This window comes from Lactuca serriola, chromosome 1 (genome assembly GCF_051521515.1).
Source record: "Lactuca serriola cultivar US96UC23 chromosome 1, Lser_US96UC23_V15, whole genome shotgun sequence".
Classification (NCBI taxonomy): domain Eukaryota; kingdom Viridiplantae; phylum Streptophyta; class Magnoliopsida; order Asterales; family Asteraceae; genus Lactuca; species Lactuca serriola.
The window spans coordinates 34,344,611-34,416,699 of NC_136408.1; the positions used below are offsets into that span (position 1 = coordinate 34,344,611).

The following is a 72,089-nucleotide window of genomic DNA, read 5'->3' on the forward strand; positions in this document are numbered from 1 at the left end:
AGTTGTTACTAGTATTTCTTTATCAAATACCACCATCAAATTTATATCTTTTGGCTGCAGATTAAGGTTCAAATACTTTCGATTGAAGAGAAAAGATTGGACGAAAGCATCACATCATTTGATTCAACATTATTTTTGATGTTTTTTACTGTTAATATATATGGTTAAACTTCTAATGTTTGTGTTTTTCCTGACTTTTCCATAATGGAATGTTCACTTCTATTCCATTCTTTGTAGGAATTAATACACTTGGCTAAAACCATTTGGTGTTAAAAGCACATGAGTATCCATATCTAGCAAAGTCTGATACATTCCCAAGTAATTAAAGGTTGTATTTAAGGAGAAAATTTTAATTACGTGTTAAATGACTTAGTGTCCATATTTGTAGCTTGTATAAGCTGCTGATTCGTAAAAATCTGGAGTTTTGTGGCTTGCATAGTAATGTAACCCAAAGAAACAAAAGTGAGTTTTTAATTACTGTATGACTCTTTTAGTTTCGTATACCAAGTGTTTTTTCACCATATAGATTTATTTTTTGCATTTATTACACATTGCACACTATATAGTTTCATCAAGGATGAGTTCATACAATCTGTTCCTACATTGGTTTAAGGTTATAACAATTTTTCTTCCTAATGATGTGGGTTTATGTCCTAGATTCATGCCAAGGGTTTGATAATGGTTTAGTTTGAAAAATGTTTTAAGTTTGATACGTAATCATGTATAATACTATTAGTTTAGAAATATTGTTGGATTTAATTAATATTCAACTTTTTTTTGGCATAATGTTCACCTTAATATTTTATTAAGTATAATCATAGTAAATAGATATGTAGTATAATCATATCCAAAAATATATGTAAAAAATTGTTTTATTTAGACAATATAAAGAATTGTATGTTACATTACATAGTATTATTTGGAAAATAAGAGGAATTATATATAAAAAGAAATGGATTTAACTTTTAATAGACTGAATAAATAAATAACTGAATGGATTTAATAAGATAACCAATATTAAAAACAAAATTAGCTTTTTTTAATGGTAACGAGCATTTATGGTCAATATTTATGCTCCTCAAGATTAGTGGGAAAGCAACATTTATGAGGATACCTCTCGGCCTTTACTGAGGAGGAATGGGGGTAACTATGTCTTCTTTGGGGATTTTAATGTCGTTAGAGAGGCGGCGGAAAGATTTGGCTCTGTATTTTGTCCTAGCTCATCTATGTCGTTTAATGATTTTATTGAGGAGAATGGTCTTATCGATGTGCCTGTGGTGGGGAAGCGGTTTACTAGAGTTGATAAAATCAAAACTAAGTTAAGCAAGCTAGACCGATTCTTAGTGTCAGATCGGTTCTTTTATAAGGTTAACCAACTTCAGGTTTCAGTGTTAGATAGGAAGTGGTCTGATCATTGTCTGATTCTGCTGCATACAGATACTATTGATTATCGGCCTTCTTCATTTAAATTCTTTAATTCTTGGCTTTCTATGGAGGGCTTTGAAGATTTCGTGAAAGGGGTTGTATCTGAGTTTCTTGGTAACTCAGCTTGGAGCAAGTTTGTTGCGTTCAAAAACAAACTTAAGTTTATTAGAAATAGGATTCGTTCTTGGAATGCGGAAACTAAGGTTGCTTCACAAACTTCTACTTCTCAATTATTACGTCGACTGGTAGATACTGATAAATCTATTTATGATGGTCATTCTTGTGATGATCTTATTCTCGAGAGAAGAAGTATTCTTGGTGTTTTGGCAAATCTAGAAAAAGTTAGATCTCTAGACGTTGCGCAAAACGTTAGATCAACATGGGTTGTGGAGGGTGATGAGAACTTTGCATTTTTTCATGCCTTATTGAAAAAAAGAAGACGTCAATTGATGATTAGAGGTGTGTCTATTGACGGGGAGTGGGTTTCGGAGCCTTCTAAGGTGAAAAAGGCCTTTTATGACTTCTATGCAGCAAAATTCCAGCCTTTCCGAGGTATTAGTTTGAATCGGAGAAGCCATAGATTCAAGTCCCTTGATTCGAGAGTTGCTTCTTCTCTTGAAGTGGTGTTCATGGATGATGAGATTAAAAATGTTGTTTGGGATTGTGGAGTGGATCGTGCCCCTGGTCCTGATGGTTTTACTTTTCGGTTTCTTAGACACTTTTTGGGAGATCCTTGTTGGTGATGTTATTGTTTTTGATCAAGAGTTTTTTGATAAACCAAATTTCCCGGTGGGGTGTAACTCGTCGTTTGTTACACTGATTCCTAAAGTTGATAACGCAGTTCATTTTAATGATTATCAACCTATTAGTCTTATCGGTCTGCAATTTAAGATTATTGCTAAAGTGTTGACCAATAGGTTAGTTCCGGTGATACATGATGTTATAGGGATGGAACAGTCTGCTTTTCATAAATCTAGGCAAATTTTGGATGGTCCTTTGGTGGTGAATGAGTTGGTCAAGTGGTTTAAGAAGAAGAAGGAAAAACTTATGTTGTTTAAGGTAGATTTTGAAAATGCGTATGATTCGATGAGCTGGGAATATCTGGATACGATTCTTTTATTTATTGGGTTTGGTGAGAAATTGAGAGGTTTGATTCGGGGTATGTTTTCAAATGCGAAATCTTCTGTGTTGATTAATGGAAGTCCTATGGATGAGTTTCAACTTTTCAGAGGTCTTAGACAAGGGGATCCTCTTTCTCCTTTTCTGTTTATTATAGCTATGGAAGGTCTTCATATTGCAGTTGAGGATGCGGTTGCAGAAGGGGTGTTCCGGGGTGCTCATTTAGGATTTGATGATGTTATTATTTCTCACTTGTTTTATGCAGATGATGCTATTTTCTTAGGATAGTGGGATGCGGCTAATATCCAAAATTTGATTTGTATTTTGCGATGCTTCTTTTTGGTGCCGGGCCTTAATCTTAATCTTAATAAATCTAAGCTCTTTGGTGTGGGAGTCAATTCGTTGGAGGTTGATAGCTTACTTTCTTTTACTGGGTGTTCGGCTGGTATTTTTCCTTTTGTCTATCTTGGTATTCCGGTTGGAGAATTTATGGCGCATATTAAAGGATAGCAAGTAATTATTGATCGTTTTAAGAAGCGGTTAGCTTCTTGGAAGGTGAAGCTGTTGTCCATTGGAGGCAGGTTGACTCTTCTTAAATCTATTTTGGGGAGTTTGGGTATTTTTTTTCCTCTCTATTTTTCGTATTCTTGCTGCTGTGTGTCGTCAGTTTGAGGCGTTAAGAGCTCGATTTTTTTGGGGGTATGGAAGAAGGCCATAATCGAATTAATTGGGTTAATTGGAATTTAATTTTAAACTATCATGCGCAAGGAGGTCTGGGGTTGGTAGTTTGAATGTTTTTAACTTAGCTCTTCTTTGTAAATGGAAGTGACGTTATATGGGTGCTTTGGACGTATCATAATGCTTTACTTTTTAGTAGTTCTAAGCCTAGATAAGATAGACTTTTTAACTCTATTGTGGAAATTTCTTTCCGTTGGTTTAGTTCTAGGAATTCTAAGGCTATGATTAGTTGGACGATGTGGATGCAAAACCCAATTCTAATGTAATTTGTTTTTTCCTCTAGCTTTTTGCTGGAGTGTTTTGGTTTTGGTTATAAAATTTGTTGTTGTTCTAAAAAAAAATTGTTGTAATTATTCATTATTTTAGCGTCGTTACATCGAATGAGGAGTTTTCTTTTAAGAATTGTTTCAAATTTAGAATATTCTTCTGATGTTGTTGAAATTATTTTAAAAATATGTTTTATTTAAGAATATATTTATGAACATTCTTTAAAAATGCTCTTGATTAAGAATTTTGATTTTGGGGACGTACACCGGAAAAAATGTTGGCTCTACCTTTTATAAATTTATAAATTTTGAATTTTGTTTGGTTCATGAATTTTAAATTTTGAAAGAATATATATATATATATATATATATATATATATATATATATATATATATATATATATATATATATATATATCATTTGGAGATAATATAGAATGTGTGTATATCTTGATTTAGTCAAATCCATAAATTTAGGAAACTCATTCAAATCAACTTCCTTATATTTATTATTATTATCTATAATAGTTAAAGAATACACACACACAGATATATATATATATATATATATATATATATATATATATATATATATATATATATATATATATATATATATATATATATATATATATATATATATATATATGTGTGTGTGTGTGTGTGTGTATTCTTTAACTATTATAGATAATAATAATAAATATAAGGAAGTTGATTTGAATGAGTTTCCTAAATTTATGGATTTGACTAAAATCAAGATATACACACATTCTATATTATCTCCAAATGATTGATTTAGAATTGTCCTACGTCCACACACAATAGATGTCATCCACATTATAACATAGTTCTCTCTCTCTCTCTCTCTCTCTCTCTCATATATATATATATATATATATATATATATATATATATATATATATATATATATATATACAGTGGCGGAGCCAGATTTAAAGTAAAGGGGTATCCCAATCCGATGAGTTTAGTTTTTCAGTTTTCCAAACTCGGTTTTGGGTTTAAACTCAAACTCATTCAAAAGTTTAAGTTGTTGAGAATTGAGAAGTTTGTGTTGCTTATATAACATAAGTGTTGGAGATTTGTTTCATGTTATGGCCGATGTGGGACAATTTTAGAATTAAAAAAAAAACAGATTGAAAAAATGATAAACAAAATAAAAATAACCCATATAAGAGCTAAGATTCGAACAAAAGACCTCAAACTTAATAGTTCAATACTTTACCACTTGGACAATACAATAATTGTGTTTAATTTTCAAAACATACTAATATAATATTTATAATCTATATAAAACTATATAAAAGGAGCTACGAAAATAAATGTTTGCAAGAAGATTTGAACTTGCAACCTCCAAAAACATCCCCTAATTCCTTAGCCATCTAAACCAACTACAATTCATGTTATTACCTCGCTAAACATATTTATATTATGTATGTATACACTATATAAAACGAAATTTCTTTAAAAAACATATACTACCGAATATTTTTTTAGGGGTATCCCGGGATACCCCGGGATCTATGGTAGATCCGCCCATATATATATATATATATATATATATATATATATATATATATATATATATATATATATATATATATATATATATATATATATAAGTTGAAGTTGGCCCAGGTGATTTATCTCGTTTCGTGGTTCCGCATGATAAATGTCATCCAGATTATAACGTAGCTCTCTCTCTCTCTCTCTCTCTATATATATATATATATATATATATATATATATATATATATATATATATATATATATATATATATATATATATATATATATAAAAGCCTTATTTACCTAGAGCCGCCAAAATCAAATTTATTGGGTTTTCTTTCGGCCACGTAATCTACCTTGCGAACGACGCCATTAACATCAAAGTCGATTCACCAAGGGATGCGTCCGCTTCGACTAATTTTTTATTTTCTTTTGGATCCTCATATATGTTAGGGGACCTTGCTTCGAAACGTACGTTTGTCTTAGTAGACGTGGGCGATTTTCATGAACCCAATGAACCAATGCACTTCCCCTTTTCTCTTATGCGTCTTCGTGCTGCCCCTTCCCTTCTATGTTTTATTTTGATCGGGAAATCTTTGGACATGTTCCCTATAGTGCAAACCTTGAGAAACCTCATTTTTCTCCTTTCGCCGATAGCAATTTCACTCAGATAAATGGATGCAATGTAACCTACTTTCTGAACGGTGCCAATGGATATCAAAGTCATTACACCGCCTTATGTTAAAGATGGTGAATCGGTGTTCTACAGGACAGTTTCAGATAGAAAGGTATATATGTCCTCTACTACTTTTTATGCCTCCTATTTTACAAGAAGCCCTCCAGGAACACGTTGCTTCCATCCTCATGCCTGCGCCGTCACACCTGTTCCTGTTACCTTGTCCGGTCAAGAACCGGACCTTATCTTCTATTTCTTTTCTTACACTTCTCTTGTTCGCTTTTTTTATTGTTAGTGGCGACACCAATCTTCAATACGTTTTTTGTTCTGATCCTCATGTGGTTTTGCATATCCATGATCCACTTTCTACTTATGAACCCTAATCCTTCATCATGTTTGTTATTTTTCTGAAAACCTCTGTTTATCTTCATCTTTATATTTGAAATTAGGGTTTTCTTAATCTTGCTTCTTCTTCTGGTGTTGGTGGTGTACGTCTTTTGCCAATATACTTTTGATAATCAGAAATGTTTTTAAAATTTTAAATTTTTTTTTTTTTGTAATATGTTGAAAGGGTTATGGGATCTCAAAATTGGCCTTATTCAAATACCGATGCAGAGTTTTTAATATCTAATTAGGCTTTGTAGGGATGGGATACGAGTTGTAGGGGAGGCCGACTACAAGCGAATTAGGAGTTGGGGGCAAACAAAATTTACCTTTCTGCTATAAGTTCAAGTGGGACCGTGATTCAAATCTACGTATGGGAGTTACATGTCGGGAAATGGTAATGACCATTTGCCTTTATGATGTGGTGATCTGGTTATGCCAACCCTGGAGTTTGAAAGTTAACTTGCATTCGAGTTGTATTTCTGTATGATAGATTGCATTGCAGCCCAATTTTTAAAATGACTAATCATTATTTTGTGATGTGGTTCTAGAGGAAGTCAATGTTTAGTTATTATGTCTTATATATTATGCATATTTATCTTAATGATGAATGATCCTTTACTTTCTTCCATCTCTGTTTCTTACATAGCAATGGAGATGAATTAATTGCTACAGACTGTAGACCATATGGATCTTGTGAGATTGGATTTAGAGTGTCTCTATTTGTTTGTAAGTTACAATTATTTCATAGTGCATGCCAAGTGTTTTATGATTTGCTTAAATGAAAACATAGACCTTTAACTTCAACTTTAGTTTTTTTTTTTTTTTAATATGATGCAACAATGTCAATATGGGTTGTTCTGTATTGAGTAGTGCCAGTGATGTTCCACAAAATCCTAATTAGTAAGAAACTACCAAGTAAATTTCAATTTCTCATCTCCATTTTTGTTGTGAGCTTTCTTTTCCCTTTCAATATTCCATATTCATATATTGTGTATTTGCACTGATTTTATGGAGAAAAATTGGAATGTGTATTTTCAGGTGCAAGAGAAAATAGAGTGATACCAAAACACAAATTCATTTAAAAACCATGGCTGTTGTACAATTGAAAACTAACTATTCTTGCTAAAATGAGAAATAGGAAGAAAAAAACACTAAAAGTACGCCACAGTGAAATATTTTAGGCAATTTTAGTGCTTAGTGTGCAACAAAACAACAAACACATTAGTTAGAAATCTCACCGATTCATCAATAAGGGATACAAATCGACTGTGTGAAACAAAAAAAAATCCCTTTTTGTGATTGTTAAATGGTAATCGAGACATTTGCTATTGTTGTTCTTGATATTGTTCAACAAAATTCCCTTTTTATATCATTATTCACTTGAACTTCAGTCAAACATTATCTCATTTGAACGCTGAAGTTTTTATGAAATAAGAAAATACTTTCAAGTTCACTATTTTTATGCCAATTTACCATATTTATGTACCTGTTATAGTGTTGCAATGGAGGTGGATATGGTATTGCAACTGCACCCATCATGCTTCTTGGTGATACTGGTACCAACAGAATTCGTGTTATTTAGTCACTTCAAATTTTATATTGATGATTTTACCCATTCTTTCTTCTCTTTCTCTATTCATCATCCTTCTATGTGGTGGTGAAATGTGGTGGTGAAGAGTCTGATGGTGGTTAATTGTTCATGGTCCTCTTCTTCAATTTGGCCAACCCTGTTCCAAGTCCTTATTTTGGTATGGTTTATAATTATTGGGTTCCTTTGATTACCTTAAATTAGGGTTTAGAATTTAAATTTAGTTGTAATAATTGTTTATAAAGATTAGATATAATCTATATAAAATCTTGAAATCATATATATGATAAAGAAATCAAATACTCATGATCGTTTGCAAAAGGAAGTACAAGAGTCAGATGAACTGAGGAGAATAAGAAGTACCAAAAAACTGAGTTGGGTTGACGGATTAACCTAAGTATATTGGGTTTAATGCAAAATAAATCAACTTATAAGGTAATAAATGGTGCTCGACCAAAGCCCAGTCATGGAAACAACTTTTAGGCTTGTATTGTTTTATGGTGCTTTCAATTTGAAATTTTAATTAAGATAATATATCATTAATATTAGTGTATGATCATAAAAGTAAGTTATATAAATACAAAAATATATGGCTAAAACCATCCAAGACACAAGAGCATGTTAAGAATTCATGGAATAAATAATAGGAAGTTGTTGAAGGAATTTTGTTGTCATCCTTCACATGTAAAAGATACCACTTTTACAACTGATGGACTTTGTGTTATTACTTATTACTAAATCAAGTGACTGTATAGTAAAGGTAGTCTGATAGTCTTTTTTTTCTGTTTATTGGATCTTTTTGATTGATTTATTTTCAAGACTTTTAAGATTTTTTATATAGGTTTATGATTTAAAGAGTACATATTGTCTACATACATTTCAGCCACCTACTACAGCCCTAGGTGATACGATTCCTCTTTTTTGTTTGTAAGTTAACTAATAGTAGATATTTATGTAATGTTTCTTATTAGTTTTTTTTTATTTTTTCTGGATCCAGGAACATTTGGTCAAGTATTGGAATTCCAGAAGATGAAAAAGAGGAAAGGGTTGCCACTAAAGTTGTCAATGGTAATTAGTTGCGTGCAGATTATAGATTTGCAATTCCAATGTGGGAGCAAGTCCTAAGCTTCGATATTTATCAATACTAACTATAATTCAATTTGTTTCATCTAACATACAAAATTATGAACTTTTGATAGATCATAAATAAATTTGAGCCATCATTTGTAAGATAGTGTGTAAGAGGCTTTTTAATTGTCATTCTCTTGAGTAGCCAACATAGATGAACTTATGTTTTGATGAATAAATGGTAAAATAAGTCATAGTAGAGCTGTGAATATATTTTTTTTCATAGTATTTGTTTATGTCAGTCTAACAAAAGTGACAACAATAAGAGCAGATCCATAATTGCAGGAAATAGCAATAGACTACTCATTTTACCAATATTGGTAATGTACTTTCGTTTTTACTTGTAGTAATAATGTTACCTCACATACATACCCATAATAGAAATGCACTTTCATCCCCTACCCTAGGGTACTCATGTTGCTACTTCCTTTAGACCACCCGTGGGTCGTGCTTAGCACGACCTACAAGAAACCTTTTTTTTTTCTCGTGCCTTATACATCAAATTCACCCCCTTCCGGCTACGCCACGTACCCTACCTTCTAATCGACGCAACATACCTTCCACAAGACACACCGTATCTTCTTCTCTTCTCCTACAACATTCCACCTTCTCTTATCCAATGACTCATCGATTCTGCTTCTCCTCCAATCACAAGTTCATCTTCCTCCCTAACAAGAACACCGACGACATCATGGTGTGCATTTGGTGGGGTTTGATGTGAATCTATAGGTATCGTCAAGTTTTTAAGGGACGTCATCTTCCTTCAAAGTGATGCACACACCTTTATTTTGGACTCTCACATATATGCCTGGAAACACAAATACCCTTTGCATTCATCTATCGATTCCCTTTATTTAACCGCAGTACTTTAATTATTCAGAGTTTTGAGTGGTTGGTGATTTATGCGTCTCCTTCCTCCCGTATCAGAAAATTGGCACTCTCCGAAACCACAATATTCTGTCATGAACTCTTATTTGAGACGGGTTTAGAGAAAGGCAAATGTCGTCGTGTTAAAGTCTAAGGGATCATGGTGAATCGACATACCAAATTAGCAATAAAGATTAAGGGGCAACCAATGAATAAGTGGTTCAAGCCTCGAATAAAGAAATCAAGATGATATTTCATGATTAATCACAATAGCCATTTATAGGCTTTCCATAGGGTGGAAAACTCATATAAGGAAATAACAATCAACTTTCAGTATTTGTTGATTATAACAATGTACTTTCATTTCCTTTTTCTTGTTCATGCATAGTTCATTGAAAATTCGTCAATTTATCGCATTGTAGTTTTACCTTTTTGGTTATTAGCACAATATACTTTACACAACTGTAAAAAACCCAAAATACCTTTCATGGACCGTGCTTAGCACGGCCTCAAATATTTCTAGTATATATATATATATATATATATATATATATATATATATATATATATATATATATATATATATATATATATATATGGAAAAGTGAATATACCCTTAAGGGTATATAAGCTTAGGTATCCAAACTGACTATACTACATCATTTTGTATCATATAATACATTCTAATTGTCCAATGTTCTTATAATTTAACTTCAAAGTTGATTTACTTCTAGGATTTTTATAAATTACACATTTATTTTACTCTTACATAATTTTCATTTTCAACTACAATATATATATAGCCTAGTAGGTGTTCGGCAAAAGATGTGATGTATGAGAAAGATAATAATGAAATTTCGAAAATATTGAAAGTAAATCATGTTAAGAGTTGAAGTTTAAGAACATTATAATAAATATATCATACAAAATGACGTGTTATGGTGTGTTTGGGTACTTAAGCTTATATACCCTTAAAGGTATATTCACTTTTCGTCTATATATATATATATATATATATATATATATATATATATATATATATATATATATATATATATATATATATATATATATATATATATATATATATATATATATATATAAAAGTTGAAATTGGCACAGGTGATTTATATCGTTTCGTGGTTTGACTAATGACAAAATACATTTTTATTAATATGGTTTATCATTAAAATAAGGCAAGACGGTGAATATATGTCATCCGGCCTACAACAGGTTGACTTTATCAGATCAATAATACATTTAGGCGTTATTTTTGATGCAGTAAACCAGACGTGTCACAAGAAGATGACCCGTCAAGATATGGTTTCTAGAGGCTGCCATATTTTCTTATCCACGTCTATTGTATTATAATAGATACCACACAAAGTCATAAACTAACAGTTTAGGTGACATAAAAAATTGATGAATTAAATATAATCGTGTGCTGAGATCGCAGTTCTCTATTTATGTCTTGGCAGATCTTCCAACTACCAATCACAAACGAAATGTTCTCTTTCTCCAAGAACTATTTCCTGTTCTACTTCTCATTCATTGTTTTAATAATTTTTCTCAGTGTCAAATGGATTTCAACTCGTTTAAAAACTAAGAAAAATTTACCACCATCTCCACCAAAGCTTCCGATCATCGGAAACCTCCACCAATTAGGGTTGAGCCCCCACCGGTCTCTCCGTGCCTTGTCAAGAAAACATGGTCCACTCATGTCGATGCACTTTGGCAGTGTGCCTGTGCTTGTAGCCTCCTCCCCTGAAGCAGCTAAAGAGATCATGAAAACCCATGATTTAAAATTCTGTAACCGACCCAAGTTAAGAATTGTCGACATAGTTGTGTATGGCTCCAACGACATTACATTTTCTCCTTATGGAGAGTATTGGAGGCAAGTGAAGAGCATCGCGGTAGTCCATCTTCTAAATACTACACGAGTTCAGTCATTCAGACAAACGAGGGAAGAAGAGGTGGGACTTATGATTGACATGATCGAAAAGAGTTCTGGTTCTGTAGTGGATCTAAGTGAGTTACTTTTTAGGCTTGTGAATAACATTGTATGTAAGGCAGCTCTAGGGAGGACATACCCTGGGTCGAAGTTCGCGGACTTGTTGGAAAGGTTTGTGTGGGTGTTGGGTGCTGTTAGCCTTGGATCCTATATCCCATGGTTGTCATGGGTAGACAAATTGAGTGGTTTAGAGGGGAAAGCACATAAAGTTGCCAAAGACTTTGATGATTTTCTTGAAGGTGTTGTTGCAGAACATGTAGATAAAAGAAGAGGGATGGATGTGCATGCTCAAAGTGGTGAAGATCAAGATCTAGTTGACATCTTGTTGGATGTAAAAGGAGATAATACAACTGGATTTACTTTTCATAGAAATACCGTTAAAGCTCTCATCTTGGTAAGATTTCTTCTTTTTTCTAATTAACGAGTTATGATTAAACCTATCGACCTATTGACCTAATAGTGACCAAAATCTTTTGTTAAACGGGTTTAAACATTTGTTAATGTTTTGAAGTTCGAACTTTTTTTATATTTAAAATTTTGTTACGTGCGTTAAACATATGAGATAATGAGACATTGTTACTAAATTGTCATTGAGTTTATTGTTGTTATTCCATGGAAGTCAATTTGAAATTTTTGACTACTTATAAGTAGCAACCGCTTTCTTACTTTTTGACATGATTCATTGAGTTTAGACTACAATAAATTAAATTAAAAGGAGAATTTCATGTATCTCCTTCTTAAATATCAGAATATCATATTTATCCAAGTTAATTTTTAAATATTATATTTATCCTTCATAAAATTTCTAAATATCATATTTACCCTTTATAAAAATTCAAAATATCTTATATGTCATTTTTAAACATCAAAATATCATATATGTCTTCTTAAATATCAAAATATTGTATATGTACTTTTTAAACATCAAAATATCAATGATAATACCTAAAATATTCTCCATCTACAACATGATAATAATCAACAACAACAAAAACTAAACAAGCAAAATATACATTCCATAGAAAGGGTTAAAAATGAATCTTTTTGTTTGTCAAGAGAGCAACATTCCAACAATTTAGGAGTTCACATTCCATTATCATAGACTAAGGATAATATGATTATATTTTTTAATTATTATAATAATTCTAATGTATAAAAAATGATTATAAAATATTAAAAACATTATAAGAAAGGATTTGGACAAATCAAACAATTGCAATTAAAAGAGATGGAATAAATGAAAATATTAGGTCTTACCATATACATGTCTTTCAATGTGTGGTTTCTTGACTAGGACAGAAAACCAAACACCATATCATTTCTTTGGTTTAGGTACCAGATTTAGATTTCTCTCACTCTCCCTCATGTTTTGATTGGGCAACCGTTTCTTTCTAGTTTTTATTAAATTATATATATAAAAAAAACATTTAAAAAATAGAAAACTTTATAAAAACACAACATATTTTCATCAAAATCTTAAAAAAACTACTATAGTATTTATTTGTACGTTAAAACCCTTATATTTTTTAAAATGTATCATTTAAGGCATCGAGTTCGATATATCTTAGATAGCCGAAAATGTTAGGTAATCAATTCTCAACGTTTTGATTGTTACAATCCTTTCATGAAAACATATTAGGTTTTTCTGAGGTCAGAAAACCTTAAATAAGAATTTCCAAAAGGGATAATGACTTGAAAGGGTAACGAACTTTCGACTTTTGTCACATTTAGTCACTAAACTTTTTTTCGTTATCTATTTGCCATTGAACTATTGAAACTGTTCACATTTTACCCTTATAACCGGCTGTTGCCGGTCATAAGGGTAAAATATGAATAGTTTCAATAGTTCAATGGCAAATAGATAACGAAAAAAAGTTTAGTGACTACAAATGAACAAAATCGAAAGTTCATTTCCCTCTAAAAAGTTCAATGACTAAATGTGAACAAACTTCCTCTTGTATTATGTTTTAGCAAATTATTTATTTTTGTTAAATTGTAGCAACATTTGTTGATGAAGAAATCTATGAAATTAAAAAAAAAAAAAAAAAAAAAAAAAAAAAAAAACCCTGAAAATATATTTAAAAAAAAACAAAAAACCAAAACCGAAATAAAAAACCAATGGTTTGACATTTTCCAAAATAAAAAATCAAAATTTCCAATCTGATTTTGGTTTTACAAAAAAATGAATCATTCTCACTGATATGAATTATGATCATTGGTTTGGCATGCGAAATTTGTGACATCCCATGAATATATAGTTACAACATCGTCTGAACTCGTAATTTATAGTAAGGGGTTAGAGTATCATCGCATGAATACGTAGTTATAACATCGCCTGAACTCGTAATTCATCACCTACAGGTTATGGGCCTGCTGGTGTTTCCACTAGGTTGTCTAGAATAGTCCGTGGTCGCCATCTATACTCTGGTAGACGACTACATCGCCACATTGCTGGTTAAGGTTATGGTATCTCCTTTCATCCTACATCACATATTCATCATCATCTATTTACCTAATTATCATCACCTTTCTATCATCACTTATCTCTCATCATTTTATTTGATCACACATCAACTATTTCATCTACCCATGTTTCATCTGCAACATATTTTTAGATATAAAATAAATATACCGTTTAAATCTTTTAAAACATGTATAAAATCGTTCATCCAGCATAGATAGCAAGTATTCAAATAATATGCACACATAGCACGTAATTATATAAAATACTTCATATCTATGTGTAAGATAAAAATAACTATATAGGGTTTTTGCCAATAGCGCGGACTCGTCGAGTCGCCTCACTGACTCGTCGAGTCCATTCATTAATCCGAGTCATCAGTCGCGACCTTACTCGACGAGTTGAGGCGTCAACTCGTCGACTCTCTCTTCTTAACTCAAAAGAAAAATACTTAAATTATGATACCTAGAAATCCGGATGTTATATTTTGTTTTTTTATTTCATAGATTTCTTCATCAACAAATGTTGCTACAATTAAACAAAAATAAATAATTTTGCTAAAACATAATACAATAGGAAGTTTGTTCACATTTAGTCATTGAACTTTTTAGAGGGAAACAAACTTTCGATTTTGTTCACATTTAGTCACTAAACTTTTTTTCGTTATCTATTTGCCACTAAACTATTGAAACTGTTCACATTTTACCCTTATGACCGGTAAATTTGAAACTCTTGCAGGATGTATTTGCAGCTGGAACAGATACTACGTTCGCAAGTTTGGTATGGTCAATCAGTGAGCTACTTAGACATCCAAGAGCAATGGAAAAACTAAAACAAGAAGTAACCAAAATAGCACAAGGAAGATCCATGATTCTCGAAAAGGATTTGGAGAACATGCAATATCTTAAAGCTGTCATCAAAGAGACACTACGAATGTATCCTCCAATTCCTCTACTTATTCCTCATGAATCAACAGAAGATGTCAAACTACTTGGATATGACATTCCAGCAGGCACACAAACATTGGTCAATGCGTGGGCAATAGGAAGAGATCCTACAGCATGGGAAGAACCAGAAGAGTTTAAGCCTGAGAGGTTCTTGAATAGTTCCACTGATTACAAGGGGCTTCACTTTGAACTGCTTCCATTTGGTGGTGGGCGAAGAGGGTGCCCTGGAATTCCATTTGCTACAGTCATCTTTGAGCTCGCATTAGCAAATGTGATATACAAGTTCGATTTGGCATTACCAAATGGAGTCAAAAATACGGATTTGGACATGAAAGAGAAATTTGGCATTACGCTCCATAAGGAAGCTCCTTTACTTGTTATGGCAACTCCTAGTTTCTAGTAGTTGCTTATATATATTATGTAACTTTCAATGGAACATATCACAAAATATATAGCAATTGTTTCAATGGCAATAACACATGTTTCACAAGATATTCCTATACATTATGTCATTAGTTCTTTTGATGATCATAACATAAGAAAACCACATATTACTTATATAAGTTTTGGAGAAATTATTTTTCTGTATGTTTCTTAGACTACAAGATATGGTACCTATGTGGACAACAGACACAGTTATCTTCGCTATATGTTCAAATAAAATGTCTCCATGTACGAGCCCCCAACGACAAGTCATCACCATAGGCTTCGTTGATGCAACTTTGTCGCAATAGATACCCTTTAATTAGAGATGACATAACGTTGTTGAAGGTTCGTCGTATTAGACATTCAAATACGACGTGTGTGTGAAAAACTCATCTCTTTTTGATTTTAATGTCAAAGATTTGGGAGTTTTTTATGGCTCAACAATAGAGCTAGGTAGGGGAGGGCTTCATTATGGGATTCATGGGTTGATAACGTGATGTATTGTAGCTTGGAATTCCAGCTTTTTCAATTTTTTTAAATAAAGTTTTGCTGTTAGAAAAAAGGAAAATGACTTACAAGGCTAGCGAAGTTTCTAAACCGTTCAAATAACCTTAATTATGTTTTATTTGTTAAAAAAAAAAAAAAACTTAACCTTTTGACTAAAAAAGTCCAATGAAGTTTCTAAACCGTTCAAAAAACCTCAATCATGTTTTGTCTGTTGAAAGGTTAAGTTCGTTATATTTTTTTTAACAGACAAAACATGATTGAAGTTTTTTGAACGGTTTGAAAACTTTGTTGGTTTTATAAGTCATTTTTCCGATATAGTAATAACCACGTCATCTGTTTCTCTTCTTTTACTTCCATAGATTTAAACAAAAGTATAATTCAGTTGGGTTTTTTTCGATAAAAAATTAAGTTCTTTGGGTTTTTTCTTAAACAGACAAAACATGATTAAAGTTTTTTAAACGGTTTGGAAACTTGGTTGGGCATATAAATCATTTTCCCTTAAAAAAATTGACCAAAAATAACGAAGTGGTTATTATGTTGAACTTCTTCACATATTCATACGTATAAATTTTTGTTTATATTTTGTTTTCAAGATATTTTAACTACTAAAAAACGTTTTATAAACTTTATTTTGAATATTAATTGACTATGATGTTTTTATAACCATATGAAACCATTTAGACGTACAACGAATTGAAATGATTACAATACTAGAAAAAAAAAATATCACAGCCTTAGATCAATCGGAATCAAGTACTTATATCACTAAAATATACACAAACTTATTCAACGGATTAGGTATTTCTTCATGTGAATTTTCCACCATATAGCCCATTTTCTCCTCGTACAGATGCAATCCTCATGCTAACCGTGAACTACTGTGACATATGGAGTTGCTACCACCAGTAAAGGCAATTTCTTATGAATTGTGATCCCAACAGTCTCACTCATGTCCAAATCCTCCCCTTTTTGTCCACCAGGCAATTGGAAATCAAAACTATACACCAAACTAGCTAACACCAGCTCATTAACACTCATTGCAAACTGGATCCCCGGGCATTTCCTCCTACCAGCGCCAAAAGGCGTCAACTCAAAATGAAGCCCTTTGTAATCTACCGGACTATCCAGGAACCTCTCAGGTCGAAATTCTTCAGGGTCATCCCATAAACTTGGGTCTCGCCCAACAGCCCATGCGTTGATCAGAACTTGTGTCCCTGCTGCAATATCATACCCCATTAATTTAACATCTTGGGTCGATTCCCGAGGAACAAGCAGCGGGAGTGGTGCGTGCATTCGGAAATTTTCTTTCACAACGGCCTTTAAATACTGCATTTGATCTAAGTCATCCTCGGTTATCTTCGGTTTGCCTTTGGCTACTTCTCGCACTTCTTCTTGTAGCTTTTTCATGACATGTGGGTTTCGTAACAGCTCACTGAGTTCCCACTCGAGTGTTGAGTATGTCGAATCAGTTCCACCTGTAAACACATCCTACACACACAAAAAACATCTAATCCCATTAAGCCATATATGAAAGTCTTTAAAAGATTTGTGAAATTCATTTAATCGCACATGCTAATAAATAGAAAACTTAATTTAATTACCAAAATTAGAGCTTTAACAGTATCTCGATCTAGAACGAAACTGGCGTCCTTTTCATTCTGAATTTCAAGTAAAATGTCCACAAAATCTTTGTTCTCGTCGTCGCCACCAACATCATATGTTTGTCTCTTCCGGTCAACATGCTCCTCGATCACGCTTTCTAGAAACTCATCAAATTCGGCAGCAATTTTCACTGCTTTAGCTGCATATCCATTCAAACGATCCACCCATGACAACCATGGGATGTAATCTCCAACACTGAAAACACCCAATAACTCTACAAACTGAGCAAATAGCTCTTTGAACTTCTCACCACCGTGCCTTCGCCCCAACGCTGATCTACAAATCACTCCGTTTGTAAGTGAAATCAATAACTTACTCATATCAACCACCGGAGAAGAAGAACAACTAATCTCTCTGATTTTTTCAACGAGCAGATCCGTCTCTTCTTCCCTCATCCGACGGAATGATTGAACTCTTTTTTGACTTAGAAGCTGAAGCACAGCAATGCTTTTTATCTGTCTCCAATACTCTCCATAATCTGCAAACGCAATGTCCCTAGCATTGTATGAAAGTATGCTTGGCACGCTTGATTTTGCTCGATTAGCGAAGATTAAATCATGGGTTTTCATGATTTCTCGAGATGCGTCAGCAGAGGAGGCCACAACTACCGGCACACGACCAAAATGTAGCAACATGAGAGGGCCGTGTTTCTTGGCTAAAGCTTGGAGGGAACGATGGGGGCTTGAACCTAGTTGGTGGAGGTTTCCGATGATTGGAAGCTTCGATGGAGAAGGTGGTAAGTTTTTTAGGGATTTTGACGGAAAGAAATACCATTTTGAAAGAATGAAGACCACCAAGATGAACAATGGAAGAAGAATTAAGGAAGACGAGAGCTGATCAAAGATGAACAACAACATTATTGTTAATTGTTCGGATATGATATAGCATGCATGCTGTAGCAGAAGGTTCATAGAAGATGTATATATAAGCCAAACTTGGAAGGAGATGACAAACAAGTGCATGTACCTGTAATAGAAAAGTGTTGTGGTGTGTATAACCAATAAAACAAAAACAAGAAACCCAAATTTTATAATTCAAAGTTTATACTTAAACATAATTAAGAAGTATACAAATAATTGAAAGCACGTTATGACTTACTTAATCTTATCCAAATTATTCTAAACTCAAATTATTGAAGCATACATATGTTGTTTGATGTATTTAAGGTCAACCATTTAAAATATTAATACTAAATTACAAAAACAACCGTGTAATTATTCAAAAGTTATGGTTTCAGTCCATGATTTCCTTTGTTGCATGTCCTTCGTTGTTTTTTTTAAACAATTCTAGTCCTTGATGTCTTATATGTTTGGCAACCAAATTATTTAGAGTTTTTAGTAGCTTGAATTATTAGCTTTTTATAAGGAATGACATAAATATCTGAAATTTTTATGATTGGTCCATTTAATTCTTAAAATATATTAGTTGCTTTACGGGGTTATAAAGTAGAAAACAATATGTCTTGTTAGTCATCATAACCATTGGAAAGTCAACATAATATTTTGAAAAATTCTTTGTTACCAAAAAAAAACATTAAAAGCACCTCATCTGCTTTCGGATGTGGCTCCAAATTCGGAGACCTGTCTGACTGTAACATCCCAAAATGAGGTACAATTATTATTCATGAATCTTTCTTTTATATGTCAAAATTCGTCCCTTAATATGATAAGTTGGCAAGTCAGTATGTAAGGCGTACTCATGCACCATGCAAATCACGGAGGTCACCTAGTACGCTGGGTGAAACGTCCCAAATTTACGATTCAAAATTTTCATTTTTAATTTAATAAAACAGTATTCCAAAACATTATCCATACAACCCAAAAAGAAAATAAGTGTATAAAACATCATGTCAATCAGAGTAACATCTCAAAGCGGAAACCATGTGGTGTGTCTGATTCAATCATCTCGAGCTCTTCCCCTTGAAATCGGAAGTACCTGAAACATAAACTGAAAATCATAAGCACAAAGCTTATTGAGTTCCCCAAGATACCGCATACCAAACATAAAACATATAACTGACCCCACCCAAGAGTATAATTGGCCCCACCCTAACTCACATAATGGGCCCCGCTCAATGAGTATAATGGGCCCCGCCCATGTACAATTCATACCACATAACAAGTAATAACATACAGGATAATCATCAGGCCCCGCCCATCAAGCATACAAGCACATACACATACTAGTGTCACACTGACAAAGAGTATTCTAACATATCAGGTCATGGGTCGGCATTGGTGCCATCGACCCACTATACATGGTGAGGAAACTCACCTCTGAATCTTAACGATAGCTGAATAGATCCTAGCTCCTAATATCAGCTCAACCCGACACCAAAATAGTAACCAATCCTTAGATACCACTCAAAATACCTTAGCACCCCTTTAGGTCAAACTTTGTTAACGACTAAAGTCAAGGTCAAGGTTAAGGTCAACAATCCATGTTTACCCAACACGCCGTATTGACTTGCAAACACGTCGTGTTTCGCCTCCAAATAGTCGGGGAAAACCCCAGCCAACACGTCGTGTTTTCCTGAGTTCCAACAACTTAACACATTAAGTTGCCTTTTTCGACTTCAAGAGCACCAAATCTCATATTTAGGCCAAAATAAGATTTAGAAGGGTAAAGTTTCCAACTTTACCCATAGGGAATACCAAAAAGAGTCCAAGACCCAACCATAAGACTTGATAGAGCGTGGGCTTAACCAATAAGCACTTAATCCGTGAAGACATAGATCTGACTTCCTTGAGTTGGAAAACCACGTAAAGATGCCAACTTTACATTCATGCATGTCTAAATGAAGCTTTTAACCTAAAAATGGACTTAATAAATGGCTTAAAGCATGCATATGACCAATTAACTCATAAAGCTTGCACATTTATGCTCAAGGAGTCCAAAAAACACTCAGATCTGGAATAACAAGCCCTTAAAACGATTCCACTCTCTTATCAACCCAAAAAGACGCCAAAAGTGTAACAAAACACAAAATGAAGAGATCTAGACATATACAAGTCAAGGTTCAAACTTGATACCTTATAAAGCTTGCACAAGAGGAGATAATTCTGGATCCACAGCCTTTCCACCAAGCAAGACAACTTCAAGATCTCCTCTTCCTTCACAAAGGCCAAAAATGAGCACCAAGAACTTCTTACTAGCTCAAGAAAACCACCAATAGACTAGGGATCAATTTAGGGTTTTAATGGCAATGAAGGTTGGTAAGTGGACCAGCCATGAGGACTTAAGGCCTTTAAATAAGGTGCAACACCCTAAAAATTAGGGTTTCTCTATCAGCCACCAACATGTCGTGCAATGACACATACACGCAGTGTTGGTCCAATAAAGTCCGCAGCCCAAAGGCTCACCGACATGTCGTGGTGAGGCTTCACCACACCGTGTTCAAAGAGAATTATGAAGACTTTTTGAAATAACTCATACCTGGAACTGAATGTTACAAATCTCCCCCACTTGAATCAGACTTCGTCTTCGAAGTCCGCCGCCCCAAATAACTCTAGGTAGTGCTCTCTCATCTCGTCCTCGGGCTCCCAAGTCCACTTCGATCTCTTGTGGTGCTGCCACTACACTTTCACTAGCTCAACAACCTTGTTCCTCAAGTTTTTCGTCTTCCGATCCATAATCACCACCGGTCTCTCAATATAATTCAAGCGGTCATCCACCTGAATATTCTCTAATGGTACCATCATAGAATCATCCACGAAACATTTCCACAGCTGAGAGACATGGAATGCGCTATGAATCTAACTGAGCTAGGCTAGAAGATCTAAGTAATACGCAACTCGGCCCACCCGAGCCAAAAACCTAAAGGGACCAATATACTTGGGGCCCAGCTTGCCCCACTTTCTGAACCAGATGACACCTTTCCAAGGTGACACCTCCAGGAGAACCATATCTCCCACCAAAACCTCTAAGTATGATCGGCGCCTGTTGACATAACTCTTCTGCCGAATCTCAGCTGTTTGGAGCCTGCTCCGAACCTACTGAATCAACTCGGTGATCTTGAGTACCACCTTAGTACTCCCCATAACCTGCTGACCGACCTCGCCCTAACAAATCGGGGTCCTGTATTTCCTCCCGTAGAGCATCTCAAACAGAGGTCAATCAATGTTAGCATTATAACTATTGTTATACGAAAATTTCGCTAACGGAAGATATGTATCCTAACTCCCACCGAAATCCAAAACACACGCTCGCAGCATATCCTCGAGGGTCTGAATAGTCCGCTCTCTCTGCCCATCAGTCTACGGATGAAAGGTTGTGCTGAAATGGAGACGAGTACCCAACTCGTCATGGAATCTCTTCCAAAACCTGGAAGTGAACCGAACATCCCTGTCGGAAACAACTGATAGTGACACCTCATGATGTGCCACAACCTCTCGTATATAAATCTTAGCCAACTTCTCTACGGAAATACTCTCATGAATCGGAATGAAATGTTCGCTCCTGGTCAAATTATCCATGATGACCCAAATCGAATCCAATCTGCGCGTAGTCCTGGGAAACTTCGTGATAAAATCTATGGTGATGTCCTCTCATTTCCATATGTGAATCTACAACGGTTGCATCTTGACGTTAGGAAGTTGATGCTCGACCTTGACCTTCTTGCAAGTCAGGCACCGCTCTACATACCAAACCTAGACTTATGAGCCTCCTCCATTAGAATCTGGCGTACATAACCCCAATATGGAACCCAAACCCGTCGATGCAGAGTCAACAACCCACGACTATCATAATCGAAGGAAGCCACCTGACCCACTATACGCTCGCTCTTTTGGTGCTCCTCCTTCATAGCCTCGACCTATGCCTTACGAATGCGCTCCAACAACGAAGTAATCACGGTCATCCTCAAACATAAATTCTTGATCGGAGCCGCGACCACCTTGTGGTTAAGAGCATCGGCCACCACATTGGCCTTCCCCACGGTGGTAAAGGATCTCGCAATCATAATCTTTCACCACATCCAACCATTAATGCCTTATATTCAGATTCGGTTGATCTATCAATACCTCAAGCTCTTGTAATCCGTGTAAATGGTACAACGAACCCCATAGAGGTAATGTCGCCAGATCTTGAGGGCGAAAATCATGGCCCCCAAATCCAAATCATGTGTCGGATAATTAACCTCTTGAGGCTTCAGCTGCTTCGAGGTGTAAGCGATCACGCGACCCTTCTTCATCAGCACTACCCCCAATCCTATGATCGAAGCATCACAATAAACCACGAAGTCATCCACACCCTCCGGAAAGGTCAGAATTGGCGCCTCAAACAACCGCTGTGTCAGAGTCTCGAAAGTTGTCTGTTGCTTAGTCCCCCAGCTAAAAGTAACCCTCTTCTTGGTCAGTCGGGTCAAAGGGAACAACTATCTTGGAGAAATCCTGGACGAATCTATTGGGTTTTAAGCATTCTAACACTCCTAAGTGTACATGCAACCCTAAATACCTTGGATCTATGTTTTCTCTATTATACATGCAAATATGAACTTTCCAAGGTATTCATCCTAACTAGCATAATAACATTGATTCAAATGAATATACCAAGTTAGAATTACATACCTCTTTGATGTAGATTGTATTCATGAAGCTTGAGTGCCTAGTGCCCCAAGTGTGACACCTCAAATGGTTCACACAACACCAAATACACATGGAATGACTTGAGAGAAATTGGAACACTTCATAAAATCGGCTAGCCCTTTATTCTCACATATAGTGGCCGATTTTCTCCAAGAATAAGATCATTATAGAGTTAGGGTTGCACCATGTAAACCCTAATTGTCATGGCCTTTCATTTCCATGATCCATGGGTAAAAATACACCATGGAGCATCTTATGGGTTTTAGCCCAACTTGACAATCCATGGAGCATTAGCCCACTATATAAGTATGGATGATTTACACAATCAACCCATATATTTAATTAGTCTTCTTTTGATCACTTAATTAATCCTAGATTAATTCTTGATCAATACTAATTAAATAATCTTATTAATATATTAGAACTTATAATATATTAACCAACCTTAAGTGTTATTTCTCTCATTATAGTCTATCCAAATGCATGATGTCATGCAACCCAAATGGACCATGTCGGGTCGGGTCAAGTCTTACCAATTATAGTTATGGACTTAGACATTAATCCAACAGTCTCCCACTTGGATAAGTCTAAAACTATTATTGTGTATGACTTCAAGAATCGACTGGCAATCGTAGCTCTCAAAAGCTTCTGTCGAACTCTAACCTTCTAGATGAACTCTGACCTTTGTCAATGACTTTTCCATTAGATAAGGGATCATATATTCCTCCATTCTAGATATCATATGGACCGAGACATGGATTATAATCATTCTCTCTGTCCATTTGTTGTTTCCCGATTTCCGATTTATGACGACTGACTAATTGAACAAATCAAATCAGTCCTGGCCCGGCCGAGCACTTACATTTGTCATCACCAAATCATCGAGGGGACCACAGATATCGCTTTTATCCCAAAGGTAAAAGGAATGGATAAACTTCGACTCATATGGCTTGTTCTACTACTTGTTGAATCATACACAAAGGCACGTTTTATAACATCGAGTTACCGAATGCGTTTTCGTGCAATCAATGTACAACCAACTCATAGTAACAACTCATATCTCTAGGTTTGAAGAATATAAGATATTATCGTCTCATGATCACTCGTGATAAAATCCATGAAGTGATTCCAATGAGCGCGGGTTGAATCCAATACTCAGAACTTATGAGCAGTCATGAGTGTTGTAGCGCTTTGTCCAACATCTTAGACCTCAACAAGCCAACCCATGACAGTCTTAATTCATATCTACTTCCAACATATGATCGACTGTGGATGGTTTGAATAACTTAGTCATCCAGAACAATGACCTAGTTATTCAGGTAGTTAAAACATGCAAAGTGAAACACAATAATAATTGAATCCAATACGGTATCAAAACCTATGAACATAAATAAAACACCTTTTATTTATCACCATATGATTACACATTATTCATTGTATACGGTTTCAGCTATCAACTTTATTCTTGAATTTAAAATAATAGTTGTCCCATGCTCCAAGCATGTACACTATGTTTTTCTAAACACTAGTCATGCCATACACCAAGTATGTATACTATGTTTGTCTATGATCTTTACTTTGTGAAATAGATCAATTGAACATAACTCCAATGATCCTCTTTTCATAGTCCCAAATCCTTACTGCAAATGCAAGAATTCCAAATTCATGCCATTTACTGAAATCTGTTAGATTCTAAACTTATATGCATTGATCTTCTTGTAATGATTATGCATAAATTCAGAAAGACTTGACAACAACCATTACAGAGCATTCCAAAGGAGATCGACTCCTTAGAAACATCCTTCTTGCATTAAGCCTCATTACAGATTATGTCAATATGGTCCTTCCAGAGTTAACATTATACATCCAACTGTCCTTGAGCAACCAATCTTTGGTAAACCTTAGATTGTCCTCAACAATTCCTTAATCCTTTTTGTCATATCCAATGCTAGACCTTTTCCCTTCTTAATGGCCCGGGCATTTGGGAAATTTTAGAAAGGATGAATATTATAGCACATGCAATCGATCCTATATCTGAAGCATATGGGACACGATTCATGATGTCTCACATAAAGACTAAACCAGTCTTTTGCTATAATATTGTAACGCCTGCAGATCCGGGCTAGTCAAATTAGAGGCAATAGGGGTCGGAAACGACTTTTCGACAAAAGATTATTTAGAATAAATAATATTAACCAAGTTTTGGAATATGTCACAAGGTTTCCGTACATATAAAGAACGCCGAAATCCGAGTTATAACGAAGAAGTTATGACCCGTCGAAGTTTTACGACAAAACCGACACGACACCGGGAAGCGTAAATAGTGAATTTACGATAGAGCGAGATTTAGCCTTAGCAATCTAAATGAAAGTTGTATAATATGTTAAACTAAGAGCGTCGATAAAAAGAACGCCCAAATCTGACTTCGTATGAGGAAGTTATGATTTTTCTAAGATTCGGCTTAGCAGTGCACGGCCCGAAACTCGAATTTTAGTTCGAGCGGTTTTTGGCTTACGCGACCTAAACGAGAGTTGAAGAACTCATTAATAGGAACTCAACGGTAAAAAGAGGGATGAAAACGGAGTTCGTATGAAGGAATTACGAATTCTTCACGGTCATTTAACAGTCTAAACGCCTCCTATTGTTAAATTTGAGATCGGTTGATATAAAGAACGTCTAAATGAAAGCTGTAGATCTTGATTTTACCTACGCGTGGATATAAAGAACGTCGAAAATGGAGCTCGTATGCGAGAGTTGTGATTTTTCTAAGTTCGAAGGCTAATACGCGATAGGGGGTGACGTGGCACCACTAGAATTGGACACGTGGCACCACCAGAAGGCCACCACATGGACCAAATCGGCGAGTAGGTCCCCCTACTCGGCGAGTAGACCAGTCAGCACCCCTATAAATAGAGGTTCCGGGTTCCCTCATTCTTCACACCTTCCTAAACTATTATTTCTCTCTCTAGACTCTCTCTCTCTCTCTCTAGCCCCCTAACCCCCCTAAAAGCCTAGGTAAACCCCCTAGCACCCGAAGGAAGCCCCGAGGCTCCTGTAGTCCCGAGAAAAGAGCCTTTCGGCTCGGGAACGCTGCTCCAGCGAAGCCCGGTTTTCGAGAAAACCCGCTGTAAGTAAGCTATGCCTACGCTATCTTTAGTATAGCTTATGTTTCAATATAGTAATGTTATTAGGACCTTATAATAAGTATTTAGGCTATTATTATGAGTTATATTGAGTGTTATTTAATGCTTATATAATAATAATAATAGCTAGACTATTAATTTGTCGCGGTTAACGTCAAACTAAACTCTAGTGGTAATGATACTAGGTTTTGTCGAGGAAGTTGTTTTAAGAGTAACGAAGTGTTGTCCGAGTGCCGAGTCACCACCTTCCCAGGTGAGTGCATAGTCCCTTTCATTAACATGATTTTAATACAAGTATTGATTGAAGTATTAATTATATGTTTATGTGCGAGTTAATTGATGTTGCCTGAAATACATGTTAAAGAACATACCTGATTATATATGATGATTTAGGATGAAGAGTAAACCTAAATTAATTATGAGGAATATTGGGTAGTATTTTCTTATGAGTACGAGTGACTTATACTCTGAGAATAGAACTTTAGTATATGTCATTGATCCGAGAGCATGGATTAGACATAGTCATTGTCCCTAATCCGAGAGTATGGATTAGGCATAATCATTCATCATTAATCCGAGAGTATGGATTAGTCATTTGTCCCTAGTCCGAGAGTATGGATTAGGTAAAGTCGTTCATTTCTGATCCGGGAGTATGGATTAGGTAAAACGGCTAATCTTAGGTCCGAGAATATGGATAGTCTCGTTGTGAGGATCGACGGGGTGGGATAAGAGTTGTTTATATATATGGTGAAATGGTATATTTTGTGAATTTTAAACTATATATATGGCATAACATTGTGGAATTGAAATCCCTATGTACTCACCAGGTTTCCCAACCTGACCCACTCAGTTTATTTATGTCACAGGTGTTGTCATGAAGTCACATTACACTGAGAGATTAAAGAGATGTAGATCACTAGTAAGTTCTGTTTATGCTTATGTTTCTGTATTAACGATGACATCCCAAACGTTTTAAAATAAATAAAATACGATTCTTCAAAAATGTTTTGATAACGTATTTATCATGTTCTTCTGGGAACAAATTCCGCAACATTTTTATGAAAAGAAGTGCTCTGATTTTTATAAAGCATAAACAAAATCGGTCTTTTTTTGCCGTGAAAATGGGGATGTCACAAATATTTCCATTTCAATTTTCCAAGTTCTCATAACTCAGATTATGAAAAAGGACGCCGTAATCATAATCGAATTTTAGAACGCAAATAATGGACCCATATATAGAATTTCCTTATGTTGAGCCATTCCAACATGAAATTCATATATATATATATATATATATATATATATATATATATATATATATATATATATATATATATATATATATATATATATATATATATATATATATATATATATATCATTGACTAAATACAATTAAAATCTCAATCTAAGCTTTTAGATTTGAGATGAAGTATAATTTCCTCTCCCTTAATTATAGAAAAACAACTTTTTCCCAATTGAAACCTTTTGTTTTCTATAATTAACATTGCTAACTTGCAACCTTTATCATAATTAGCATGCTCCCACTAACATGATGATTATTATCATAACACTTATGCTCCCACTAGATTTGACATGTACTCAAAAATCAACTAGACTTCTAGAAATCAATACTTTATTGACTTTCTTACCAAAGTTCAGATTTTTGATACTAGATTGCTTTGACAAAACTTTATTATAATCATACACCTTATCTTAGATAGCTCACAGGTGTGTCTAAACAATTTTAAGAACTATGAAAAGGGATGTCGTAATCATAGTCTTGATTGTTTAGACCCTTGCCACTTCTCACAAGTCCATGTTAGTGTGTTGGTAAACCACACACGCTCCACTAACGACTTTGAGAATGCAAATATCACAATTGCTATCTAGCTAAAATCTACTTAGTGAAAGTGTTTCCTCACCATCATTTTCATGAATCAAAGAGAAACCTTATGACACTTAGATTTAATGGTGTATGTGTTCTTATCCATGTGAATTTTCAAAACCATAGTCACAAGACAAGGATAATGACAAATCCAAACTCATATGGACTGAACTCGATCTTAATTTCTTGCCACCTGGCAGCTCAAGGGCCTGCCATTGCTTCCAAGTTGATATGCAACCAATTGAGAACTCTAAGAACTCATATGCAAAGCCAACTTTAATTGGAATGGGCACAAAATATGTCAACACGATAGGTTATAACCTCAATTCGTGTGCTAGTGAAGAACTTCGGGTTTTATTCTTGATTAGTTCTTGAGACTTTCAAGACCTTTTAAGACTCCCACTGTCCTCTTAACATATACGACTTTCTTGTCAGATATTCAAGAGATAGTGCGGATTCTAATCAATACAAACACTTCACACAATTGGCCTTAGTTGGTCTTTGTTTTATCCAAAACATCACAACTTACGAATTTCAAATGTACAAGAGTAGAAAACTTTTACTCTAAGACTTGTATTGGAACGAAGTATGACTCATCTTCTTGATTTAACCATTCCAACAATTCAAGATTCCTCTTCTTAGTCATAAGAATGCACTAAGATGACCTTAGATGATCAATTGTGATATGGTATCTTAATCCTTAAGATGATCACAAACATGATACTAAAGTACTCTCTCATCTTTTCATATTTGAGAAACTTTTATCTTTCTGCCTAAGTTAATTCTTCTTATTCGCTCTGTCATACATTGGAACCTTTTTCCAATGTCTCAGAATTACACTTAAGCTTGTAAGTATAACCATATTTACTGAGCTTTAGTAAATTATGGCGAATAATCTTATCGATCTTTTGTGGTGGACTTGACCAGCGCACAAGAATGTGTACTCGATCCCTTAGTCCTTCACTTAACTCGCATATCCATGTGAACAAGTAGTTAGTCTTAATTTTCCAAAGATTAAAAATTCTCATTCATTATGCTATACAACTTGCATGATTCCAAGTCCCGGTCCAATTGAAACTTGGGTGATGAGGATCTTTCCTTATTTGGTAAATTTATACATTACCACAAATGAAAGAATCAATTTCATATTTCCACTCTTGCTATTAATGGAATCTTATAAGCAACAAATTTTTTCACAAATGTCATTGTAAGGATATTTTAAAATAAATAAAATCAAATTTTTTCCTTTTATTTTAAAAACTTTGCGGAAAACAATCCATATGAAAACTTGTTGTTATCTATTCCTAAGAAATATATATCATAACTCCTAAGAAGTAGCTCAAGAATCCGATCTTCAAACTATGTGATAGAAATCCATCTTCGCCATCAGATTCAGCATATTCTTTCTTTAAGTTTCTTCACTTTTCTTTGACTCTTAAAACATCAACATGTGACCCAGTCACATCATGTATCAAGAATCTCAAAATAGAAACTTAGCAGAGTTAGATATTGGACTTTACCTGAAGTAGAGTCAAACTTAATGACTTTAACATCCTTAGGTAAAATTTGGCAGCTTTGCAACTAATGCCCCTTCCTTTGGCAATGGACCCTTGATAATGGGACTGTCTCAGACCTAGCCTCTCTCTTTACCATTTGGTCAACCGAGTTGACTATGGCCGATCCTTTCCATTGGGAAGAGAAGGCTTTTTTCTGGATTTCCAGTGTCTTCATTGTCAATGTCCATGTAGTTTTAGGAAGTTAATCTTAGCAAATAGATAAGATCATTAAGGGTCTTGTCATAGTCTGTTTCATAAGAGTCCCAAAGGAACTCACTATGTGACTTAGAAAGTAGTTGAGCCACCAAATTTCTCAAGACTTTGACACCCAACTCTCCCGGCTTGTCAATATGTGACTACATCTCCAAGATGTGACCACACATAGACCTTTACTTGCCAATAGGGCTTGAGTGACCTTAAACTTTTCAAGAACTTTTGGGTTAGGGAGAATAATTAGAGGAGGTGAAAGAAGTATGCTTTCCATGGGACATCATCTTCATTTAGGAAAGCTTATTTCAAGAGATTTGGGAAGATCATAAATTTCTAAACCAGACATCTTTTGGGAGATATTCAAGATAGTTGATCTAAAGTCCTTAATATGACACCCAATCTCAAGTGTGCCCTTCAGGTTTTGTGACTGGGATGCCGAGGATCACAAAACAAGGTGTGAAGTAACCATGCAAATATACTGGGTGCCCTTAATATTTACCCCTTAATCGATGTGCTGGTTAACCACACACGCTCCACCGATACTATGATAAATATTAAGTTACCCTTTGCCTACCTTGTTAAGTCCAGGTTAGTGTGTCGGTTAACCACACACGCTCCACTAACGGCTTAAACAAAGTGCAAAGTGTAATTTCATGGGTTAGCACCTTATTCACTTTTTCCTAAGTAACTAAGATTGGGTATTTTTAAAAGGTTTAGTTACTTAGTATTTATCATTAATACTTTTAATGAAGGGAGAATTATAGTCCTTGTCCTACCCATTCGGCTAACGACCCTCCACCAGTCAAGGAATCGGTGGGTGAGAGTGGACACCCATTAAACTGCCATTTTATAGGCAGTAACCTTATACCCCCCTTATAGACCGGCTTCGTGAATGAGGCCTACTAACGGTAAGACTGACTTTACTCTTATACATACATATATATATATATATATATATATATATATATATATATATATATATATTATTAACTTATAATAATATAAAGTATAAGGGTTGAATTTTAACTTTTAAAATTCTAAGGTCTAACTTGGAATTAAAGTATTCATAAGTGAAAACTTTTCAAATTCCAAAAATTGAGGGCAAGTTTTGAAACTATTCAAAACTAATTAATTCCATAACTTATGTGTTTAAAGTAGTTTTAATTAAAAGACTCTTCAAGTTCCATAACTTGAGGACAAGTTATGGAAGACTTTAAACTAATAAAAGAATGAAACTTTTCTTTATTTTGTAACTTATGTAATTAATTAAGGTTACACATTTTATTACTTAATGAAGTGACTCTTGAACCTCCATAACTTGAGGACAAAACTCTTCATTTTTGTAACCATTACCAACTTTTATGAGTTTTATGAAACTTAAATGACTTTTCATATAACTTGAGGACAAGTTACAAAAACACATTTTAGAATCAACTCTTAGATTAAAATGGACTGAAAACACATAATCAATTAACTTTTCTATTAATCTAAGCAAAACATAATCAATTAACTTTTCTGTTCATAGTCCAATTCCAGCCAAAAAAATCGAATATATGATGTCTGGGGGTCCAACTCGTCGAGTCCACGAACCAACTCGGCGAGTTGGATGCATTTTGTCTTGGACTCGGCGAGTCCATCAGTGGACTCGACGAGTCTGCTGATCAGACAGCATAAAAACTTGATTTTTCAGCCAATTTTGCAAGTATAACAAGAAAACAAGCCTAGGCTCTGATACCACTGTTGGGTTTTGAGCATTCTAACACTCCTAAGTATACATGCAACCCTAAATACCTTGGATCTATGTTTTCTCTATTATACATGCAAATATGAACTTTACAAGGTATTCATCCTAACTAGCATAATAACATTGATTCAAATGAATATATCAAGTTAGAATTACATACCTCTTTGATGTAGATTGTCTTCATGAAGCTTGAGTGCCTAGTGCCCCTAGTGTGACACCTCAAATGGTTCACACAACACCAAATACACATGGAATGACTTGAGAGAAATTGGAACACTTCATAAAATCGGCTAGCCCTTTATTCTCACATAGTGGCCGATTTTCTCCAAGAGTAAGATCATTATATAGTTAGGGTTACACCATGTAAACCCTAATTGTCATGGCCTTTCATTTCCATGATCCATGGGTACAAATACACCATGGATCATCTTATGGGTTTTAGCCCAACTTGACAATCCATGGAGCTTTAGCCTACTATATAAGTGTGGATAATTTACACAATCAACCCATATATTTAATTAGTATTCTTTTGATCACTTAATTAATCCTAGATTAATTCTTGATCAATACTAATTAAATAATCTTATTAATATATTAGAACTTATAATATATTAACCAACCTTAAGTGTTATTTCTCTCATTATAGTCTATCCAAATGCATGATGCAATGCAAACCAAATGGACCATGCCGCGTCGGGTCAAGTCTTACCAATTATAGTTATGGACTTAGACATTAATCCAACAGAATCTCCGATAGTAACCAGCCAAACCAAGAATAATTTGAATCTAAGATGGAGACCTCGGAATCTCCCACTGCATCACGGCCTCGACCTTGGCCGGATCGACCAAAATACCCTTCAGGCTGACAAGGTGCCCCAGAAACTGCACCTCACGCAACCAGAACACATACTTGGAGAACTTTGCAAAAAGTCTCTCCCTCCTCAATGTCTCCAGCACTTCCCTCAATCGCTCCTCATTTTGCTCTAGAGTCTTGAAATAAACCAAGATATCACCAATAAATACTATCACGGACCGATCCAAAATCGGTCTGCACACGCGGTTCATGAGATCCATGAATGTGGCTGGAGCATTAGTGAGCCCAAAAGGCATCACCACGAACTCGTAATGACCATAACGAGTCCAAAAAGTTGTCTTCTGAACATCCTCATCCCTGGCCTAGGCCTGTCAAATCGGGCCATCGTGTCGTGTTTTTGTCTAACACGACACGACACGACAAAGTTTTTTGTAACACGAAAACGACACGACACGACACGATGTCGTGTTTTTTTTTCACTAACACGAAAACGAACCAATTAAAAAACGACAACACAACACGACACGACAAAGATAATATTACATAACTATTCTGTTATTTAATTTAAATTTAATCATATATAACACGATAAAAACGACAAACACGACAAACACATGCTCAATCATGTCAATTTCGTATGGATTTGTAACACGAACAGGACACGACACGACATCGTGTTTTTTATACTTGACACGAACACGACACGAAAACGAATTCGAATTTAGATTTCGTCCCGATTTCGTTTCGTGTCGTGGATTTTTGTCGTGTCGTGTCATAAATTGACACCCCTACTCTGGCCCACATCTGATTATAACCCAATTGCAAATCATTCTTGGAGAACCAAGATGCACCCTGAAGATGGTCAACAAGATTATCAATCCTCGGGCAGTGGATAACGGTTCTTCACCGTTACCTTATTCAACTGCCGGTAGTTGATATACATATGATGAGACCCATCCTTCTTCTTCACAAATAGAATTGCTGCTCCCCAAGGCGAACTACTCGGCCGAATAAATCCCTTGTTTAACAACTCGTGTAGCTATGTAGACAACTCCTACATATCGGGAGGAGCCAACCGATACGGTTCTTTGGCTATTGGAGTCGCACCTATAACCAGATCAATCCTGAACTTAACCTGCCTCTTTGAAGGCACCCCGGGCAAATTCTTCAGGAATACATCCGGGTAATCCTGCACAATAGGCACATAATCCACAGTCACCTTACCCTTATCCTGGGTATCCATGACATAGGTGACATAACTCGAGAAACCCTGCTGAAAATAGCATCTAGCCCTCGCCGCATAACACAAAATCGGCCTACTTTGCGGTCTCTCCCCATGTATCACCAACTCTTCCCCGCTTGGGGTCCGAACCTGAACTAATTGCTGCTCGCATTCAATCACAGCCCCATTAGGGCTCAACCAATACATGCCCACGATAACCTTGTTCCCACATTAAGGAATAGGAACCAAATCAACCAGATACTACTCGTTGAATATCTGGATAGTACAATCCCGATGAACACTCGCAACATGAACAAGCCTATCATCAACAATCTCGACATCTATAGGAAAATCCACCTCTCCCGGAACTCCAGCAAATCTCTTGCTAAGCGCAAGAGATACAAAAGATCGGGTAGCCCCCGAATCAAACAATGCCAGAGCAGAAATATCGTTCACAAGGAATAATCCTAAAATAAAACATATAAACACAAGCAAACAGTTAAATATAAATAAAGAGATAAGGAGAAAATACATACCCGTCACAACATCGGGAGTTGCACGCACCTCCTCGGTCGTCAACTAGAAAGCCTTTCTCTTCGCCACAAGCATGACTGCCCGGCATTGGCGGCCGTCAATAATCCGAAGAGTTGTAGGAACGGGTGCTGACACCGGTTCTGCTGCAATCAAAATCGGACAATGAGCCTTCTTGTGACCCCTCTGATTGCACTGAAAGCAAATCAGATCAGAAATCGGGGTGATGGTGATGGTAGCAGTACAATCCCTGCTAGGGGTGTGTATGGGTCAGTTTGATTTGGTTATTGGTCAAAACCAAACCATAACCAGTACAATTGGTTAATGTATTTCAATAACCATTAGGTAACGATTAATATTGGTTTTGGATAATGGTTTTAGTCGGTTAATGATTATGGTTAACGGTCAATATCGGTTAACCATAATAGTCCGAAATAACATAAAAATAAATATATTTTTATATAAAAATTGAAAAACATAAATCCATTGTTATAAAAAATGAATGATTGTGTATATATAACTATATTTATAGAAGATTACCTACATTATACTCCCTCATTCCTATATTTATTGACCACTTTTGACTTTTGAAGTATTTATTATTTAACTTTAACCTTAAATATTTATTTGTGTTTTAAATCGCACTTGCCGTAGTGGCCTCGGCCCTGCTAGCCCTTCTCTTTCGAATCCATAACCTTGGGCCTCTTGCCCGAACCCCTCAACACTCGACACAGAATATGGCTTCCTTTTCTTCTCCATCTCAAAATCAATCTCCCTCTCCCTAGCATGCGCTATCATATCCTCCAAAGTCTTGCAGCTGGATCGGCTCACAAATTGTCGAATGTTACTCCTCAACATCTCATGATACCGTTCCTTCTTCATATCCTTGTCCGTCGTATACTATGAAACTACGAGTTCCCTCTCCCAAAACATAGCAGTGATATCATCCATTGTCTCTGTAGTCTGGCGGAGATCCTGAAACTCTCGTACCAACTTTTGCACCTCAATCTCTGTTGCAAACTCAGCTCTAAACCTAGTTAAGAAATCATCCCAGGTCATCACATCAACAACATCATCACCCACCACACAGCCTACATCCTCCCATCATTCTCGTGCCCTGTTCTTCAGAAGGAAGGATGCTAGTCTGACCTTGTCCCCCTCGGGACAACGGCTGGTACGGAAGGCGTTAGCAACATTTGCTAACCATCTCCTGCTCGCAATCGGGCCCCTCACCCCATGATAATTCGGAGTTCCACATACCCGAAACTCCCTGAAGGTCAATGAACGCATCTGTAAGGCCTCGTTTATTTAAATAAATTAATAAATGTAAGTCCCAGACTAGTTTGTGAAGAATTTTAAAAGTCGAGGGTTAAAAGTGTACATTCAGTACTTAAATTGAAAAGATTTGAAGGTTTAAGGGTTTATTGGTGGTTTAGGGATCTTTTATGAAAGAAATTTATGGGATCAGGGTTTAAAAAGTAAGTTTTTGATTCAGTTTGTAAAGATTTCTAAGGACAAGTCTATTTGGTATGTTTTGGATTTAGTTTGAAAACAAATTTGGAAGGAGGGGCTGAAGTTGAATAAATTGATCAAAGTTTCATAAGGACACGGGATATACCCGATGACCCCTTCTCCATCGTTGGAAAAACACAAACCCTAAACTGAAGGGAGCACCTACAGCCGCCACCCCTTCCTCTTCTCCTCCCAACCGCCACCACCAAAGAACCACCAGAGCAGCCACTTAGTTCTGCCGCCGGCAAGACGAAGAGACTCAAGGGATTAGGAACTCGTTTGTGGGTATGTTGCTATTTGCATTTGGGTGGCTACCTCAGCCCACGTCCGTCGCTATGGCGTTGAGGAGCAGCGGTGTTGCCGTTTAGTGCTGCCACCTCCATCGTTTCTCGGTGGCGTCGACTGTTGCGTTGCCATCAATAGAAGCCGAGCAAAGGACCCTCTTCTGTCACCATTCGCTGCTACCGCTGTTGCGCCACTACCATCGATGGCGGACTCTCATCGTCACCTATCGCTGCTAGTCTCTTATCCTGCTGTTCTAGTGGCCGTCGTGTTCCAGCCACGACTTGTCGTCGCTGCTTATGCAGCCCTCATGTCACTCTGGTTGTTGCTTAGCGTCTCAAGAGACGGCCATGCTTGTATTTCACAAGGTTGCGAGTGCGTTGCTGCTTCAAGTTCGAGTGAAGTGTGGTCGTTTGGTCTAGCCGGAAATCAAGAGCGAGCACCGCCACCACCTGCCGCCGTCGGACACCATAAGGTGGTTGTGTGTGTTTGTTTTTGTTTTAGGTGTGTGTGATTTTATTTCTATTAGTTATGCGTGTTTGGGTATTTTGGTTAACCGAAGTTCATGGAAGAGTCACTGGCTCCACGAGCCACCGCCGGCCACCACTAGGGTGGTTGTATGTGTATGTTAGTTAGTGTGTGTGTGATTTTGGATTAAATTTTTGTAACTGTAATTAGCAATGAATAAAAAAAAATAGTAACCACCACCGTAAGGTGGTGGCCGCCGCCGTGAGCCGCCATTTACCACCACTACCCGAGGTGGTAGTGGGTGGTGCCCCACTAGCAAAACCCTAATGAACTTAGCAAAACCCTAATGGGCTTAAGGGTTAGTTTTGGGCCTATCGGGCCATGTTTGGGTGAAAAACCCTAATTATGAGTATTTGGGACTTCAACTTATTTGGACCCACTTTTGGGCCATTGGGATGGGATTGTGTATTAAGACCACGTATTCCATATATAACTTTTTTAGTAGAGTAAAGGACTTAATGGATTAAGTCCTTAATGGGCTAAGTGAGAAAACCCTAATTATCATTTTATGTGAAACCCTAATTTTCACTTGGGCTTTGAGTTAGGCCTTCCTATTGGGTTTCGGTAATTGGTTTATTAATGGGCCATACAAGAATAATCAAATGGACTAGAGTAATTAGTTGGGCTTTAGAGTAAGGCCCATATGAAGGATTGCACCCAATTTGGAAAATTGGGCAATAGATGGGCAATATTTTGGGCCTAGACAGTTGTATGATATTGGGCCTTTAGAATGAGACATGTTGGACTGGACTGAACAATTGGGCCTTAAGGGAAGTCCATGTAGAGGTTTGGGCCCAATTTGGAAAATTGGGCCATATGTTGGGCTTTAATCCCTAGTTGACTTTGGGCCTATGGATTGGGCCTTGGGATTTGGTAAGCCAAGCTTAGGGTAATGTAGTAATTATCGAAAGTATGTATTTATAGTTATGTAGTGGAACCCAATTATTAATTGGGTGTTATTTTGATATTGACAGATCGAGAATCTGTCATCCCGTAGCTATGGTTTTGTCAGCGGGACTTCGGCCTGTGAGGTGAGTTTCCTTCCAGTAGGAACAGGTCTATGGCCACAATGCCGACCCCTTTAGTTAGCAGTTGATCCGGAATTCGGTCCAATGCAGTAGCTTAGTATGCTTGATGTCTTTGTGATTCAGGCATGTTTTTGTGTTATGTGTTTCGGGGGGCGGTCCGATGCAGTATGCAGTATGTGTGTTTATGCTATTGTTATGCTTATGCTATGCTATGTTTAGTCAATTCCGGACTTCGGTTCGATGCAGTTTCCGGACTTCGGTCTGATGCAGAGGGTAAGGCCGTGGTTAGTTTCGGACTTCGGTCCGATGCAGTTTCCGGACTTCGGTCCGATGTAGAGGGAAAGGCCCTAGTTAGTTCCGGAATTCGGTCCGATGCAGTTTCCGGACTTTGGTCCGATACAGAGGGCAAGGCCCTAGTTAGTTTCCGGACTTCGGTCCGATGCAGTTTCCGGATTTTGGTCCGATGCAGTGGGCAAGGCCCAATATGTGCTAATATGTTATTGTGTGGTATGTGGTAGTTTGGGGAGACTCACTAAGCTTTGTGCTTACAGTTTTCAGTTTTGGTTTTAGGTACTCAGTTTTCAAATGAGGAGCTCGGGAAGATTGCAGTGCACACACCATCTGTTTAGCCTAGGATGTTTACACTCTGATATTTTGACGATTGTTACGATATTTTGAGATACACTGTTTATAATTTTTATATAATGTTCGATGACTATGGTTTTATTATTAAATTAAAACGAAATTTTTAGACTGTATTTTTGAGGTGTTTCAAGTTGGTATCAGAGCCTTGGTTTGAGGGATTCGGGCACACTTTCGGGTGTGTTTGAACTCAAACTAAGGATGTGGTATAAAGTTTTCAAAGGAAAAGTGTTTTATAAAAATGAAAAGAATTTTTAGAAAGAAAAGAACTTTGAAAAGAGAAAAAGGGTGTGGTGCATGAAATCAGCCGAGCTCAAGTAAGTACTCCCAAATTACCCATACAAGTTCATGTTATGATATGATTATCAGCTTTATGAGAACTGCATGCTAGATTAGGACTAAGGATCTAGGAAGGATGCCTTATGTGCCTATTATATGTGTTCAACTTTATGAGAACTGCATGCTAGTACATATTAGTCAGTATGATAGCCAGAGTAGTAGATGCTTGATTACGTGTACTCAATGCTCGAATGTTGCTTGCTTTGTGCTTTTAGGAGTTCTAGTTGTCTTTCACTAACTAGTAAACGAATATCTTAAGTTATATATATTTCAAGGACTAAATAATTTCAGAAGGTTAGGTCTAGCTTTATTTCACAACTCTTGTTTGAGTCCAACTGTTGTAGGGTAGGATCTCTCATTCGAAGAATTATCTAGTCTGAGTAATATGTAATAGTATTCGCGAGCTAGTTAGGAGAAGAAAGCAGGGATTTCCTATGCAGCTGATGGCGGAGAGCGAGTTGGTGATTACCCTAGGGCGAGCCTAGGATGAGAGTAGCAGAGATCGGTAGCAATAGAAGGGACTTGGTGGAGTCGAGGGAGTTCTTGAGGAAAGTACGGATAGATGTGGAAGGTAGTATGGGCCCGTACTACTGAAAGCAGAGGATCCGTACTCGAATCAAGTAAGGCTGAGATAAGACCAGGGAACTTGTAGTGTGTGAGATCCCTTGAGTTTTGATGAGTATTGTGATGTTAGTGATGGTATATTACCGAGTATAATGACGCTACGTAATTAGGCTCGAACTCTATAGTCGGGCAGCTCGATGATCAGATGATGGACTTCATTGCATCTGAGATTATGCGCAGTATTATTGACCAGGCTCTTGTGACCCTCAGTATTATCAAGGAGGGCATTATAGAGAATTATGATGAGAGGCCGAGTGCAATATGCACTGAGATAGCAGTCATGATAAGGACCCATACGTTGATGTTTCTGGAATTCAGAGCATGTGAGGCTTCAGATTGCCATAGGGGTTAAGGACCCCATTGTTAGCAGCAGATGGTTGGCAGATCTCGCCAACACTTTTCGTACCAGACATTGTCTCGAAAGGAGACAAGGTCTGACTTACTTCCTGTTTCCCGAGAGATAGAGCACGAGATTGATAGGAAGAGGTTGGTAGTGATTCGAGTGATGAAGCCGTTGATGCTATGTCATCGGATGACATTTAGACCAGATTCTGGGCAGAGTGTGCTCAGGCGATTGAGGCGCAACAGTTGGCGCAAGAGATGTTATATCTCCACTAGACGACTAAGACTGTGGCAGAGCTCACAGCCAAGTCTCGAGAAAGAGCTTATATGGTACCACAGTATGCAGCAGATAAGGAAATGAAGAAGGTAAGTTATCAAAACATACTGTAGAGTGATAACAGGGAGATCGTGAGTATCTTGGGGTGCAAGACCCTAAATGATATGACTTCTAGAGCTTGAGAACAGGATATGGACTTGGAGCATATTGGTAAGAGGGAACCAGATCAGTTGCTTATATTGAAGGGACTCGGGAGGAGACCCTAGATTTAGGATTAGCTCTCGAGAGACCAGCAGGACCAGATTCGGTGCAGCACTTGCAGGAAACTACACAAGGGAGCCTTTCGTTCTTAGGGTTTGAGTAAGTGTGACTCTGGGTTATACTACGTTTGTGTTTGAATTATACTTCCAAGTAATGGCATATGCCAATTGGATACCGAGAATTACTAGCAGATAGCGAAAGATCATTTCCCAAATTGCGGGATTAGGAGAGTACAGCGTCATCTTGGTTTATTCCAAGACTGAGGAGCAGCACGAGAAGCACCTGAGGGAGGTGCTAAAGACGTTGAGGAGGGAGAGACCTTTTTGCAAGGTACTCCAAATGTGAGTTTTGGTTGTGCGAGGTGCAATTTCTAGGCCACCTTGTCAATCAGAAGGGTATTCTAGTCGTTCCGACAAAGATAGAGGCTGTGATACAGTGGAAGATTCTGAGGTCTCCAATTGAGATTCGAAGCTTCCTGGATCTAGCGGGTTATTACCAGGAGATTTATTCGGGTTCTTGGAGGCGGTGTGATCTTTTTGACTGGCTAGTATTGAAACACTAGCAATGGTAAGCGTGGTTTTCAGCAGATCGGGCATAGAATGGTAAGAAGGATTGAGAATCCTTCCAATATTGTGTGTTGTAAGACGTTAGCTGAATCAAAGTGGGGGAGAATCGCCAAAGGATTTAGAAGCAGGAGCAGTTTTGAGACTAGGATAAGTTTTGCATCCTTGTCTGAAGGGAAGACAACCCATGAGTCTGTATGGATCAAGGATAGTGTGAGATGGAAGATTAGAAAAAATAAAAAAATAAAAAATAAAAAATAAAAAAAACTTGCCAATGATGATATCACGTTCTCGGAATATTTGCTAACAAGCCTTAGGGAATCAGTCTGGGGATTCCAGTCAGGACATGGGTTCAGTTTTGGATGTTAGGTCACGTGTATGCTCGGTGTCAGATATGTTCGGATTAGCAATCAGCGAATGAGATAGTGTGAGAAAGTGTTGTAAGTCTTCGGGTGTAGCCGTACCATTCACTAGCAGTCAGACAGTGTCAGAGTGTTGTAAGTCTGCGGTTGTAGCCGTAGCATTCACATGGTTGGTATATAGCATGAGCGCGTTGTTAGGACATAGAAGGAATAGTAGTACCCACCAGTTCGGGTGTAGCAGTAAGGATATGGAAATCCATGGATTGGATTTTAGAATTATCTGGATGGATTAGATCTAGTTGAGCCAGTGATAGGACTGTAGGGACGCCACTGCAGTTTCGAGACCGAGGAAGAAATGAATTGCTAAAGGTTGTTTGTTATATAAGGCTACAATTGGTCATGTAGAAATCGCATTTAGCTGTGGTTTGGTAACCTCGGGATTTGACGTGTGGAATCGATCAGTTAGATCAGAAGGCCGCTAGAGCCACAGTGACAAGATAACTAGTAGCTGTAGTTTCAGAGAAGGATTTCATTTAGAAGTTGTGTGAGGCAACTAAGTAGGGAGTCCTTTCGCTCCGCATTCGAGCTGGAAACCGGTATTGTAGGTGACTAACGAATGAGTTAAGACCAGGAAGGTATCAATATATGTTGGAAAGCAGCCATGTAGCAGCATGCTGTTTCAGGCAGTTCAGTATTTCAGGCAGTTCCGTGTTTCAGGCAGTTTAGTATTTTAGGCAGTTCCGTGTTTCAGGCAGTTCCATCTTTCAGGCAGTTCATCATTTCAGGCAGTTCCGTATTTCAGGCAATTCAGTATTTCAGGTTGTTCCGTGTTTTAGGCAGTTCAGTGTTCAGGCAGTTCAGTGTTTCAGGCAGTCAGGGTTTCAGGCGATTCAGTGATTTAGAAATTTCAATGCTTCAGACAGTCAGTGTCTTAAGCAGTAATGGCATTTGGGGATTTCATGTATGGTTAGAGTCACGGATAGCTTAGGTTATGCTAAGTCACTTACAGCAGGATAATCCGAGTTTTGGCCAAGTATAAGTGAATCACAGGGATAAGTAGATTTGTGATTCTGTTTCTAGTGTGAGCCCCGAGTTGTCAGAAGTTTAGTAAGCAGTTGAGAGACAAGTGGACTGTATACAGAGATAATGATTCAGTATAAGTGGTCTGTCAAGGATTCAGACCATCTCGAGACATCAGATTTCGGACGGAGTATATGTTATCTTGTTGCGAAGAATTCATTCACCCGAGGCTTTTAGGGCTTTGCGAAGATTGGTCACGACTACCCTGGGAAGGCTAGGGTGTGCTAGGATGGTGATCATGTACTTGAGTAGTTTAGCGAGTAAAGGAAGGTAAGGAATGATTTCGAGGATGAAATCTAATTTAAATGGGGGATAGTTGTAACACCCCGTTTATTTAAATAAATTAATAAATGTAAGTCCCGAACTAGTTTGTGAAGAATTTTGAAAGTCGAGGGTTAAAAGTGTACGTTCAGGACTAAAATTGAAAATATTTGAAGGCTTAAGGGTTTATTGGTGATTTAGGGATCTTTTATGAAAGAAATTTATGGGGTCAGGGTTTAAAAAGTAAGTTTTGGATTCATTTTGTAAAGTTTTGTGAGGGCAGGGTCTATTTGGTATGTTTTGGATTTAGTTTGAAAACAAATTAGGATGGAGGGGCTGAAGTTGAATAAATTGATCAAAGTTTCATGAGGACACAGGATATACCCGGTGGCCCCTTCCACATCGTTGGAAAAACACAAACCCTAAACTGAAGGGAGCACCTACAGCCGCCACCCCCTTCCTCTTCTCCTCCCAACCGCCATCACTAAAGAACCACCGGAGCAGCCACCTAGTTCCACCGCCGTCAAGACGAAGAGACTCAAGGGATTAGGAACTCATTCGTGGGTATGTTGCTATTTGCATTTAGGTGGCAGCCTCAGCCCACGTCCGTCGCTATGGCGTTGAGGAGTAGCGGTGTTGCCGTTTAGTGCCGCCACCTCCATCGTTTCCCGGTGGCGTCGAATGTTGTGTTGCCATTAATAGAAGCCGATCATAGGACCCTCTTTTGTTGTCGTTCGCTGCTACCGCTGTTGCGCCGCTACCGTCGATGGCGGACTGTCATCGTCACCTGTCGCTGCTAGTCCTTGATGTTGTCGTTCTAGTGGTCTTCGTGTTCGAGCCACAACTTGTCTTCGCCGCCTATGCAGCCCTCATGTCACTCCGGTTGTTGCTTAGTGTCCCAAGGGACGGCCATGCTTGTATGTCACAAGGTTGTGAGTGCGTTGCTACTTCAAGTTCGAGTGAAGTGTGATCGTTTAGTCTAGCCGAAAATCAAGAGCGAGCACCGCCACAACCTACCGCCGCCAGCCACCATAAGGTGGTTGTGTGTGTTTGTTTTTTTTAGGTGTGTGTGATTGAATTTCTATTAGTTATGTGTGTTTGGGTATTTTGGTTAGCCGGAGTTCATGGAAGAGTCACTGCCGCCATGAGCCACCACCGGCCACCACTAGGGTGGCTGTATGTGTATGTTAGTTAGTATGTGTGTGATTTTGGATTAAAGTTTTGTAACTGTAATTAGCAATGAATAAAAAAAATAGTAACCACCACCGTAAGGTGGTGGCCGCCGCCGTGAGCCGCCATTTACTACCACTACCCGAGGTGTAGTGGGTGGTGCCCCACTAGCAAAACCCTAATGAACTTAGCAAAACCCTAATGGGCTTAAGGGTTAGTTTTGGGCCTATCGGGCCATGTTTGGGTGAAAAACCCTAATTATGAGTAATTGGGCCTTCGACTTATTTGGACCTACTTTTGGGCCATGGGGATTGGATTGTGTATTAAGCCCACTTATTCCATATATAACTTATTTAGTAGAGTAAAGGACTTAATGGATTAAGTCCTTAATGGGCTAAGTGAGAAAACCCTAATTATCATTTTATGTGAAACCCTAATTTTCTCTTGGGCTTTAAGTTGGGCCTTCCTATTGGGTTTTGGTAATTGGTTTATTAATGGGCCATACAAGAATAATCAAATGGACTAGAGTAATTAGTTGGGCTTAGAGTAAGGCCCATATGAAGGATTTCACCCAATTTGGAAAATTGGGCAATAGATGGGCCATAGTTTGGGCCTAGACAGTTGTATGATATTGGGCCCTTAGAATGAGACATGTTGGACTGGACTAAACAATTAGGCCTTAAAGGAAGTCCATTTAGAGGTTTGGGCCCAATTTGGAAAATTGGGTCGTATGTTGGGCTTTGATCCCTATTTGACTTTGGGCCTATGGATTGAGCCTTGGGCTTGGGTAAGCCAAGCTTGGGGTAATGTAGTAATTATCGAAAGTATGTATTTATAGTTATGTAGTGGAACGGGTCTACGGCCACAATGCCAACCCGTTTAGTTAGTAGTTGTTCCGGAATTCGGTCCGATGCAGTAGCTTAGTATGCTTGATGTCCTTGTGATTCAGGCATGTTTTTGTGTTATGTGTTTCAGGGGGCGGTCCGATGCAGTATGTAGTATATGTGTTTATGCTATGTTATGTTCAGTCAGTTTCGGACTTCGGTCCGATGCAGAGGGCAATGCACTGGTTAGTTCCGGACTTCTGTCTGATGCAGAGGGCAAGGCCTTGGTTAGTTCCGGACTTCAGTCCGATGCAGTTTCCAGACTTCGGTTTGATGCAGAGGGAAAGGCCCTGGTTAGTTCCAGACTTCGGTCCGATGCAGTTTTCGTACTTCGATCCGATGCAGAGGGAAAGGCCCTGGTTAGTTTCCAGACATCGGTCCAGCGCAATTTTCGGATTTCAGTCTGATGCAGTGGGCAAGTCCCAATATGTGCTTATATGTTATTATGTGGTATGTGGTAGTTTGGGTAGACTCATAAGCTTTGTGCATACAATTTTCAGTTTTGGTTTCCGGTACTCAATTTTCAAATGAGGAGCTCGGGAAGATTGCAGTGCACACACCATCTGTTTAGCCTGGGATGTATACACTCTGATATTTTGACGATTGTTACGATATTTTGAGATACACTATTTATGATTTTTATATGATGTTCGATGACTATGGTTTTATTATTAAATTAAAACGAAATTTTTAGACTGTATTTTTGAGGTGTTTCAGCATCCCAACCAAAGCCACAACCTATGCATGAAAGGCGCTCAACCGCTCATCAAGGTTCTTTAGAATACCCTCCTTGACCAAGCCAAAGATCATTGGAGTCTGCTTTAGGATACTGCGCGTAATCTCAAACGATATGAACTCCCTCGTCTGGTCTCTAGCTACCTGACTCCAGATGCTAAGCCCAAGCCCTCCCTAGTGCCAGAACTGCCAATAGCTCTACCTCGCAATGTCACCATACTAAAAATAGATCATACAAACCATCAGAATACACATCGAAATATATATCGGAGAATCACAAAATCCTCAAGCTCCCTGGTCCGTTGCAGCTTTCCTTGAATCCAGTACGGATCCTCTGCTTCCAATAGTACGGGCCCATACTATCTTCCACATTTATCCATACTTTGCTCAAGAATTGATTTGACTTAACCAAGTCACTTTATGTCCATACAATTTCCCCTCATAGATAAGGTTCCCAACACTAGATCTCATCCTAGGTTTCCCTAGGGTAAACTCCACACCACTCTCCGCCATCAGCTGTAGAAGGAACTCCCATTAACTTCCTCTAAATAGCTCACAAATACAATTACATATTACAAAAACCAGATAATTCTTCGAATGAGAGGTCTAATACTACAACGGTTTCTCAAACAAGAGTTGTGCAATCGAGTTAAACCTAACCCTCAAAAATTATTTAGTTCCCACAATATGTAACTTAGCATATTCGTTTACTATTTAGTTGAAGCTAGATAGAACTCCTAAAAGCACGAAGAAAGCAACATTCGAGCATCAAGTAACCAAAACCAAGCATAACCTAATCAGGCCACCCTATTACGGACTGATCAGTACTAGCATGCAAGTCTACATGCTCATACAATAAGGCATACAAAGTCATCTTTCCTAGCATTCTATCATGCAAAAACTGAGTATATATTTAGCCCGAACTAGCATGCGATTCACAGATTCACAGATCAAAGCATATCAGATAACATGTATGGGTATTTTGGGAAAACTTACTTCAGCTCGGATAATCGCATGCACCACACCCTTTCTTTGAAACATCCCAAAAATACAGCCAAAAAATTGTGTTAAAAACTTATAGTAAACGATAAATCATCCATCGTCATGATCAAAAATCAAGAACCATGTATCTCAAAACATCATGTCAAATATTATATCAAAATCATATGAGTAAATATCAGAGTCTAAAACAATCCCAAGTTGAAACTGTGGTGTGTGCCATGCGATCATCCCGAGCCCTTCCCTTTGCTAGAGGAAGTACCTGAAACCAAAACTGAAAATTGTAAGCACAAAGCTTAGTGAGTCTCCCCAAACTACCACATACCATACACATAACATATAACATGTAACATAAACTTTGAGACACCGCCCAGCTGCATCGGGACGAACCCGGCATCAGACTCCTGCCCGGCATCGGGCTCACCTCGGCATCAAACTACTTCTGGCATCAAGCTCACCTCGGCATCGGGCTTGCCCCGATACATATACATCATATCATATATCATAAACATATAACATAAGCATATAACATACATCGGGCTTACCCTGGCATCGGACCGAAGCCCGAATCACATAATAGATATCATATAAACTAACATGCATCGGGCTTGCCCCGGGATGTGGCTTACCCCGGAACACAAAGCACATAACAGATACATTATCATACATCGGGCTTTCCCTGGAACACATAACACATAACATGCATGAATCACAAAGACATCAAGCATACATATACTCTTCTCGGGACCACCTCGGCATCGGACCGTAGTCCGAAACTACTAACAACTAAACAGGTCGGTATTCTGGCCTTAGACTCGTTCCTACCCGAGGAAAACTCACCTCTCAAACTGGATGTTGAACTCGTGCATGAGGAATCTCTGTTGGCTGCTCTTACGACTCCCTGGCTAACTCTATACAAAAATACTAAGTCAGACAAACTGAGAATCCTTCTAAGGGTAAAATGACCATTTTACCCCTGCTCTGATTTGGACCATAATCAAGGCCCAATTCCATCTAATCTTTCTAAGTCCACTAATGGCCCGTTAAAGGCCCACTAATGGCTCAATTTGATAAATTAAGCCTATTCCCTCAAATGGGCCCTACCCTAAGCCCAAACATATTCTTAGCCCAAATTATCTGACTTTTGATGGCCTACTAAGGCCCAAAAATCCAAAGTCCAAAGTATCAGCCAAACCGAGGCCCAAAACAAGCCAAGCTCATAACTGTTGAGTACGCGGGGGGTACTCCTATGTACGCTAAGCGTACTGGCTAGATGGCGTGTACGTTGCGCGTACCTGCATGTACGCCTAACGTACTTCTCTGTTAAGTCACTTTTCCAATTAAGTGCTTAATACTCTAATCTAAAGGATAAACACGGATCCACGTCCTCTTCAATGTCTTGATCCATAAACTCGATCACTTAGTGGCTTGCAACCCAACCAATGAGCCCAAACATAGAATAATAGAAACTAACTCCATAGAAATGGCTGGATCTCATGCATGGTTACATAAAGGCCTTAAAGGTTGAAACTTTACTGCTACAGGAATGCTTTGAGATCCCAGGGTGGCAACCCTAAGCTCAAAAACGAAGTTGCATGATAAAGATCCATCCTTTGGACCTAAAAAGGTCCAAAGCTCCATAATCCTAGATCTAAGCTTCTAAGAGGAAAGTTGGAAGCTTTATACCTCCTTTGAGGGCCAAAAGATGAAATAGTCCTAGATCCTTGAGCTCAGTATACTCAAGTTCTTCTTTTTCAACTCCTCTTCTCTTCTTCCAAGCTTTTCTTCACCAAAATAAGCTCAAAAGGTCAAACACACACAACAATGGAGTATGAGGGTGTATTAGGGTTTTCTGAGGTTGTGGGACTAGTAAAGAGGCTAGGGTTTAAGCCATAATGGGGTATTTATACGGCTTAAACCCTAAAAATTAGGGTTTCGAGTCTACTCACATAGGATGCTCGTACGTGCATGTGCCCCTGCATCCTAGGCGCCTCTACCCCCCGCGTACGCCAGGTTACGACCAACATACGACTTATGGGTAGCCCAACTATTTGGCCCACTTTACTAAGGTCCACTCCAAAATCCACTTGTCCCAATATTAGTCCACTAACAAATATTAATTACTTAAATTAAATAATACCTCGAGAGACGGATGTTACAATTCTCCCCCATTTGTCTTAGACTTCATCCTCGAAGTCTGTTGTGCCTGAAAAAAACTCTGGGTAGTCCTCCCTCATCTCCTCCTTGGGCTCCCAAGTCCACTCTGAGCCCTTACGGTGCTTCCGTTGCACCTTTACTAGTTCGACCCTCTTGTTCCTCAATTCTTTTGTCTTGCAATCGAGAATCGCCACTGGTCTCTTAATGTAGTTCAGGTTGTCATCAACCTGAGTATCATCAAGGGGTACCACTGCTGAATCATCCACTAAGCACTTCTGCAACTGAGAAACATGGAAAGTGTTGTGAATCTGGCTGAGCTCAGCAGGAAGATCCAATCGATACGCTACCCTGCCCCCCCCCCCCCAGGCAATGACTCTGAAAGGGCCAATAAACCTAGGGTCCAGCTTGCCCCACTTCCGAAACCTGATACACCCTGCTAGGGTGACACCTTCAGGAGGACCATCGCCCACCTGAAACTCTAAGTCTAAACGCCTCCTGTCGGGGTAGCTCTTCTGCCGACTCTGAGAAGTCTGGAGCCTACTCCGGACCTGCTGGATCCTCTCAGTAGTCTTGAGTACTACTTCAGTACTCCCCATAACTCTCTGACCGACCTCACCCCAACAGATTGGGGTACTACACTTCCTCCCGTAAAGCGTCTCAAAGGGAGGTCAGTCTATGATGGCATGGTAATTGTTGTTATACGAAAATTGCGCTAACTGAAGATATGTATCCCAACTGCCACTGAAATCTAACACGCATGGGCGTAGCATGTCCTCGAGATTCTGTATCGTCCTCTCGCTCTGTCCGTCTGTCTGAGGGTGGAAATCAGTGCTGAAGTGGAGACAAGTACCTATCTCCTCGTGAAACTACTTCCAAAATCTGGAAGTGAAACGGACATCTCAGACTGACACCACCGAGACAGGCATCACATGTCGTGCCACTATCTCTCACACATAAATTTCGGCCAACTTCTCAACCGACATATCCTCCTGGATCAGGATAAAATGAGCACTCTAGGTCAACCGATCCACGATGACCCATATCAAATCTAATCCACATGCAGTCATGCGAAGCTTAATAATGAAATCCATGGTGATATCCTCCCACTTCCACATGGGAATGTCTAGCGACTACATCTTGTCGTGTGGTCTCTAGTGTTCGGCCTTGACCTTCCTACAGGTCAAGCACCTCTCCACATACCATGCTACGTCGTGCTTCATGCAGGGCCACCAGTAATCAAGGCGAAGATCTCGGTACATCTTCGTCGCCTCGGGATGGATGGAGAACCTCGACTTGTGGGCCTCATCCATCAGAACCTGCCGTACTCCGCCCCAGTACGGAACCCAAACCCTCCCATGCAAGGTCAACAACCCTAGGCTATCATAATTAAATGAGGCCATTCAGCCCACAATCCTCTCACACTTCTAGCGCTCTTCCTTCAGGCCCTCAACTTGCGTCTCTCTAATCTGCTCCAACAGTGGAGTGATCACCGTCATCCTCAAGCACAAATCTCTAATCAGAGCCGCTACCACCTTGTAGCTCAGTGCGTCGGCCACCACATTGGCCTTGCCTGGGTGGTAAAGGATCTCACAGTCATAGTCCTTCACCACATCTAACCACCGACACTGCCTCATGTTCAGATTCGGCTGATCCATGAGGTACCTCAAAATCTTGTGGTCCGTGTAAATGGTACAACGGACCTTATAAGGGTAATGTCTCCAAATCTTGAGGGTGAATACCACAGCCCCCAGCTCTAAATCGTCTGTCGGATAGTTAGCGTCGTGAGGCTTCAGCTGTCTCGAGTCATAAGCTATCACATGACCCCACTGCATCAACACTGCTCCCATGCCTATGATCGAATCATCACAGTAGACTACAAAGTCATCTACACCCTCTGGAAAAGTAAGAATCGGTGCCTCGCACAACCGCTGCCTGAGCGTCTCAAAGGCTGCCTACTGTTCAGGTCCCAGCGAAAAACCACCGACTTCTTGGTCAGTCGGCTCAACGGAACTTCAATCTTGGAGAAGTCCTAAATAAATCTCCTGTAATACCCTTCCAGACCCAGGAAAATCCGAATCACAGTTGGAGCCTCGGAATCTCCCACTGCATCATGACCTCTATCTTGGTCGGATCGACCAAATACCCTTCTGGTTGACAAGATGCCCAAGGAACTACACCTCGTGCTACCAGAACTCACACTTGGAGAACTTCGTAAAAAGTCTCTCCCTCCTTAGTGTCTTCAGCACCTCTCTCAGGTGCTCCTCATGTTGCTCATGATGCTTGGAGTAAACCAATATATCGTTAATGAAAAATATTAAAGACCGATCTAGCATCGGTCTGCACACGCGTTTCATGAGGTCCATGAATGTGGATGGAGCATTAGTGAGCCCAAACGGCATCACCACAAACTCATAATGACCATGGCGAGTCCTAAAAGTTGTCTTCTGTACATCATCCTCCCTAAATCGCATCAGGTGATACCCTGACCGTAAATCAATCTTGGAGAACCAATATGCTCCTTGAAGCTGGTCAAACAAATCATCTATCCTCGGAAGTGGGTAATGGTTCTTCACTGTTACCATGTTCAGATCCCGGTAGTCTATGCACATGCGATGAGACCCGTCCTTCTTCTTCATAAATAGGATCGGGGCTCCCCATGGTGAACTGCTCAGCCTGATAAAACCCTTTTCTAGCAGCTCTTGCAGCTGCTTAGACAACTCCTGCATCTCGGGAGGAGCCAACCGATATGGTGCCTTGGCTATCGAAGCCGCACCAGGGACTAGGAAAATCCTAAACTCAACCTGTCTCTCCGGAGGTATACCAGGTAAATCTTCCTGGAATACATCTGTGTACTCTCACACTACTGGTACATGATCAATTGTCGCCTTACCCTTCTCTTGGGTATCAATGACATAGGCGACGTACCCTGCACAACCCTGCTGAAGGTGGCGCCTCGCTCTCGCTGCTGGACATAAAATCGATCCGCATTGTGGCCTCTCGCCCTGGATCACTAACTCTCCCCCACTAGGAGTATGAACCATCACTAGATGCTGCTCACAGCCAATCACTGCCCCATTTGGGGCTCAATCAATCCATACCAATTATAACCTTATTCCCTCTCAGGGGACTAGGGACCGAATCCACTGAAAGCTGCTCATCGAATAACCGTAACGTGCATCCTCTATGAACCCTCGTGACCCTAACGGTCCTGTCATATGCTATCTCAACATCAAGTGGGCAATCTAGCTCCCCTAAAGCTCTACTAAATCGCTTGCTAAGTGCGAGAGACACAAAAGATCGAGTGGCACCCGAATCAAACAATACCAAAGCTGATATGTCATTCACTAAGAACGATCCTATAACAAAACACATAAACATAAGTAACAAACAATATAAATATGAGATAAGAGAAAGATACATACCCATCACCACGTCAGGAGTTGCTCGTGCCTCCTCTGCAGTAAGCTAAAAAGCCCTACTCCGCACTGTAGGCGCCTCAGCTCGGCCCTGACGTCCATATGTAATCCTCAATGTGGCAGGAGAAGGTGTTGCCACCTTCCCTGATGTTGCTAAACTCGGGCACTGGGACCGCTTGAGTCCCCTCTGATTGTACTAAAAGTTAATTAGATCTGACGTTGTCGTGGTGGTGGTAGTGGCTATGAAATCTCGGCTCACATGACCAGTTCGGCCGCACTTGTAGCAGCCCGAACTCCCCGTCTTGTGCATCCTACCGCATTTTCCACAACGGTCGTGGCTCTGCTGGCTCCGAGATCTGTGATCTGATACCCTGGGTTTCTTGCCCACACTCCCTGACTGACTCCCCTCTGGTCTCCTCTTCCTCTTTATCTCTAAATCCAACTCTCTCTCTCTCTCTCTCTCTCTATATATATATATATATATATATATATATATATATATATATATATATATATATCTTTCTCTCGAGCCCTAGCAATCATGTCCTCCAGCGTCTTACAGCTGGAGTGGCTGACAAACTATCTAATATCACTCCTCAACAGCTCGTGGTACCGAACCTTCTTCATCTCCTCGTCTGCCACATACTGCGGAACAAGAAGGGCTCTCTCTCTAAACTTGGCGGTGAACTCCTCCACTGTCTCTGTAGTCTGCTGGAGTTCCTAAAACTCTCTGGCAAGCTGCTACACCTCTATCACAGGTGAAAACTCAGCCCTGAACCGGGTCGTAAAGTCACTCCATGTCATGGCATCAAGAGCTGTATCATCACCCATGGCATGACCAACCTCCTCATACCGGTCACGTGCCCTGTCCTTCAGAAGACGAGATACTAGTCTAACCTTGTCCCCCTCGGGACATCTGCTGGTTCGGAATGCGTTGGCGACATTATCCAACCATCTAGTACTTGCAATAGGGTCCCGAGCCCCATGATAGTCAGGAGCTCCACATGCTCTGAACTCCCGGAAAGTGATTGTGTGCGACCCCATCATGGCTGCCACCTCAGCATGGAAGGCACTAAATCTCTCATCCATGAGCTCTAGGATACCCTCCTTTATCGAACCGAATATCACAGGAGTCTTTTCAAGAGTACTGTGTGTGATCTCTGAGGAGATGAACTCCTTAGTCTACTCGTCTAGCTGCTCAGCTCCAGAGCCTGAGCCTGATCCCTCACCGACACCTGAACTGCCAACTGCTGGTCTAGGGCGTAAAACCACCATTCTGAAAAACACATCATAACAAACTTCGGAATACTAAACATAAATCGAGGGATCTCATACACTAGAAGTTCCCTGGATTCATCTCAGCCTTCCTTGATTCGAGTATGGATCATCTGCTTTCAGTAGTACGGGCCCATACTACCTTCTACATTTATCTGTACTTTCCTCAAGAACTGCCATGACTCTCCAAGTCCCTTCTACTACTACTGCTTCACGCGCTACTCTCATCCTAGGCTTGCCCTAGGGTAATCACCATCCCACTCTCCACCATCAACTACATAAGAAGTCCCTGCTATCTTCCCCTAACTAGCTCGTGGATACTATTTCATATCACTAAAACTAGATAGTTATTTGAATGAGAGGTTGTACCCTACAATGATTATGATGGGTTTGAGCAATACATCATTCCTATGGAGTACATGCAAACCCTAATAGTTTTTGGATCTAGTTTGTCTAATGAACATGCAATTTAATATCCAAAGCTATAAACTCAAGATCTATCATAAAAGAACTAAAATAAGGGTTTAGTAATTACCTTTGATTGTTATATAGTAATAATAATCAATTCCTTGCTTTGATTTGCTTCAGAAAGCTTAGTGCCTCAAGTGCTGCACCTCTAATGGAGTCACAAACATCACTAAGCAACTTGGATGAAGAGGGAGGAGATAGTAGGCACCAAAAACGGCTGGAAACCCTAAAGGAAGTGTTAGCCACGTTTTTGGTGCATAGAGGGCCTTTATATACATGTAGGCTATTAGGGTTTACAACTACGAAACCCTAATTTGACTGCTTAAGCCCTAAGCAGCCCATGGACTTCTTTTACATATCCCTTGGACGAATTCTTTATGGGCTTCCCATAGAATTCGTCCAACCTATATTATTTAAGTAATCTATAGCCCAATTGCAATTATCTTATAATTACAAATCCAGTCCCCTAAGTTTAATTAATCTCTTTTAGCCACAAAATTAATTATCAATTAATTCTTGACTAATAATAATTAAACAATATGATTTCTCCTTTAATATATTATTCTCATAATATATTAATAACTCATATTTAAACCTTTCTCTCCTTAATTCATCCTACATATTGCTATGGTGAAGGCAACCCAAAAGGACCATGCTCATAATCGAGTCAAGTACATACCAAAATAGTTATGGATTTAGACACTAATCCAACAGTCTCCCACTTGGATAAGTCTAATAACTATTTTCCATATGACTTCAGAACCTGATCAGCAATCATAGCTTTCAAAAGTCGCTGTCAACTCTAATCTTATCAGATAGCATGTCCTTTAGATAAAGGATTATATATTCCTCCATTCTCAAGATATCGTATAGACACAAGACATGAATTTCAATCATTCTCTCTGTACTGTTTCCCGACTTCCGATTTATGATGACTGACAACAGACCACAATTGAACACATCAACTTTGTCCCGGCTTGGCCAAGCACTTAGGTTTCATCACTAAATCATCAAGGGGCCCACAGATATCGCTTTTATCCCACTTTGGGTAAAAGGAATGGATAAACTTTGACACATATGCTTGCTTGCATTCACAGGTCGAATCACACACAACAATAAGTTTTATAACACCAAGTTACTGGTGCGTTTACTTATTATCAATGTGCAAAGGACCAACAAATAACAACTCACACGTCTCGGTTTCAAGAATATACAATATTATCGTCTCACTAATCACCCGTGATAAATCCATGAAGTGATCCAAGTGAGCGTGGGTTTAATCCAATACTCTAATCTTATCAAAGCACTCATGAACCCTGCAGCAAACTTGTGCTATGTTTAAACACTTTAGACAATCTACAGACATATTCATGACAGTCTTCATTCATACCTACTTCCAACATATGATCGACTATGGAGGTTCGAATAACCCAGTTATTCTGGAATTCAAAACATGCAAACTGAAACACAACAATAATACTTAATCCTATATGGCCCCAAACTTTTGTGAGTAAATAAAACACTTCTATTTAACCACCATATTGATTACTCATTATTTATCGTTTACTGTTTCAGAAAATCAACTTATTTCTCAAATTACAACAATAGTTGTCCCATGCACAAAGCATGCACACTATGTTTCCTATGGTCCTTACTTTGTGAAATAGATCAATTGAAAAACTTTTCCAATGATGCTCATTTCACAATTCCCAATCCTTATCATTAGTGTTAGAACACAAGGTTATTGCCATTACTAGAATATGCTAGATTCTAACATTTTATGGAATGATCCTTTCGTAAAGTCATAGGACAAAAGTCACCAAGACTTGGCCAATGAAATTACAAAGTACTTTATCAGAAATTGTTACAAGACAATTCCATAGACATTAAGTCTCACATTCAAAGTACATTCCTTTGAACATCCTTTTCGCATAAAAGTTTCTAATCTAGACATAGATTCTCAATACCCAACTCCCAATATGGAAACATTTCCACATTTTCCATATGACAACTCATTCTTAATAGAATCTTATCTATTCATAATAATGTCAATATGGTCCATCCAATACCATACTTCCAACTACTCACAAGCGACCAATCCTCAGCGAACTTTGGATCGTCCTTTGAAGGTTGTTTAATTATTTTAGTCAAAACTGATTCTAGTCCTTTTTCCCTATTAATGCACTAGACATTTGGAAAATTTTAGAATGGTCAAATATTATAGCATTTGCAATCAATCCTATACCCGAAGTGTATGGGACACGATGCATAATGTCTTAAATAAAGATATGATACTTTATCAATAATCTGTCATAATATTTTATGTGTCACGTTCTCACAATTCGAACTATGAAGAGGGATGTTGTAATCATAATCAAAATTCGAGAACACACTATGTATCCTTTGACTATATTTATTAAAATTTCTCAATCTAAGCTTTAGATTTTAAAACGAAGTATAATATTCTCTCCCTTAATTATAGCAAAAACAACTTTTCAACCCATGCAACTTTGCAAATTGAATCTTTGTTTTTCTATAATTAATATTGCTAACTTGCAATACTTTCCATAATAATCTTATAAGCATAACTTTTATGCTCCCACTATCATGATGATTATTACAATATAAGCATAACACTTATGCTACCACTAGCTTTGACATGTATTCAGAAAACAACTAAACTTCCAGATAACAATGCCTCGTGAATTTCTTAAATTCATATTTCTAATACCAGATGCTTCGATAAGCCTTTATCTAAGCTTCTTAAACTTATACAACTTTGCCGTAGATAACTCATATGTGTGTCTAAACAATTCAGAACTTATATCAATAAGTCCCAAATATTAGACTAATTGCCAAATCTCACAATTCAAACTATGGAAAGAGATGTCGTGACACGAGTGCCCACCATGTCTTCAAAGTGGTTTAGCAACTTATCCTTACATATCAATTTACTTTCCATCGATCAAGGTACTTTGTCTTTATGTATTCAAATGAGAACTCATAGAACTCACATAAATAATTAACTCAATTGGAATGGCATAGAAACAAAATAATGTCAACACAATAGGTTGTAAACCTCAAGTCGTGTGCTAGTGATGATTGATAAGGTTTATTCTTGATTTGTTCTTGAAACATTTTCAAAAACATTAAAACTCCCACTAACTCCTTGACATATAAGGTTCTCTTATCAAGAAACATTTCTTGACAAACAAATATTTAAGAGTTAGTGTAGCTTTTATTAAGATAAAACACTTCACAAATTGGTCCTAGTTGGTCTTTGTCTTATCCAAGACATCACAACTTACCAATTTCAAATGTGCAAGAATAAGAAAACCTTTTCCAAATTACACATTTGATGAGTTTTATAAACCTACTTAAGACTTGTCACTCAATTCGCAATCTTGGAGTATGACTCTAAGATTCGATATTGGAACGAAGTATGATTGACTTCTTGATTTAACCAATTCCACAATTCTCGATTCCTCTTCTTAGACATATAAATGTACTACTTAGAGAATCAATTGAGATATGGTTCTTAATCATTAAGACTTATCATAAAACACAATAAAATGTACTCTCCCTTCTTCTTAGAATAGAGAAACTTTTATCTTTCTGCCTACTTGATTCTTCTTATTCGTTCTACTATTCATTGAAACATTTTTCAAGCAACTCAGAATTACACTTATTCTTTTAAGTACATTCATATTTACTAAACTTTAGTAAATCATGACGAATATCTTTATCACTCTTGTGGTGGATTTCATCAACGTACAAGTAGTAGCTCAAGAATCCAATCTTCAAGCAATGCGATCGAAATCCATTTCTTCATGATTAGATTCAGCTCACTTCTTCCCATAAGCTTCCTCTCTTTTCTTCGATCCTACAAAACATCAAAATGTAATCTTATCACATCATGTATTAAGAATCTAGAATAGGAACTTAAAAGAGTTAGATAATGGATTTTACCTAAAGTAGAGCCATACGTCTTGACTCTCCCATCTCTTAGATCTCTCAGGTAGTTTGCGTAGCTTCGTCTCTAATGCCCCTTCTCTTGGCAATAAAAGTAAATGGACTCCTTTGGCACAACACATTGGACGATCACAGACATAGTTCTTTCTGGACTTCCAATGTTGCTTGTGTCCATTGAAGTTTGGGAGTTTGATTCACTAGACAAATTTGCTTGACCATCACGCCAAATCATTGTTGATTCAGCAGCTATAAGCAAATAGGTGAGATCAATGAGGGTCATGTCGTGGTCCATCATATAGTACTCTCTAACAAACTCACCATATGATTCAGGAAGTGACTGAAGAACCCAGTCAATAGTCAAATCACTTGAAATCTCGACACCCAACATGCTTAACCTATCAATGTGCAACTTCATCTTTAAGACGTGTGCATACACAGGTTTCCCATCTTCGTGTTTACTTGCCAAAAGGGCTTGAGTGAGCTTGAACTTTTCAAGCCTTTGAACTTGTGGGTTGGGGAGAACAATTAGAGGAGGTGGAGGAAGTGAAGCATGACTCTCATTTCCTTGATCGTATCTCGAAACGTCATGTTCATTTGGAAAGCTTGTTCCAAAGGATTTGGGAAGACCATTGTAAGATTCAGACATCTACAAAACGGGAGAAAATTCAACTTAAGTTGATTGAGTCCTTAATAAAACACCCAAATGAGTTATTAAGGCTAGGATCCAACACAATATTCTATAACGTAGAAGAGGGATGTCGTAATCTAGTTGCAGAATATTTGAAGGTAGGTAAATGACGATTTACCAATTTCCACCATGAAAAACGAAAAGGAAGTTTAAGTTTTAAATGAATTGAAACTCCTGGATCTTATGAGATTCATTGAACTTTTCAATGGCATGTTTAAATCTCGATTATGCCCTTCTATTTGTGACTAGGATGCAGAGTATCACAAATAAGGTGTGAATAACCATATGAATCACGTGGTGCACTCAATGCTACTATCACCTAATCAATGTTCCGGTTAGCCACACACACTCCATTGATCTATGACAAACATCGAGCCACCCTTCACTACCAATGTCATCCCCAAATTAGTGTGTCAGTTAACCACACACGCTCCACCAACGTTTGACAAGGGTACGAAGTGCAATTCCATGGATTAGCATACAATTTCACATTTTGCCTAAAGTAACTATGATTTGGGAATTTGTAAAAGCATTTAGTTACTTTATACTTCATTATACTTATAATGGAAGGTTTCTGTATTATCCTACCCGTTCGGCTAATGACCCTCCACTAGTCAAGAGTGCGGTGGGTAAGAGTGGATACTCATTCAATCGCCATTTTATAGGCAATTTCCTTAAACACCACTTATAGACCAGCTTCGTGAATGAGGCCTACTAACGGTAAGACTGACTTTTACTCATATATCTATATCTATATATATATATATATATATATATATATATATATATATATAATATTAGACTTAATGTTACATATATATAGTATAGGGTGTATTTTACACTTTTAAAATACTAGGTGGTCTAATTTAATAAATTATACTTTTAATTTAATTAAATGTAAACCAAAACTTTATGTTTTATTAAATCTCTTTTAATTATATACTTTAATTAATTAATAAAAACATAAGGGTGTAATTTGAACTTTTCAAAGTACTAGGGTTTTAGAATTTAACATTACAAAATTAAACTTTTAATTAAATTTTAAATTCCAAAACTTGAGGGAAAGTTTTGAACATATCCAAACATTATGGTTCAACTATTTAAATTTCAAAACTAAAACTATTAAGCTCAAATTTAAACTATGAAACCTAAAGGGTTAATTTGAAACTTTTTCAAACTTTATCAAGAACATTCTAGATCACAAAATTCAAATAAGGCAATTATCTAATTTTGACCTAGTCTAATTTCATGCAAGATTATTCACCAAATAATTCAAATAATTAAATTTTATCATATAAGGAAATAATTATTTAACTAATATGAAGTTATCTTTTATTTTGGCAAGGATAATTATCCAATATCATAAAAATCTGATTTATATCGATAAAAATGTTTTGGTAACTATCCCACATCCAAAGGAGCACAAAATCCCAAAATTACCTCTTTCGGACCAGCTGACTCGTCGAGTCAAGCACGGACTTGTCGAGTTCACCATGGACTTGGCGAGTTCAGCCATGGACTCGGCGATTCCAGCCCCCAGAAACCCTAATTTTCGATTTTAAAGCATGAATAATCAACTATAGCATCAAATACATCAAACAAACAGCCCTAGTCTCAGATACCACTGATGGGTTTTGAGCAATACATCATTCATATCGAGTACATGCAAACCCTAATAGCTTTTGGATCTAGTTTATCTAATGAACATGCAATTGAATATCCAAAGTTATAAACCCTATATCTATCATACAAGAACTGAAATAAGGGTTTAGTAATTACCTTTGATTGTTATATAGTAATAACAACCAATTCCTTGCTTTGATTTGCTTTAGAAAGGTTAGTGCCTCAAGTGTTGCACCTCTAATGGAGTCACAAACACCACTAAGCAACTTGGATGAAGAGGGAGGAGAGAGGAGGCACCAAAAATGGCTGGAAACCCTAAAGGAAGTGTTAGCCACGTTTTTTGTGCATAGAGGGCCTTTATATACATGTAGGCTATTAAAGTTTACAACTAGGAAACCCTAATCTGACTGCTTAAGCCCTAAGCAGCCCATGGACTCCTTTAACATATCCCTTGGACGAATTCTTTATGGGCTTCCCATAGAATTCGTCCAACCTATATTATTTAAGTAATCCATAGCCCAATTGCAATTATCTTATAATTACAAATCCAGTCTCCTAAGTTTAATTAATCTCTTTTAGCCACAAAATTAATTATAAATTGATTCTTGACTAATATTAATTAAAATATATGATTTCTCCTTTAATATATTATTCTCATAATATATTAATAAATCATATTTAAAGTTTTCTCTCCTTAATTCATCATACATATTGCTATGGTGAAGGCAACCCAAAAGGACCATGCTCATAATCGGGTCAAGTACATACCAAAATAGTTATGGACTTAGACACTAATCCAACAAATTAGACTCAAACGAGAGCTGCGAAATAAGGCTAAACCTAACCTTCTGAAATTATTTAGTCCTTGCAATATGTAACTTAACATATTCGTTTACTAGTTAGTAAATATAACTAGAACTTCTAAAAGCACAAAGCAAGCAACATTCGAGCATTGAGTACACATAATCAAGCATATAGTTCTCAGGCTATCCCTGACTAATCTGTGCTAGCATGCAATTCTCATAAGCTGATACACATATAACAGGCAAATAAGGCATCCTTCCTAGATCCATAGTCCTAATCTAGCATGCAGTTCTCATAAATCAGATAATCATATCATAACATAAACTTGTATGGGTAATTTGGGAGTACTTACTTGAGCTCTGCTGATTGCATGCACCATACCTTTTTCTCTTTTCAAAGTTCTTTTCTTTTCTCAAAATTCTTTTCTCTTTTCTAAATTCTTTTTATAAGAATGATTTCCTTTTGAAAATTTTCATACCAAGTCCTTAGTTTGAGTTCAGAAACACCCAAGAGTGTGCCCGAATCCCTCAAACCAAGGCTCTGATACCAACTTGAAACATCCCAAAAATACAGCCCAAAAATTTCGTTTTAAAAACTTATAGTAAACCACAAATCATCCATCATCATAATAAAAAATCAAGAACCATGTATCTCAAAACATCATGTCAAATATTGTATCAAAATCATATGAGTAAATATCAGAGTCTAAAACAACCCCAGGCTGAAACCGTGGTGTGTGCCATGCGATCATCCCGATCCCTTCCCTTTGTTAGAGGAACTGCTAAAGGAATGCTTTGAGCTCCAAGGGCGGCAACCCTAAGCTCAAAAACAAAGTTGCATGATAAAGATCCATCCTTTGGACCTAAGAATGTCCAAAGCTCCATAATCCTAGATCTAAGCTTCTAAGAGGAAAGTTGGAAGTTTATACCTCCTTTGAGTGCCAAAAGATGAAATAGTCCCTAATCCTTGAGCTCAAGATACTCAAGTTCTTCTTCTTCAACTCCTCTTCTCTTCTTCCAAGCTTTTCTTCACCAAAATAATCTCAAAAGGTCAAACAAACACAACAATGGAGTATGAGGGTGTATTAGGGTTTTCTGAGGGTGAGGGACTAGTAAGGAGGCTAGGGTTTGAGCCATAATGGGATGACAACCACAAACGATTCTAGACAATCCTGTGGAACACTAGCAAGCTCGCAACTTGTAGGTCTTGTGGACTTGATGTTCACCGGTGTACTCTAAACACCCTGGAAGCTATAGATTTATTGCCTTATAATAATACAATGGTAGCTATGGATTTAGTACTGTATAGATGAACCTTGGTAGCTATGGATTTAGTACTGTATAGATGAACCTTGGTAGTTATGGATTTAGTATTGTATAGACGGACCTTGGCAACTATGGATTTAGTGTTGGTTATAGGAACCTCGGGCAGCAATGGACTTTGTTCCAATTCCTTAGGTTAATCCTTAGGAACGAATGAAGGAAGGATAGTAGATTCTTAGGGTAAAGCCTTAAGAAATAAAGAAGATAATGGGGATGGGTAATTGGGTTGATTGTTTGATGATTGAATATAATAATTATATTATTGTGGGTTGAAAACCCTATATGCTCACCAGGCTCCCAAGCCTGACCCACTCAGTTTTCTTTGCATTATAGGTAATGGCACAAGAGTATAAGTTGGTGGACTTGACGAGAGATTTTGGATTATAGACTAGTAGTAATAAATAACTGTTGTAAGTTCTATTTTATACTGTTTATGCTTTTGGTCTGTATTGGAACATGACATCCCGAGATTTTGTTATTTAATGAAAATACATTTCTTTAAAGAAATGTTTTGATAAATTCTTATCACATTTTGTTTTGGGAACAAATTCCGCAACAGTTTTCTTTAAACGATTACTCTGATTTTAAAACAAAGCATAAACAAATCAGTCTTTTCTGGCCGTAAAAAGGGGGATGTCACATTTGGTATCAGAGCATTAGTTTAAGCGAACTAGGAATTTGTAGGATTTCTAGACTTAAACTTAGAATGCTAAGCAATGATTGTGAGATGAGTGTCTACCATATTTTAGACACGAGCACTAGTTTATTTTAGGAAAGATGCCTAAAATGCTTTTATGTGCTAAATGCTGTATGTTTACCATATATGGTATTATTTGTTCAGATCTATGGTTTGTTGCCGAACGGATCTAGAAACCTTATGTGTTTAGGATTTTAAGCGTACGACTACGGTCTTAGAACTAGCATGTAAATGTTTTGGAGTGATAAGGATGATTTGAATATCTATCGTAAAGGAGGATCTAAATTCACCTTATTTGGTATATAGATAAAAATGGAAAGAACAAGAAGTAGAGTTGGAAACACAAACGAAGACAAAAACAGAAATCAACCACATGTGGTTGAGCAATTAGCTGTGGTAGCAGCAGTACCTGAGCCAATGACAATGGTTGGGGTACAAGTGATGATTCAAATAATGTTGGATCGTCAGATAGAGGAAACTAAACATCTGCTTTAGCAGAATCGTGAAGAACTTTCAATGCCAATTGAACAACCCGAATTAAATGAAAATGTAACGACCATAAATTTCCAACCAATTTAAACTTTTCAAAAACAACCCGATTTCATAAAATTATTACAAAAAGGTTTTCAATACAATTATTTCAGAGTCTTCCCAGAATCACATCACAAAACATAATCATGAGGAGCGATACGATCACGCATTTGCCTTGCCACGGTCTCCTGAAGAACCTGAAAAACTTTAAACCACAACTGTAAGCCCGAAAGCTTAGTGAGATATCCCCAAAATACCAACCACAAATACCATACATGCATAACATGCCATATCATAACAGAACACAGAACAGCCATGCACTTCAGATCTACTGTGTGACTGGTCCGTCGCACTGGCCTTCAGCCCACCTGGTCCACCCTCCGAGTCTAACCACATACATCGAGTCTATAGTGTGGTTGGTCCGCCCGCACCGGGCCTTCAATCCACCTGGTCCACTCTCTGAGTCTAACCACATACATCGAGTCTACAGTGTGATTGGTCCGCCCGCACCGGGCCTTCAATCCACCTAGTCCACTCTCTGAGTCTACAGTATGACTGGTCCGCCCGCACTGAGCCTTCAGTTGGCCTGGTCCACTCTCCGAGCCTTGGCACGTCTGGTCCGCCCTCTTGGGGCCTACAGCCTATCCGGACCGCTCTCTGGGCCTTCAGGATAACCGGTCCGCCCTGGGTGTGTTGGCCTACAGCACAAAGTAGGTCCCGCCTCAACCCAACCCCAGTCCAACAACCATGTGCACATAAACATTCAATCATATAAAAAATCACATCCAATCAAACCGATCTAACAGATCACATAGCATAACATCATCCTAACCAGGATACCGACCTAACCGGTCACTAGCATATACCATCCTAACTACCAGGATACATCATAGCAAAGCAATAACATAACAACGATACCTAGATCACAATCCGATAAAGGGCCGGCCTTGGTGCCGTAGACCCTGTTGATATAGTGAGGATAACTCACCTCGCAACTGCCGACTGAGCAGATAAACCCAAGCTGCTCCGACCACTGATACGATCTCCACCACTGGCCAACCACCAAAACACTGAACTCAAAACAAATGCCAACAATTACCAAAACGCCCCTGGAAATCAACTGTTCAACCCTTGGTCAAAGTCAAAGTCAAAGTCAACCCCTGACTGACTCTACTCGTCGAGTCAACCCGATGACTCGCCGAGTCCCTATGCACAGAACTTCCCCAATCCACGACTCAACTCGCCGAGTCACCCCGAGACTCGCCGAGTCCAACAACTCTGATTCCTTTCACACTCGACTCACCAAGTCATCCCTTGACTCACTGATTCACAGCTCAACCAGAAGAAAGGTTAGGACCTCACGACCAGACTCGCCGAGTCCAAGAACAGACTCGCCGATTCCAAGGCTATCTGCAACCAACTTGCCGAGTTGTTCTTCCAACTCGCCGAGTTCCTGACCATATTCATCCAACTCGCCGAGTTGTTCTTCCAACTCGTCGAGTTCCAGCCTATCTTCAAGCAACTCGCCGAGTACACCCTTGTGACTCACCGAGTACCCCTAGATCTGAAACCATACAGAGGCTTTCCAAGCCATGCAGAAGCTCTAAACCATAGATCTACCCTTCTACAAGCCATCCATCACGTAAAGTGGCAAACTTTACGTGAATCCAAGGAGATCTAGGCATTTTACACTCTAGGGCTAGGGTTTAGGACAAAAGAACTTCACCAACAACTCTTGAGCATATACTTTATGGCTTTTTGGATCATTAACAACCTAGATCTGAGGTAGCAACCTCAGATCTTACACCAAAATTGAAATAGACCTCAATTATGCCCCAAAACACCCACAAAAGATAGATCAAGATGTACAAAAGCTCAAACAGAAGATTATTACCTCCAATGAAGGCTCCCACTGATGAATGGACCAATTCTCTGCAAAGCCCCTTGCTCCACTCTTCTTGCTCTTCAATTTCCTTCCAAGATTACCTCCTCCAAGGCTCTAATCCCTCACCAAGGAAGGCTCACACGAATTTAGGGGTTCTAGAACTCAAAGGGAAGGTAAAGAGGTTGGGGAAGAAGTGTTATGTTCTTTATATAGTGCTCAACTTCCGAAATTAGGGTTTTCTCCACTTAGCACCAACTCGCCGAGTCCACCCATATTACTCGCCGAGTTGGTCACTTAACACGCGACCAGAGTCGCGACTCTACTCGCCGAGTCCACTCGTGGAATCGCCGAGTTGCCCTCTCACACTTACACTTTTAGCCCTTCAACTCTACTTTTGATATTCCGGGATGTTACAATTCTCCCCCACTTAAATTAGGCTTCGTCCTCGAAGCCTGCGGCAACACAACTCCAGAACTACTCTCACAATGCACCACCTGGCATTAACCAGACTAGGTTCCTCAAAGCACAACCATCAGAACTCAAAACTCGATTTTCCTTTCCCGCGGTGTTCTGACCACCGCTTCAAGCCGACTACCGGCCTCATCCTCCGATAACCACACTTATTAACTGAGTACCACCCCATGATGCATCACTCGCTCCAAATCACAACAATCACTCGACTCATACGAGCTAGAAATAACCATGAACTACCGGAATTCCCGGTCTGAGCCTAACTTTATCCATTCCATGCTGACAGGATGACACATCCTTCAGCCTCAGAGCAACTCCCATGAGTTTCTTCACTGCAATCTCATACCCATGCTGAACTGGCTCTAGCATCTTAAGGTTGGGAAAACCCGATGCACTGACAACACCTCCAAACATCCCCCAGGATGAATTTCCACCACATACATAAATCCTTGATCAAAATCAAACTGGAAATCCAAGATTCCATTCATGCATTCCTTCCGAGCCTTTTTGGCTCTACACCCATGGAAATTTCTTCCGTGACCTCAGCAAACATCCAACCCGGATGTGATTCCATACCACAGCCGCAGACACACTACTCATCAACCATGATTGGAACACCCCAATCATAACTCTGCACTACTGCTTTCACTTCTGTGAACTTATACTCCCTCTCGGAGCTACATTCATTTCCCTTTCCTTACCAAGGAAATCCACTTGGCTGCCTTGTCACTATGACAAGTGCCACGGTGCTCACCGAATACTACACCATTCTCTTATAGCATAACCGTTATCCCATGCACCACACATGCTCTGAATCCACTCGCAAGGACTCTCAAGTCCATGCTCTACCTTCCACTCACCACGATCAATACCCGGGGCCAGACCTTCTGACGCTAACACGTCGCGACATACTCAATCCATATCCTCGTACCGATTTATCAACACATGCAGAGTCTTCAGCATGACTGGACCGCCTTTCCAGGCCTTCATACCATCTGGACAACTCTCGGAACCTTCAGCAGGTCTGGACCGCCCTCCAGGGCCTTCAGCCTGTCTGGACCGTTCTCCGAGCCTTCGGCCTGAATGGTACGCCTACCGACCTTCAGTCTATCCGAACCGCTCAACCAGCATCCAACATCCCAAATTATCTCTCTAGGAAAACTCTCCCATGCATATTGTTCTAGCCCTCTAGGGGTTCCGAACTCTATCTCCACCCTACGTACTCAATCCCGGCCCGATCCCAGGCCTTCCACAATCAACACCCTTGGTCTGTATCCCGCCCCGTATGTCTGCCACTTACTCATACCAACCTACACTCTTGGCTGACCGAACCACTGCTGAATCCCAAGCAGCTAAACAACCTCTCATGACCATCGATCTTCCGGAGAATTTTCCAATTCTCCCCCATTTAGAGCACTGACTATCAACCACCGGTCGCCATCACCGACCTCCCTTATCAACCCTACACAACACAATCCCTTACATGCAATCTAGTTCCCACTAGAACGAGCAATCTTCACAAAATCACATATTATCACGGATCATCTCGGCTCGAAAGAAACCCGACCTTCAGCAACCACTCCTCGGACTGCAGATGATACCCGACATTCGGACCAAAAGCCAAATTCCCACTAATAACCCTCATGAATGATAACCAACGAAATTCCTAACACCAAACCCTTAACCATACCATAACCCTCAAATAACAACGAATACAATACCAGAAACCACATAATGAGACTAGTATATATACAATACTTCAAAATAATCACAAAATCACAAAACATCAAGGAAGAAACATACCCGCAACTGCATCCGGCACTGCCCTGACCTCCTCTGCTGAAAGATGAAAAGCACGACCCTGAGCCCTTGGCGGCTCCGCTCCACCATGACCTCCACTCGTAATCCTCAAAGTGGCCAGTGCTGGAGCCTGCACCGGTCCTGCAGCAAGCTGTGGACAGTTGGCCCTCAAGTGTCCAACCTGATGGCAATGATAACAAATCCTCAGATCCCAAACCGGGGCTGTCTGCCGACAATCCCTCGCATAGTGCCCCTCCTTTCCGCACTTGCGGCATGCACCACCGGACCTACAAACTCCAGTGTGACCCTTCCCACACTTCCTACAAGTGTGGCTACCCTGATATCCCAATCTAGAATCAACGGTCGTGGTCCGTTTCGGCGCCGACTGCGACTGCACTGGAGCCTGCCTCTGTTCTCGCAACTGCAACTCAATCTCCAACTCATGCCGCCTGGCAGCCTCCTGTAACTCCAACAAGGTCTCGCACCTCTGCGTAGACACAAACTGCCTGATATCCCTCTTGAGCATACTTAGATATCGGGACATCTGAGCCTGCTCCTGAAGCGAACTCAGGGCAAAACATCGCCCTCTCAGTGAACATCCTGGTGATCTTCGTCACCGACTCCGAATCCTGCTTCAGCTCCAGGAACTCCTGAGGCAATCTCTCCCTCTCAACCCGCGGAACATAACGAGTGTTGAACATCTCCCGAAACTGATCCCATGAAACCGCAGCTCTCTGCGCATCCGAATACGACCCCGTGGTCAATCTCCACCAATCCTTCACCCCGAGTCTTAACAGGTTCAGAGCACACCTCACCCTCTGATCAGCAGGGCATGAACACGTGAAGAAACATCCCTCCACGTCCGACAACCATCTCATAGCAACAATCGGGTCCTAAACCCCATCGAAGGTAGGAGGCTTCGTATTATCGAAGTCCCGATACTAAAAACCCTGACCAGCTCCTCCCCCTGCCGCTGCTACAGCCGCTGTAGCCGCGGCGGCAGCCGTCTCTGTGAGAGTCGCATAGCGCTCATCAAAATACTCAACCATAGCGGTCTTGATCGACCCAAACAGTTCCGGCAACTCAGCCCGGAACAACGCAGCAACCTCATCATGCAGGATCTCACGAATCCTAGCATCCAACTCGCATGTGCTCATCTGACCAATAACCTCGGGTGGTACTGACCCACCCTGACCGCCCTCTCCTGCTCCCGATCCCGATCCGGATCCACTCCCAGCATGCATCGAAACCTCCATACTGAAAAACACCGCAAGATATCAGATACTTCCCACTAATCTGGGAACCAACCCCCAACCCATCCCTAGAGGTCATGGTTTCTTTGATACGCGTATGGGTCCTGTGCTTTCAGTAGTACGGGCCCATACTACCTTCCACACCTACCCATATTTGCATCAATTATACCACAACACCCTAGTGAAGAACATACATAACAAGCACTCAACCCTCACTCCTAGAGGAACACTGGAAATCTCCCACATAGGAAACCCTAGGCTAACAGGCATCATAAATCAGGCAACATTATCATGAAATCCTGAAGATCCCTAGCCTAGTACTAGCATGCTATTCTATCAAAGCTCAAAACAAATATCATGTATGGTATTTTGGGGTTACTTACTAGCTCCGGCTGATCGTACCTCCGTGTCCTCCTTTACTCATTTTGAAAACCATTTTAAATTCTCTTTTGAAAACCCACCTCGATTTGAGACTTGATTCATACGAATGTTCCTCCAATTCACTCAAACCAAGGCTCTGATACCAACTTGTAACGACCATAAAATTCCAACCAATTTAAACTTTTCAAAAACAACCCGATTTCACAAAATTATTAAAAAAAGGTTTTCAATACAATTATTTCAGAGTCTTCGCAGAATCACATCACAAAACATAATCATGAGGAGCGGTACGATCACGCCTTTGCCTTGCCACGGTCTCCTGAAGAACCTGAAAAACATTAAACAACAACTGTAAGCCCGAAACCTTAGTGAGATATCCCCAAAATACCAACCACAAATACCATACATGCATAACATGCCATATCATAACAGAACACAGAACAACCATGCACTTCGGGTCTACTGTGTGACTGGTCCGCCGCACTGGCCTTCAGCCCACCTGGTCCACCCTCCGAGTCTAACCACATACATCAAGTCTACAGTCTGATTGGTCCGCCCGCACCGGGCCTTCAATCCACCTGGTCCACTCTCTGAGTCTAACCACATACATCGAGTCTACAGTGTGATTGGTCCGCCCGCACCGGGCCTTCAATCTACCTGTTCCACTCTCTGAGTCTACAATATGACTGGTTCGCCTGCACTGGGCCTTCAGTCGGCCTGGTCCACTCTCCGAGCCTCGACTCGTTTGGTCCGCCCTCTTGGGGCCTACAGCCTATCCGGACCGCTCGCTGGGCCTTCGGGATAACCGGTCCGCCCTGGGTGTGTTGGCCTACAGCACAAAGCAGGTCCCGCCTCAACCCAACCCCAGTCCAACAACCATGTGCACATAAACATTCAATCATATAACAAATCACATCCAATCAAACCGATCTAACAGATCACATAGCATAACATCATCCTAACCAGGATACCGACCTAACCGGTCACTAACATATACCATCCTAACTACCAGGATACATCAAAGCAAAACAATAACATAAAAACGATACCTGGATCACAATCCGATAAAGGGCCGCCCTTGGTGCCGTAGACCCTGTTGATATAGTGAGGATAACTCACCTCGCAACTGGCGACTGAACAGATAAACCCAAGCTGCTCCGACCACTGATACGATCTCCACCATTGGCCAACCACCAAAACACTGAACTCAAAACAAATGCCAACAATTACCAAAATGCCCCTAGAAATCAACTGTTCAACCCTTGGTCAAAGTCAAAGTCAAAGTCAAAGTCAACCCCTGACTGACTCTACTCGCCGAGTCAACCCGACGACTCGCCGAGTCCCTATGCACAGAACTTCCCCAATCCACGACTCAACTCGCCGAGTCACCCCGAGACTCGTCGAGTCCAACAACTCTGAGTCCTTTCACACTCGACTCACCAAGTCATCCCTTGACTCACTGATTCATAACTCAACCAGAAGAAAGGTTAGGACCTCACGACCAGACTCGCCGAGTCCAAGGCTATCTGCAACCAACTCGCCGAGTTGTTCTTCCAACTCGCCGAGTTCCTGACCATATTCATCCAACTCGCCGAGTTGTTCTTCCAACTCGTCGAGTTCCAGCCTATCTTCAAGCAACTCGCCGATTACACCCTTGTGACTCGCCGAGTACCCCTAGATCTGAAACCATACAGAGGCTTTCCAAGCCATGCAAAAGCTCTAAACCATAGATCTACCCTTCTACAAGTCATCCATCACGTAAAGTGGCAAACTTCACGTGAATCCAAGGAGATCTAGGCATTTTACACTCTAGGGCTAGGGTTTAGGATAAAAGAACTTCACCAACAACTCTTGAGCATAGACTTTATGGCTTTCTAGATCATTAACAACCTAGATCTGAGGTAGCAACCTCAGATCTTACACAAAAATTGAGATGGACCTCAATTATGCTCCAAAACCCCCACAAAAGATAGATCTAGATGCACAAAAGCTCAAACAGAAGATTATTACCTCCAATGAAGGCTCCCACTGATGAATGGACCAATTCTCTGCAAAGCCCCTTGCTCCACTCTTCTTTCTCTTCAATTTCCTTCCAAGATTACCTCCTCCAAGGCTCTAATCTCTCACCAAGGAAGGCTCACACAAATTTAGGGGTTCTGGAACTCAAAGGGAAGGTAAAGAGGCTGGGGAAGAAGTGTTATGTTCTTTGTATAGTGCTCAACTTCTGAAATTAAGGTTTTCTCCACTCAGCACCAACTCGCCGAGTCCACCCATACTACTCGCCGAGTTGGTCACTTAACACGCGACCAGAGTTACGACTCTACTCGCCGAGTCCACTCGTGGACTCGCCGAGTTGCCCTCTCACACTTACACTTTTAGCCCTTCAACTCTACTTCTGATATTCCAGGATGTTACAGAAGGGCAGTCAGAAGGAGGAAACTTCAATAGGATTGTTGGTCAAGCCAACCCACCGATTGTTAGCCAAAACATTCAGGATAGAGGAAATGACGGACATGGGTGCAAGTATAAGGATTTCATGGCATCCAAGCCACCGTGTCTATCTGGAAGCCTGACACCAGTGGAAGTTATGGACTGGATCTCCGAGATGGAGACAATTTTAGAGAGTTGTGAGTGTAGCAACAGACAGAAAACCGCTCTCGTGATTCCTCTGTTAAAGTCTGGAGTGCTGAACTGGTGGAAGCTAATAGCTGGTTCGATGCCCAAGGGAGAAGCTAGCAAGATATCTTGGGAAGATTTTTTGGTGTAACTAAAGATGCAATACTGCTCTGAGCAGGATCTTCTGGAAATCAACAATGAATTCCAGAATCTGAAGAAGGGAAGATTGAGCCTCACTGGGTACGCTACTAGTTTTACGGAGAAAATGAAGCTTGTCCCCTACCTACTTCCAACGGAACTTTCCAAGGTCAACAAGTTTGCCAATTGTGACAATCTGATATTTCAAGTCCATGTAATGACATAAGTCAAGTATTGTAATCTATTTTGAATTAATAAATAAATAAAAATAACAT

At 39.0% G+C, this 72,089-nt stretch overlaps 2 protein-coding genes and 1 long non-coding RNA gene across 3 annotated transcripts; 2 read left to right on the top strand and 1 right to left on the bottom strand.

The window, feature by feature from the left end:
- Positions 1–5,401: 5,401 nt before the first annotated feature.
- LOC145082352 (uncharacterized) lies at positions 5,402–6,766 on the top strand. The gene is made up of 2 exons (XR_013696878.1): positions 5,402–5,863; positions 6,387–6,766. It is a non-coding gene; the product is annotated as an uncharacterized LOC145082352 (long non-coding RNA).
- Positions 6,767–11,138: 4,372 nt separating this feature from the next.
- Positions 11,139–15,632, top strand: LOC145082363 (cytochrome P450 Tp4149-like). Its single transcript, XM_079023312.1, has 2 exons — positions 11,139–12,126; positions 14,932–15,632. Exons 1-2 carry the CDS (start codon positions 11,188–11,190, stop codon positions 15,538–15,540), a joined length of 1,548 nt encoding a protein of 515 aa, XP_078879438.1. The 5' UTR covers positions 11,139–11,187; the 3' UTR covers positions 15,541–15,632.
- Positions 15,633–16,787: 1,155 nt separating this feature from the next.
- On the bottom strand, positions 16,788–18,698 carry LOC145068010 (cytochrome P450 Tp4149-like). Its single transcript, XM_079015018.1, has 2 exons — positions 17,675–18,698; positions 16,788–17,561 (listed from the first exon to the last, which is right to left on the bottom strand). The coding sequence occupies exons 1-2, from the start codon at positions 18,695–18,697 to the stop codon at positions 16,938–16,940; spliced, it is 1,647 nt and encodes a 548-aa protein (XP_078871144.1). The 5' UTR covers position 18,698; the 3' UTR covers positions 16,788–16,937.
- Between the last annotated feature and the right edge of the window lie 53,391 nt (positions 18,699–72,089).

Excerpts from the sequence above, each read along its gene's own strand:
- LOC145082363 (XM_079023312.1), top strand. The coding sequence starts at position 11,188 with ATGTCTTGGCAGATCTTCCAACTACCAATCACAAACGAAATGTTCTCT. Across the intron at positions 12,127-14,931 it reads CCGTTAAAGCTCTCATCTTG|GATGTATTTGCAGCTGGAAC; the intron begins GTAAGATTTCTT and ends AAACTCTTGCAG.
- LOC145068010 (XM_079015018.1), bottom strand. The coding sequence starts at position 18,697 with ATGCACTTGTTTGTCATCTCCTTCCAAGTTTGGCTTATATATACATCT. Across the intron at positions 17,562-17,674 it reads CTGTTAAAGCTCTAATTTTG|GATGTGTTTACAGGTGGAAC; the intron begins GTAATTAAATTA and ends TTGTGTGTGTAG.